Raw genomic sequence first — 68,832 nt, 5'->3', positions numbered from 1 at the left:
ATGTTTTCCTTAAAACATCTTTTAAATTCTGCACTGACTTTAAGCTATTTCCCACAAACACACTTGGCCTTTGAACTAAGGCAAGGTAAAGCCCACTGCCAAATATTGTCCTGTGGCATTTGCCTTTATATGTTGGGCCATTCGTTTGGTAGGAGGTTGTTTTGTTTTCCCGATGTAACGGTCTTTGCATTTCTTGCTACACTGCACTGCATACACCAACTTACTTTGCTTGTATTTGAATGTTAAGTCTTCTGGATGTACAAGCTTGTGTCTCAATGTATTGCATAGCTTAAAACAAACAGGGATGTGATGTTAGGTAAAAATCCTTCTAGTTTTTTCTGATAGTCCTTTTTCAAAAGCCAAGTCTGGGTGAACACATGATTTGAAAGCATTCAAGACATCTGTGTTGTTTGTCCTTAGACTCAATCAAAATCACATTCAATTGTGATTGAACTAAGCTGATTATGCTGGGGAGATATAAATGGTGGGCTATTTCCTGAACAGGTAGAACTGAAAAATCAGCTTGGAAGTTTTTAACATTACAAGAACATATCCAGTTGAATGTGACTATCTGCTACTAGATATACAATGACCTGGATAAATAGGAACATTTCCAAGTTTTCTATTTTCACCTTTCACTGAATTTGAAGTAAAAATGTTTCTTTTTACAGAGTCCTTGCCACAATTTTGCCCACCGAAACAAGTAAGTTGGCCCTGTTATACATTTAACCAGCTTCTTGGAGGGATAGAAGAAAGAGAACGGGGAAAAGAAACTTACAAAAAGGTTTCTGAACTTCATAATATGCCAAAAATATTTTTATATCTTTCTATTTAACATGTTTTATGGCACATCTTGATACAGAACTCTGAATTTGAGTTCTCTGAGCTCAAGTCCAGATATCCTGTTTACAGGCAAATGTGCCAGCTCTTAAGAGAACTCAATGACAGGTTGTTGCATTGATACACCTGTCTCAGTCTTACCAGTCTCAGTCTCAGAGGTCTGTCTGAAAATGACATCAGTGCAGCCCTCTATAACATAAAGGGAAGAAGTGCTTGGAGGCGTTTAGCAAGTGAAATCACAGCAAATATTTTCAGGTATACAAAAGGTGAACCAAAAATAAAAATTGATCCAGACTACCTCCATCCTGTCTAAAGTTCCTAAAATTGGTTGAAGTAACCTTTTCTGGAAAATAATAATTTCCAATCATTTTAAAATCCAGCCATCAACTTGAAATTTACAAATCAGTCAGTATAAATCAGGTCAGGATTCTCAACTGTTTCTCTTTCTGTTCACGGCTAATAATAAGAGAAAATTGCTAGTTTACAAAAATTTCTCTAACCCAATAACTTTTTTAATAGTGTTACCAACAAATGTGGTGATATAGAAATGTCTTTGTAGAATAAACAATGGTTTATCTTTTTACCTCTTGCTTGGCTGGTATACATGGAACAATTGCTTGGTATTTTTTTTACTTTTCAGGGGGTATAAAGCACAGATTTGTTGATGTTTGTAGCAGAGCTGAAAAAGAAAGTAGATTTCTAGGAGGGAGTGGAGGGCAAAAGATCATTACTCAGAAGGAGAAGTCTTAAGCTGCGTACACACTGCCAATTTTTGTCGTTGGAAAGGATCTTTCACAATCCTTTCCAACGACAAGGGAGTGCACGATGCATGAACGGTGCTGTACATACAGCACCGTTCATGCTCTATGGAGAGGGGAGGGGGACAGCGACGGAGCGGCACCCTGCTGCGCGCTCTCCCCTTCACTTTCATTACGATCGGCTGTCGTCCATCGTCCGTGGATCCGGCAGGTCGGTCGTCCGGACGATGGACGACACCGACTGTACACACGGCAGATTTTCGCCCGATAATTGGCCGATGCCGATTATCGGGCGATAAAAATCTGACGTGTGTACATAGCTTAATGCAACTAGACCGTTCCTAATTCTGTAGTTCACTTTTGATAGTGAGATTAAACTGTTTCCGTGTCTACGGTTCTAGCATAGTTTGCCTTTAGAACACTGGAGAAATCAATTAACTGGTAGCTTATAAAATCAAACTGGAAAAATCTGTATTACCACAACGGATCTGGCACTGCATACCCAGAAAACTGGGAAATATAGATCTTGCATTGTCCAAGTATGTGTTATGAAAGTCCACAGTAGGTTTATAGTATAAAGGGTACGTACAAGCAGATATCAGTAAAGGATTTGCATAAAGTGCTTAATCATAAGGTTCCGTGTGCATTAGATGTATGAAATGCATCAAAACACCTAACACTCCTTTGTTGATTAACTAAATCAATTACTGTGAACTTTCATACATGTTGCCATATTTAGAACTTCTTGTTATCTTTAGCTGGATTAAAGATGTCTGGAAATAAAGTGGTATAACAAAATGTAAAGCACATTTGCAGAGTAACTTCAACTACTCTGGAAGACATCATTAGAATAACAAATAGCATATGAATAAAACTACCATTTATGCATACTTTTGTGTATATTTTTGCACTAGATTTTGTCTACTAAGTGTTCCTGGCATCTTAACAGAGCACTTTTCTCCACTAAACTAGTGACAAATGACTTACCCTATAAAATATGTTAATATATGCAAATGAGCATAACCATCTGTGCTCCAAAGGTGACAAGTCACCTTTAGTATTTTAGACACACTAATTAAAAAAACTCAAATTGTGCAGTGCTACTCAGAATATACAAGTCATTGCCAAGACAATTTTCAAGACAAGTGTGCTAACATAAGCACATAACCAGGCCACCTCTGGGTTCTACACGTTTTCCATGTAGGGGAAGTCCAATCTGGACTTTTCCAGGAACTCAGAAGGTGGTGTTAAGCTCATCCATATTCACCCTATCAAGGTATACTGTCAAGGAATCCCTCTATCACCAAAATCCATATTCTATTCACACTGATTTATATAATTATTTTTATACAGTATTTATATTGCGTTAACATATTACACAGAACTGTACCTTAAATAGAGTTTGCAAATGACGGACAGTCAATACAGAACGTGACACAAGAGGAGGAGAGGCCCCTGCCCAGAAGAGCTTACAATCTAAGATTTATGCCTGGAGAGATTATACAGAGTTATAAAGGAGGATAATTATTTTTGGAACACAGTAAAGATTATATCGCCGCCACTGGAGACTTTTCTGGACACTTTATTACATCCATATTTTAAATGGATATACATTTAATAGATTCAATGTATAGTATCACCTTTATGGTTAAATAATTTATTGTCCTTGGTTTGCATATTTTGTTAGCCTTTATACGTTGTTATAGTTATCAGAGCCAGGATGAAGCCCTACACCCTTCAACTCCAGAGAAGAAGTCAAAATCTGGAACCTTGCATGTTTATATTTCTAATTGTGACCTAAAACCTAACTTTTTGGCTTTTCACTCGCCATTTTTACGAAAACGTGTAGCCTGAAATCAGGCTTTACCAGTCTTTTTTATCAGCCTGGAGTTTGGTTTTTAGAAGCAATGCAACTATTTCTGTCCTCCATCAGTTTAGTTGGTGTCATTAATTAGGCAAAATAAGCTTGTGGGGTGTAAGCCAATTTTTGTCTTGCATTATTTCCTGTTGATCTTGTTTCCTGATGCAATTCAGCTTCCCCAATTTCTGCATTCTCCATGTAGAGATAAATAACTGTATTCCCTTTTCCTGCCAGCTGCTCCTCGTGATTTAGAAATATAAATGAAGATTAACTGAATTACATATACATATTTGACAATTTACACTTATATTCTACTTTTTAATTTTTGTAAAAAAGTGGAATACATTATAGTATATTATACTATACTATTACCTTTTGAATGCAGATGTGTACTTCTTTTAGGTGGAATTATATTATGAAAAAATAGTGCTAGAAGTAGCTATTTAGCATGGTTAGGCCAGGGAGAGATGCAAAAAATGCCATACAAATACAAAGCTTATCTACCCTCTCTACACATTAGAGAAACTTTCTCCTCACAGCTGGGACCTGTCCCACACCATTTCCCATTGGCTCAGCAACAAATGAAAGAAAATTGTTTAACCTTTTCAGGCAGTTTAAGGAAAATCCATATTGTATAACAGTATCATCCACAAACATTTGTCAAATTTATATTTGAACACATAAATCTGACAACTGGTAGTATAAGTACATTAATCAACTGTTAAAAAAAATAAAGGGGTTATAAGTTTTTAGGTTTTTGTTTTACCAATTTAGATACATAAAACACTAAAAAGGAGTTGCTCAATAATGTAGTTTATAGAACTATTTAAAATTCAACCCATAAATAAGCAATACAGCCAACATCACAGTAAAATTATAAGCAGGTTTGAAAATGAAGCTTCCATTTTTTACACATGTGGCATACTTTGTAAAGTCCACTTCACGGATAGCACATACATGATCAATTTTACAGGAGTCTTCACAGTCATCTAGATCATAACTGACTGAGTTGTACTCATAGTACTTCTGTAGAAAGCAAGTCTCAGTAGATATTTTCTGCATTACATCATGCATAGACTGTGGAGATCCATCTGGAACCTTAAATGCTTCTGTAAGGCGGTATTCTTTCTCCCACCTGGGTGATTCTTCATTGGCATATGTAAGGTTTAAGTAGTAAGTGACCATGTCCTGAAAAAAGTAACGTGATTAATATCATAATGTTTTTATCCCTTTTAAAAGACTAAGGGAGTTGTTAAAACTCATGCAATTTTTTTGTCATCTCTGTCCTAATAAGGCAGGGGTCTGCAACCTGCAACTGTGTTATGTTTTGCGGCTCCAGACTATTTTTCTTTAGTGGAAGAGGAGGCAAAATGGCTCTTTTGATAGTAAAGGTTGCTGACCCCTGTGTTAAGGGAATTGCCTTCACTTTCTATTCTATAGAAACAGAAAGTGAAAGGAATTTCCCTCTTGGACAGTTGTCAATGGAACATGGGCCCCCTTTGCACAGTTTCCACTGTTACATTGCTTTTCCTGTTCTAGTCATATTTCTAAAACTTGTATTTTCTCTTGGAACAATGGTCACCAAGACATACAGAGTAAGTCGCTTTCCTTAGCAGGGACACAGGCAACCAGACTGCAATAATGCTGTAGGTTGTAGGCCTTTCGGTGGCATCACTTACAATGCAGGGTTAACAACCCTGCATTATAGGAGATGACTGTAAGTGCCTAAAAAGCAGCATGGGTTCAGTCAAATAGAGGAGAGGTCTGTGGTAGTAAAGCAAAAAAGGAGAGGGGGTTAGCTGTTGGAGATGCCATCAGAATATTTACTTGTTTATATAACTAACTTGGGCATGCAGAACATTTAAGAGCACCAGTATTGTAATTCTGGCAATTCTCCAGTTGTTTTTCAAAGTAAACCTCTTATTTGGTTAGACAGCTCAACTTTAAAATTGGCAGTCAGGTTTACCTGAATACAATAGGCAAGACATAGATAAGTCATGCCCAGAAGGATGTTGTACAACCACAATAAGCATTGGCTGTAATGTTCAGGTATAGATCAGTGAAGAGCTTCTCAACAGAGGATAATTTGTAATAGGCCCTAATGGTTTTCTTTATGGAGAGCACAAGAACAAAGCTTTACCCACATTAGATGTTTAGAGATATGTGCAACTCAAAGTGGAAGATTAATTTGATTATACTAAATGTTCCTGAAACTTTAAAACAAAGCCTCTTCACAACAAATTTCTGTGCCCCTGAAAAATGGGAGTGGGGTCCTAAAGGAATGAATTACTTCACCTACTAGCTCTAGATCAGGCCAATTTAGGAACAAACTGAAGCTTTTGCTCTATACAAGCAAGTTAACCAAGAACTGGATTATCCACTGGTGACCTTGGCAGGTGCCTAGGTTCCAGGGAATGTCCAGAGGGGACAGCTACAAACTTCTTTTTTTGTAGTAAACCAAAGGCATATCACAACTGACCAATGCTGTGTACCTGCTTGTTTTTTTACAAGGGAAAATGCACCTATATAAAGTTGGTGTCTGACGAGGCAGATATGCCTGTACTATTTACACTTAGTAATTTTTTACAATGTCAAAAAAATGGATGTTGGGGGCATCCAAGGAGCTACCTTGCCCGGGGCCCATTGTGCCCTAATCAATCTTCAAGTGAATCAAATGCTTTGCAGAATTTGGGCTAAGTAAAGGTCAACTGGAAGAATGCCAAGTAAAGCTAGTGCTGGAACTGCCTAGTTTTCCCCTGCCAATTGATGAAATGGACAATTTCTTGATTCCTCTAAGCCATTTTTATTCAGGCCACAATTGTTACCTTGGTTGCCATTAAAAAAAAACTTGCTTGATCACAAATAATTTACACAAATGGATGTTAAAGCTTCTTTTCATTACTTGGCACAAGGAATCTTGACAGTTTCCTGCTGGTGATGCCTATGCATTAATATACTTTTACCATGCAAGTAATCATGTGGCCTTATCAGCTTCAAAATACATCTATCCTTAGCACATACCAAAATATTAAGGGTTTTCCGGTCATATTCAAACACTCTTATTCCAGGATTGTTGGCTCCATTTTCCACACCTGGTAATGTGGTCTTCCATGGAGATACTCCAGGAGCAATGAAAATGGTGCTAATGGGGTCACCTTGAATGACAGTGAAACAAGTTAGACATTAGAGTGTGGACTAATAACATCAAAATGTTTTTCAGTTCCTAAATGGGTACATATAAATGCCCAAGTCAGTCCTATTACTCTTACATTAGAATGGCCTACTGACCATGAGCCATGGCACCACACCAAACTTAAGGACTATAAGATATTGTCTAAAAAAAACAAGCTCAAAGTTACTCTGCAGAAAATCCAATATTTCATATTTTTCAAAATAACAGGTTATCCCTCTTTACACCTTTTTGGTGTTTAGAGAAGCTTCACTAAATGTTTCTAGGGTCCAGGGTACAACAAATGACAACATATGGTAATCCTTGTGTAAAAGGACTTATGATTTAATTTATAGGTTGTGCTGTGTTTACTTTACTGAGAATCAGACTCTTTAAAAACATAACGGGACATTAAGGGCAGCAAATGTTATAAAAACATTTTATTAGTATAATATTCCTTTAAAAGGAATCAAAACAAAATACAAGTTAAAAAGGATTTTCTTATCCTGATATAGAGATTCAGTATACAACTTTAGCTAAACAAAACAAGTTACACTGAATTATATCACATATAGCAGCCAATCAAACAGTTTGATAACAATCTTGTTCATTTCCACACGTTTCTCAGATTAAATCCGCTTTATCAGGGAATAATTGTATGTATATCGGAAAAAGGCAGTATACCGAAACACAATGCAAAATATACAATAAATATTTTAAATCCTATAGATTTGACAAATAAATCACTTTTCTTGACTGTGTTTACTTTAGCAAACTTTACCTGAGTTGCTGTAAAACATTCTGAATGAATCTGTGTGATGATGTCCAAAGAACTGCCCCTGTATTACTTTGTAGTGTTTCTGTATGATTTCTATGTAACGCTTGTTAAAATTCTCCCTGAACCAAGGTTTTCCTTGTTTCTTTTCAAAATATCCTGGGGGTACATGTGACACTATAAAAACCTGCAATATATATAAAAAATGTAGAATCTGCAACAGTCTAGTCCAAAATTTCAGAACCGGCACAAAATACAGTAATATCCTATTTTGCCATACCTTAAATACTTGCAATGCCTAATAAGTGCATTGGCGTAAGCAGTTTATGGATGTTGTGTGCAATTTAAGGCTAAGCATATTGGTTAATATGAATATATGTAGTAAAGTGCTTAAGCAAATTTTTTTTTCTACAGTTTAAAAAAAGCTTAGTATTTTTTTACGTAAAGGTTAGTATCTTGAATATTTAATTTAAGCTGGTTGTTGCAAAGTTTGTTATCACCAAACCTAGAAAGTTCTGTCATTGTGACAATTATTTTTTTTTTTTTTCTAAATAAAAGTATATATATATCAGCATGCTCTGAATTTTATTTCAGGCTGTAAAAACAAACATATTGTCTAGCACAACCTCATGGCCGACTATATTTAGGGAAAACACCATGCAGGACACATCAGTGATCTCCCTGGTAGGACTTTCAATGCCTGGGAATATGGCAGTTGTTTACAATGTATGAATTCCATATTTCATTTGATTACCAATTACCAATTCTTTTACATTCAGGGTTTTACCTTTTCTCCTTTTTGGGAAGCATCAGTTAGTTGATTTTCTAACCAAGCAAACTGGCCCGCGGGATCCTCCATGTTGGCTGTTACACTATTGGAATCATAATACAAATTAGTGTTTAGGATGATTATACGACCTGTAGCTCCTGGGCTTACCAACTGCTCACTATAATATGCTCCTGGAGAGGAAATACACAATGAGATTGTTTTGACATACTAGCTTTTTTAAAATAAAAAAAAATCAATGCATATTAAGAACACCCCACCAATTCTTCTTTAATAGCCATTCTGTTACCTTTTTGAAAAGTAGATAGTGACTCTGGTTTTAGCCATGGTCTCCAAATTTCTGATATCTGATAATAAATTGAATTATTCCCCACTGGAAGTTGATTTTTAGGGTGGAAATCGTGATTTCCTAAAGCAGCATAAACTTTTGTTGCTGGATGGAAGTAGAATGCAAAGGTTACTATTTTGTCTTATTTTGTTTTTTCATATTATGCATTTTTTTTAACTTTTATTTACATTATGTATATAATATAATACTTCATATATATATATATATAAGAATTTATATTATCTTATTACTTATTTTAGATTTAGGCACTCAGGGAAATCATGCCATGGATACCATGCTTTATCACTACATACTGCATGAAAGAAGGAGAGGTGTGCAATGTTACAGATTACATGCGAGAAAGACCTTTCTGCTTTGGTTAAGTGTAGCTTTTTGTTGCTTTCTGCTCTTACATCAGGTAATGGGTTTCCTTAATTCACTGTGGAGCAAATGCATAAACATTTTTGAACTTTGTGTTCAATTTGGCTTAAGTAACTGAGTCTGTAAGGAAACACACAGGGACAATAGTAAAACCATGGTGTCCTTGTCAGCCAGGCCCCAGTCAGTTGGTACTCCAATTGGTAATAAATACCTATTTCAGTGTAAGCAATGATTGACATTGTTATTTTTATACCTTTTAATGAAATAAATAATTCCTTCATATGCAATAGACAAATTTCATCACACCTATTAAACATCTTAGTAATAAATACCTGGACCTAGCCTAATACCATTGAACTTGTTAAAAAGACAAAAACAATGACCAATATTGCCTCCTGGTTTTATGGGTGATGGGTAATGTCACTGTGCCTTTCAGTAAGAGCTGGAGTTCTCTTGCAAAGGGCTGGAGTGCATTTTCACAGGATTTCTAGCTTACAGCTTTTGCTTTGACATAACCCGCACCACCAAAAGAGACGGGTCGGGCAAGTATTTTTTTGGGAGGGGGCAGAGGGGAGGAGGAGGATGAAGCGTTTTTTTTAAAAATGGACATTGAAAGCCATTTGTGTTGGGGGAATGGAGCTTTCATTTGTCATAGGAGTTCTGTTAAGTACAAAAGACACCTGTATGCCTAAACAAAAAAAAAGTACCAATATACCAAAAATGTTATATGAAGTATAAAGCTCATAATGTAAACATTCTCTAATTGAGTCCAATCCCCCTAATTTTTGACTTACATGGTCCCCTTTCCCTGCAAGATACTGGAGCTCACAATCAGAGGCTCTCAGCAACAGTGCTGTCAATCCAGAAAGCAGTAGGCAGGAGATGATGTGCACTTCTATGAAGGAGAGCAAAGCATGATGCCACTCACCTGTCCTCCTCCTCTCCCCTCTCCATAGTGCTGTGTGTACAGTGCTTGTTCCTTAATCTTTCACCAGAAAACAGTGAAAAATCAGTGAAAAGATCTGGAAACAGATCATGAAAAATCACTTCTAGTGACAACAATCTGACATCTGTACAAGGCTGTAGTCTCAAAAATCTTCATTGTTCTCATTCAGTACACCTTAACGTTCATATTACATAAAAAAAGATCATAGTTTTAACTGAAAGACAACAGTGATAATTGTTTACATTGTAACTGAATGATTACAACTTACTTGGAAACACTTTAGTGATTAGACTTGTAATCCATTCCACAATGTCCAGGACTGCTTTCTCACTAAGTTGTTCATTGGGTACATGGGGAGTATCATCCCTTAAAACCAGCACAAAAATATATTTATTACATTCTAGTAAGTACGCCTCTAGTAAGCAAGTAAAGCCTCTTATTTACAGGGCTCAAAGACCTAGTGCATTAGAAATGGAAAACTTGTTTTTTTCTCCTGGCACAGGTAGGTGAGTACTAACTGGAGCTTTCCTGTACATCTTGTTGACTTTGGCAAGCATTTTTTTTGTTCTCATTTACAAAATATTCCTATTGTTCCTTTTACCTTTTTACATTTAGCACAACATTGGCTGACATAAAAACTCATGGTAATTATATATATATATACTGTGTATGTATGTTTGGTACATCATAATTTGCTTGTGGTGCGCTTGGAAAGCCTGTGTGGTCTTTTTCCATTATGAAATCATAATGACTGGATGGGTGCTTCAACAGGAAGAAGGGGATTTGTAATATAATATATATGTATATAATGTATGGTAAGTAACATATTTCCCAGTTTTAACTTTCTGACTAACAGGGTGCTGTAACAACTTCCATCTAGTCACAGTGCTGGAGCGTAACCAAATATGTAATTAGCACACCCAAACGGTTTGCTAAACTAAAACCTTTCATGTATTAGCATAATCTAATAGGACTCCTTCATCAGGAAAGTGATGAAAGCATTTGGGAGTGCTGGTGACATATCCTAATTTATAATATGTGGGTTTACTTGAGTCACAAGCATGATGTAAGGCACAATATTACCACTACCAGAATCCCATCGAGGATGTAGGGCATGGGTTGGATAAGTTGCTAACCCACTGGACCCCTTACCTATTTAGAAGCTCAAAGAAACCTACTTATACTGGTTTTATATTTTCCTAATTGACAGATAATTTACAAATTATTAAAATTATTGTAATATGCTGTGGCACGTGTACTGTCAAGTTTTCAGATCAACAATACTAACTCAAAGAATTTCAAAATCAGTAACTGGACTATTGGATTCTGGAAAATTCTGGGACCAGGCTGATTGATTCCTAGCAGAGTAGAAACTTAATTCAAAAGCATCTCTTTTTTTATTTGGCCTTTTAATACATTGTCAAATGACAAGGGTAAGGATTAATAGAGAGTTGCATCACCCAGCCCTTTCCTTTTTAAACATCTTGCTATTGCTGTAGGGCATACCAGCATAGACAGGCACCTGCATGTCTGTTCTTCTTTATTCATTGAGATACCACTGTACGCCTGGCATGTTTTATTAGTGTATTTAATCGGAACCCAGTTATGTTACTTGTAACAGTTTCTCCTAATTAGTAGATATACAGCAAAGTATCCACAATAAATCAAACCTTTCAGTTATCCCATTGCATTATACATATTATATTAGGAAACATTGTGCTATGCTCATCATAAACAGACAGACGGCAAGCATCCCAAAAATGTGCATTCAACCAATGACCAAACACTTTGGGTGTCAAATTATCTTCTTTCTGTTTGAAACTTTGCAGATTTTTCTAATCTATACCATAGAACCCCACATTATACCAAAGAAAACCCACATTGGTAAAATATTTTTTTGTTAAAACTGCTTTTCTAAAAATACACTCTTTGCAGGGGAGAACTTTTCCAGCATTTCGGAAGATTTTTGCAGGCAGTGCTATGTTGCCGGACTTGTTGTTGCTTGAATGTCCTTCTATTAAGGACAATTAACTCAGGTGATATTTGTATCTTAACACAATAAAAATTATAGATCATAAATCCACTGACAAAAAGAACACTGACAAGGTAAATCTAGTGTGAAATGCACACTTTGTACTCACCCAGTCCATAGTATAAAGTCTGGATTTGGTAGGATTGTTTTCATGGCATGAATGGATGAGTTAATAAGTATGCTAGGAGAGTCACACAGATAATTCCCCCATTTCCCGGGATTTTTAACAAACTGATCACCTGCAGATGGACAAACTTTACCAGGGTCTGCAGTAACTGTGTAGTTGGGTTCTAAATGCAAGTCTGTAAGATGCCAAAAATACCCTGGTAGGAAAATAAAAAATAAAAAAAACACATTTAGCCAGTCAGAAATCTTTAGAATCTATTACAGTTTCCATGTAAGAAGCAGGTTTACCTCTTTGTGCAGAGCTGATACCAGTCCAGACTGCAAGGAAAAGGAATATGCTACGTTTCATTGTTAGAAATGACTGTGGCCCAATCTGGATTGTCTGTGAGTCTCCTCCCTTTGGCACACTAATTTATCCCAGTCTTCTGTTTTCAGGAAGTGTCCAAGATTACATAGGACGCCCCAGGCAATCTATCATATCCAGAAGATTTATAGCTCAAAGATTACATGGGATAACACACATGTCAAAGTTCTTTACCTTGTGAACAGTTTTACAGTCTAATTGGCTGAAGTCAACTTAATTCTTTGGATTCTTCAGGAAAAAAAAATGTCAGTTGATACCATAAGAAATAACCTGGGGAGTTAAAACTAAGTATGCAACCCACAGAGAGCAGAGAGAAGTACTAATATATATGTCTGCTTAATCAGAAGGCAAAAATAGAAAATCATCCACACAATTAAATCATGCATGATTAATAGATCTGGGAAGAATGCTTCAAGTTCACACACAATCCAGCTATTCCATGACTGAATTGTATAGCTGAAACTATTACTTAAGTTGTTGTGGAGCAAAGTAAGAGTTAGAACATTTATCAAGTTTTTATCATTGTCTTCATTTTATACTTACTATTTAATAAGGTGGATAGAATGAACCAGAAAAGTTTTCCAGCAGGGATACAGTCAGCAGTAGAAAAAGGTTATGAGTAGTTGGAACTTCTGTCACATGAGAGATTTCCATTTACTTCCTTTGCATGTGTTAGATCAGGAAGAGAAGAGAAATCCCATCAACAAAGAAACAGGCAGTATTTAAAAATCAAACCTACAGGGATATAGAAAGCATTTTTAGCCTGATTAAGCTCCAATACTTCACTACTTTTTTAAAAAAATAATAACGTTTTGTCCGGAGCCCACCTTTAATTCTTTTTGTGTTCTTTTTCACCATGACATATAAATAAAAAAGTAAAAACAAATATGGAAACTTTGAACAAATGAGGTATAAATCTCACGTTCAGATTCTCTATGAGAAATCCCCTTACTACATGATGTCACCTTATGCTAAGGGTGCACTATGCAATCTTTCCCAATGTTTTTTTGATTGCTAGTATCCACTTGTTCTATATTCAATTTGTGTTACAATCAATATCACCATTTATCCACCTGAGAATACCACATTTTTACACCATTTTTTGGGGGAAATTGGGTTTTTCCACTTGTGGTTAAAAAAGTGAAGGTTTTACCAGAACAGTAGTTAATGTAGTCATAGGTGTTATGTATATCAGTCCAATCTGTATAGGTGCTTTGTAAATTTGCCTAATATGATTACATATAAATATTGCTTATAATTAAATTTATTACAATTGTAGCATTTAAAACCCCAAGTTTATTTGCTTTCTCGTTTTAACCCATGAACAGAAATAGCAATTATTCAGTTATCCATATGAATATTACAATAGCCATCCAAAACAGTTAAGGCCATATGATAAATTATTTGGTAAGCAACCAGTATTTGAGTTATGTACCATGAAAATAAGAACCTGTAGCATCTCACCCATGGGCAGGGGTGTGAGAAAGTGGTAAATTCAGTTAGTTTGAATTAAAGCCACAGTCACATTAATCTACAGCCCAAAGCCTCTATTTGTTTACAGGAAGAAGGTTCTTCTTCCGGTGATCATGTCACTCCTTGCATGATGTGGATATTCTCTGTTTTTCCAGTAACGGGGTCTCTCAGGGTAAAAATGAATAGTCTGCAGGACTGACATCAGCAATGAATTTACATCTTTAAATGGCACTGGTAAGTGACATTGGATCGTTGAAGTAAGTAAGTATTTCTTGCTTCATAAAAAAATAGTTTAGGTTAGCCCAGAGATGAGCTTTAAGAATTATAGCCTGTCACTGTTGATTGAACAGAACAGGTGATAGAAAATCAACAGAAGCCACAATCTGTTGACAGCATTTTAGCTCTGTGAAGTGATGGAACAGCTGGGTTTATTCAAGTACATGGCTAAATACATAACAACTACATCATGATTTACAATCTACAATGTACAGAAACATGAACCAATTTCTTATTCCAGAACATATTCAGATACCACACATGAGTAGGTAAACTAGGGTCAGCGGTCGGCGTCGTTGGTTACTTTTTTACGAACGATTTTTTGCCCAATCGATCGTTCGTCGTTCGTTTTGAATGATAAAAATTGGAAGTGTGTACGCACCTTTAGTTGTAAGTGAATAGAATGCCCCTTACATTGCTAGCCAGTGGGAAGAATGTCACCCTTACAGATAGCCAAAAAGATCATTGTGTTAGTTAGACTGACCTGAGAGGCAATAAATGCTCGTTGTTCAAGGAACCCATTGTAATCTCTATGAACCTTTTCGTTCAAGCTAGCTAGACATTATCTTCATAATATTATTATCAGTTCTCCTGAAACTTCACGAAGCTCACTGATGAAAGATATTGCACCAACAAAGACACAACAAGACATAAATACATAAGCAAATAGCTCATGGTGAAATATTAAACAGCTGGACTTTAATCTACTGACTTCACAGAAATAAATATCTAAAGATAAACCTAGCAGAATCTTGTAACCTTTTAAAACAGATAGTCTGCAAACATACATAACTATATCAATTATAATACATGTCACTGCAACTAAAAGAATGATACTGCATGCTTTGAAATATGACATTCCAGACTGGCTAATCAAAATGGCCCACAGTAAGACTGAAAAAAAAGTCAGCTGCAATGAGTTATAGTTAACATTGGTTTACATTAGGAGCTGATTCAGAGGCAGTGTGGGCTTGTCCTACATGGTTGCTGTATCACCAATCCCCAATAAGCTTGTTATTAATGCATTGGGCCCTGCTCTAAGAAATATGCTAAGAAAGTCTCTGGAACAATCTTTGTCTGCAGGAGTCTACGTGAATTTGATATCCTGGGCTTGAGTCTAGGACCCTGATTTACCAAGCAAAATCGGAGGCTCGCTCGAGCAATTGGTATTCGCGATCCAAAATCAGAAGCCTTTGATTAATTAATCAACTAAATTTCAGGCGCTGGCGTATTCGCACGGAAGTTATTAACAGAAATAATCTCGCTGCTGGAGCCGCGCATCCCTGGCAGTTTTACACTGGCGAGCTTGCATCAAAAGTCACTGTTCCCCTAAAAAAGCATTCTTTCTAATGGCACACATATTACCCTTAGCCCTAAAAAAAATGTTTGTGCTGTTCAAATGTTTAAAACATCTATATAAGAAAAAAACATATTTTAAAATGACTTATTTCTTTCCTGTTGGGCAAGAGTTAACGGAGTTCAGCTCCTCTACATAGGCGCCTATATAAAGGCTTACGATGCCTGATTGGAGGAGCCGCCTGGGGGTAAATATTGCAACTTTCTGCAGGATAAACCTCGGCTTTGCCATCGGACTAGATTTTCCCACAAAAGTCACAAGCACACACACGTTCTTGTTTGCTTCTATAGATATATATGTATACATATATAATTATATACCCCCTCACCACACACACACACACACACACACACACACACACACACACACACACACACAAAGCAGTCCAGGTAAAATAGTACTAATGAAAATGCATATGTATTTGTATACATTTAAATGTATTTTGACATACACACACAAGTGAAATCACTAAATGTTCCTTAATATATGTATTATAACATGTTTGCCTATAATGCTTTACTAAAATATTTGATTTCTCTAAAAGTCAAACTAGAATGACATTTTAATCAGGTCACAAATGTTTGTTCACATATTTTTTTACACTCATACTATTGTGTGATGACATATTAGAAAATGCTACTTAGTATATATCCAGATTGATAGAAATTAATTTGCAGTGTTGCAACCAAAAGAAAAAGTAACAAGAAGTGCAACACATGTAACTATAAATGAAGCAAGTTTGTGATTGAGTAGAATGTAACAAAAAAAATTAACACTTACAAAAAAAACATCAAGTATTAAAGAATCCAACTGACCTGTAAAATGGACTGGGGATGCGCACACAACAGGGCGCAGGTGTGCGCTAATCAATTGCTATCACCTCACCATTGAGGTTAACATCTACTCCTGAATTGCGCAGCTGAAAATTAATCGCCTTAATTGGTGTATTTGAGATCTTTGCTCATCTTTGCTGGAAACCGGCAGGCGAGTTTACTAGAACTCGGGCCCGACTCGCACTAAAAGAGCTTGCTGACCGTACGTACGCGCCTTGAGCATACGCCCTTTGAATTGATGAATCAGGGTGAAGGCCCTGAAGGCCTGGAATGTGGAATTATCTGTGATAAAGAATTATATGTGTTTAAATTTTTATAAGTTGCTTATATGCTATGCTAAGGTTTTTTATATAATACAGGTTCACGTGCTAGGATGAATTGTACTAGAAAATGTTATGAAAACAAATTGTTGTTCTCTGGGTCTTTGGAATATCTTGTTGTTAAACATAGGTATAGTTTAGTCTCCTTAGTGTGGCATTTTGTAACTCCGAAAGAAAGACAATTAATAGGTTTTTTTCAAGATACCTGCAACTAATGTCTCCTTCTAATGTCTATGTAATAATGTACTGTTTGTGCGACTACTTAAAAAAATATTTAAAATGGCAGATATCTCGGTTTGGGTTCTTAAACAGGGCACTTGTTTAGAATTTTAGTTTAAATAGGCCTTTAATTTACTTATCAAGTTAGGTCCTTTGTATACTGCTATGAAGTTGTTCATACATGTAATCTTTTGCTCTTCTGTCTCTGCCCTTTCACTTTGAAGCTTTATTTTCTACATAAACTTTCAAAATTTTCACAGTGATCAGAGATTTTTTTTTTCTTATCACCTGAAAGGTCTTTACACATGTAGTTTCTACTAGGAGGAACCCAAGAGCTGAGGACATTATACAACAACTTCATTGTTCTAATTCTGCAGTTGTCTATCTGGTACAGATTAAACACAGCCATCTGTTGTATTGGATGCTACTTCAGCCTGCCGTGTGCTTAGGAAGTCTGAGCTCCATCCAGGAATTGTCTCCATTCAGGAATATTCTGTTAACTTGCTGCGTGTTCTACCCACTCTTACATTGTTCTAAAGTAAAGCTTTAAAAGGAATACAAGGACTGGATATCCTGTATGCCTGTATCCATACAGCAAATAGACAGGTTCTGAAAGGCCCCTGCCACACCACTAACCAAGGAGCACTCCAAACAGGTCAGCGAATGTGTTGGGTAAAAAAAATCCCAAACTTTCAATATCTCATGGAGCACAAATAAATTCAATATAACAAAATTGAAAGAATATGACACCACTACAAACCTGATAGGAAGACTGACCATCAAAATTCACACACTGAATTATAGAATTATATTATTCTATACACTATTATAGAATGCATTAACCAGGGATGCAACAAAGACATCAGGAATTACAATGAATAAACTGCAAATATCCACATAAGAGATTGGAGTATGTGTCCATAGAACCACAGAATTGGGCTTTATGAAAGAGTGTCCAGAACAAGCCATTGACCCAAACACATTAAAAAAGGTTCCCTGGTCAGATGAGAATAAAATTGAATTTTTTTGGCCATCACAGGAAACACTAAGTGTGACACAAACCCAACACTTCTAATCACCCTGGGAACACCTTTAAGTGTTTTATAGTGAAGCATGGTGTTGGCATATATAGAAGTGTGTACAAATCACATAATGTAGATCATCACACAAAAAATAAAGAATCCAGAATCCTTTATTTAGGTGAGTTTAGGAATAATTTGCAGTAAAACTAGGTGACCTTAAATTTCCCATCGGTTTCATGTAAATGAGCAACAAGGTCCTTTATGATCATAATCCTATTCACCTTACGTAACTATTGAGCTACAGAAGGGCAATAGGGGACTTACTGTTTAGTGGTATACAAGCCCTGGCTGCGGATGTTTCACCACCGTTTTTTTATGAAACTTGGGGGGTAGGGAGCTATATGGCAGAATAAATAAACCATTATCATCAGGGACAGTATAATCCTGAGTCTTAATATGTGCCAAACTGTAAATTTAGTGCCTATATCTTCTTTGCAGGACTTCATTAATTGGCACATTCCTACAGAAATACAATTGTCACTATTAAACATTTCTTCGCTCATTCATTCAATAATTACTCTAAGCTGGGCTTGTATTTCCCATATGTTTTAACCATACCTAAATAAAATCCTCAACAGATGAACATGGTACATTTGTTTTATATATTTTTCAGCATCTTTTCCCCATGACTGTGAACAGATGCTGTGAGCATAAAAATTGTCTGTGGAATGCATGTGGCTCTGAGTCACCTGCCTATAGCTGACAGCACTACTGCTTTAGGCAGCCAGTATTACACTAATAAAATCATTTCTAGTCAGCTAAACACATGTGAAAGCTGCAGCATGTTACATTTGTTTGATGTGCCAGAAACAAATAAATATATAGATTTTTTTTTACAGTATAGTCAAGAATCATCTTATCAATCAATCAATTTAAAATGATTTTCCTTGAGTTCAGTTTTTGCTTAGGTGCTAAAATCATCTAAATATTCACAATATTCAGATATAAATATATTTGTTGATTACAGTTAAAAAAAATATCTTCTTAACTTGTCAGCTGCTTGTTAAATTTAACTGAAACTTTTGAAGCATACTTTCAGCTGAGCGGCAATACATATTGTATACATTTTCTTTGTGAAAAGATCTGTAATTCTATGTAGGCACTCATATGATTCACACTCCTGTGTTTTATGGCCTGGCTGTCTAGTGTGATATTTATTATTTGCAACTGGTGTCACCTGACTGCTCAAAGGATTATATATAATCAATGACAACACTGCAGTTCCTCCTTGTACCTCCCACCTTCTGTATAATGATTATACAACTCCTATAACAAAAAGCAAACTGTATGTAAGAATATGGGAGAGAGAACTGTCTATATTCTTGTAATATTGTAAGCATTTTAAAATGCTATCCCAAGAATATGGGATAGAAAATGAATTGGCTATGCCAACTGAAGAAGTACATAAACAGAAAAAATTCCTCCAACACACACTCAGAACATCATGTAATAAAACACATGTGTGCTTTTTTTCAGCAAAAGTGCCCACAAAGCTGATAAAGATCTAAACTTTGGCTGTGGTATTTTCAGTGCTGGAATGCTAAGACTTGCAAACCCGAAAGTATTTGCTCCAACATAGTGATTTTCAGTTTTTCATTTCAAGAAGAACTTTACAGCAAAGCTACTGTCACAGGTGGTGTTAGGGACAATATAATGGTAAATGTAATCCTAAGGCACTGTTTTCTATTCTAAAGTGAATGTGTAAGTTCTTAAATAAAAAATGCTTCCTGGATATGATCTTTAAGTGTTGATCTAAAGCTGAAAGGCATGCAAGAGAAAGGGGATGACCGGATTGTTAGCATGCTTTTCTTGCAAAATCTATTCTGCTTTAAACAGCTCATCATTTAAATCTGAACAGATAGGAGCACGCTAAATAATGTAAAATCAATTACCATCATCATTCAGTGGAACCTTTTACAAATTTGGCTCAAAATTGTGTCAAAGGTACCTGTAAAAAAACTGTGACTGTGTTCTAAATTATCTTATAATCTTTCGTTTACTCAGAGATGATCAAAATGTCAATGGATTATGCAAACTTGCTTTGTTAAAATTTTAGGTGAATATTCCCCTTCTGTGCCAGTAACAGCATATTCAATTTTCTGAAATGGGAAATATCTTCCATTGCATTTTTAATAAAAATTAGTACAACTAAACAAGAGGACTTTTGAGATAATTGGAAGTGGAATGACCACATCACAGTGAACATAAATTATTTTCCTGCTTTTGTAAAATTTCTTGCCTTCTCTGTAACATCCTCCTCTATGATCTTCTATTATCCTGACTCTCTACCTTACGATCCATTATGAATGCTGCAGCCAGATTTATTCAATTTTTCCCACCACTCCTCTTCTGTTGCCTCTCTTTGTAGTTCTCATCATTGGGTTTCATTTGACTTCAGAATCAAATTCAAGCTCCTGTGCTTTGCCTTCTAATTCCTCCACAATTCTTGTCCCACTTACATTTCTGACCTGAAAAATACACCCCTAGCCGCTCTCTTCGCTCCTCCAATGACCTACTGATGGCTTACTCTTTATAACCTTGTCACATGCACGGCTCCAAGACTTTTCTTGAGCTGCCCCGACTCTCTGAAGTTCTCTTCTTCATCTTCTTCGGCTTGCTACTTTCCACTTATTTAAGGCCACTCAAAACCCATCTTTTCAAACTTACCTACACGTTTTCTTTTGTCTCTTAACCTCCCTGGCGGTCTAATTATGTAAGTATTTTTATGCCACATGTGGTACATTGTTTTGCATAAAAAATTATTTTACACTGTAGGCCTACAATTCATAAGCATAACTCACTGAAATATGTCCAATATTTAATGAATTTATTGTTAAACTTTAAATAAAAAAACACAAACATCTGTTAAAACAAGGGTGAATAAAAATACTGAATATATATATATATATATATATATATATATATATATATAATTATTACTTTGTAATGGATTCAATAGTTATTTTGTGTTGAATCCAATACAAAATAATTTAAATTTCCCTCTGTGCTCCCGCGCGCACCGACACATGCACTGACGTCACAGGGAACTCCCGGGTAGTGTCACACTTACCTGTTCCTCACTAAAACACAGGCATCTCTCTCCTGCGCATGCTTGCAGTTCTGTCGCTGAGCGTGGCTCTGTTTCCAAGCTTTATCAACTCTGTCCATGCCACTGGCCAATCAGAAAATAGCCTCTTGATCAGCCCTGGCTATTTAGTTAGCTCATGGACTGCACTGTGTTCGTGCAATGTGTCTCGAGCCCCTAGTTCTGTTGAGCTAGTCCCCATACACCTGCTGCTTAATTAACCCCTCATTGTCTATTCTGTTGGTTCCCAGTCAACTTCCATGTTCTGTTCCAGTGTTCCTGTCTGTCTGTGGATATCCCTGCTTCTCCTATGCCTCATGTTGCTTCCAGTGTCTCCTGTGTTCCTTGTGCCCGCAGTGGCCCCTGTGTCACTAGTGTCTGTCTCCTGGATCCCTGGCAATTGACCCCTGGCGTGTGACCTGACCTCTCTTGCTTGCTGCCTGTCTCGACCCCGGCTTTCCTCGACTATCCACCTGCCTTATTTAGTACCGTGTTTTGCCCACCTTGGCACCCAACCAGCAGCGCAACATGCTCAACATCAGAGGCTCTGGAGAAAACCTGGTTATGGCTTAGACTCTGTGCCCTGGCCCTTCTTAGGGCTCACACCACCTCCATACAAGCCGCAGCCCCCCCCTAGTGGTCCTGTCTCTCTGTGCGTGACAGGCAGGACATTGGGGGACACTGATGGGACCAGGTAAGTGTTTTTATGTTTTTAGCTTTCAGGATGTTATTTTTACCCCGAGCCACACTCAGGATTACCGCTCAGGGGGTTAAAACCCTCACTACTTACCCACCATTCAATATGCCTCCCTTCTATTGTGTGCTGCTTCCCCACCTTTTAGAGTGTAAGCTCCTCCTAAAATAAATAAATACTAAATAAATAAATAACAAAAATAAATACTGTTGATACTGTTCAGCATGTTCACCAGTACAGAGAATTTTCCCGTTCAAAGAACAAGACATGCAAATGTATGCCATATTCAGTTCAATTACTACCATCGAGTTTTTTTCCACACACCAGCAAAATCAATGCATGTGAAAATCTTATGTAGGGTATGTAACATGTCTTTGGTGCATGGCTAGCAACGGTGCCATTTTCTGCTATCACTATTTTGGGATAGAGCCTGGAGTGCATCTGGGAACAAGCTTTTGGGAAAAGTGCATTTGGGAGAAAGTACTTTGTAAAAAGTGTTGAGAATAGTATGAGACTGTTCAGCAGAAGAAATCACAGCAATTTTCAGTTATACTCAAGCACATTTTTTGCCGTTTTTTTTTAACATATTTGTAAATAGCAAATGGAACAAGAAATACAGATTCAGTCTGCCCCATATTGATCAAGGTTCCTAAAAAAGTGATTGTTTAGTGAAAATAGTCATTCAATTTCAGTCATAGTCATTCTGAACCCTTTTCAAAACAAAAACAAATTTCACACGTTAGGGAGTATTTTGTGAGCACAATGACGACATACTGTGTACATACTGTATGAGTGAGTGAAAATAATCTGCAATTAATATGTTCCCGGTGCACTTTTAGGCTGCATGATGCCAACTATTATATAAGAGCATCCAGCTGTTGTAGACACACCCATGATCTTCTGGTTTACAAGGCAGGGTTGGCATTTAGGAGGGGCAAACTAGGCGATTTCCAAGGGCCTCTGAGTTCTTTGTTGCTGTTTAGCAAAGTATGCTACATGCACATTCATCTACATGGCTGTCTACTACTGTAAATCTGTGTTTTCAGCACTGCACACCAGCCTAATAATTTAGCTTGCATAAAACAATCCTTCACTCAATCACCATCTTACAAACATTTTCCAAACAGTGTACTGAATATATTGTTAGAATATTCCTTTCTGCTTTTCTGAAAATCAATTTAAAAAATATATTGTACTATCCAGATTTTCTAGTGGGTTATCCTCCCTAAAATCCTCATAGCATGATGTTTCTCACATCTCCTATTCAATTGTCTACTGTTACATTTGTATGCTTTGTTTTGTTCCAAATTCTTGTTTGTTTAGTGCTTTAAAACTTTCCATCTCTCTGCACATCTCATGGCTTCATAGTCTCCAAATGGTTATTTACCCATCTAATTTCTGGAACATTCAAGATTTTTCCAGCACAAGTGGATTCAATATTTAAAGCTATAGTCTCTCTCTATCTTTATTAAGGAGATTTTGTAACCACTTCTATATTCCCTCTGTTTATAATATATTCCCTCTATCACTTGAGGATACATTTCCCCCAAACAGGGAGAGTGATTCTTTGGTTTCCACTTGAGCAGTAGTCATCTCTGTATTGTCCAAGTTACCTGCTTAATGTTTTGTGTTTGTTTATGGGAAATTCACCTTCCCTGCGAACCCCAGTGGGTCCTATAGAATTTACATGTGCTACTATTGGGGTCTTTGATTTGATTTCACCTAACTCAGGCCTTTAAACTTACAGTCTCAAATTACCAATACTAATTTATACCTACTTACCAATATTAAAATATTTTTATACTATATATTTATATATTTGATTGTGTTAACTTGCTTGATGAGCGTTTCACACTATTAATAAGGATTAGGAGCAACAAACATGGCTTTTATTGCTGGCAAGGGTGGACCAACCTAAAGCAGTATGATGTTTTTTTTATGTACCTTCAATGTTGTTTGAGTGTCTTACCTAACTTATTGAGTGGTTTCCATCAATAACAGTAAATATGAGCTGCATGTAATGTACCTGTCTATGATGGCAGGAAAGCATGGACCAACCAGAGGCAGTATTGTAGTTTTGCCTAATTGGTAGGCATTATGTCTTCTCATGGCTGTCCCTCTTTACAAAAGTCTAAAGTTGTGATGTAAAAAATATAGTATACTGTATTTTATGATGGCTGTCTAGCCTAACTAGAACATGTGTTGGGTTTTTACTGTTATTTAGTTCTTTTTCAGAGAAATTTCCCCACAATTCCTTCCCAGCTGACATCTGTTTTCCAGATGGGGAATGAATGGAACTTTTCAAAAGCAACCAACATAGTCTTAATAAAAATTCTTTTTAGTAAATTAGGGGAATGCTAAAAAAATTCTAGATTTTGATTCCTAATGCAGATTTTCCCTCAGTTCCTGTCTGGTTTGAAGGTTTTAGGGGGAAATTCACACAGTTTCTTTTTCCATTTTATTTTGTTTTCAAGGAATTGAAAGCCATTAAAATGCCTACTATTGCCTGCTCATTTTTTTTCAAAATATAGACAAAAAAGAAATGCCATGTGTGCAAACTTAAGCACACCCTATGATTCAATATTTTGTAGAATTCCTCAGCTGCAATAACTTGAAGTGACTGTTTTTTTTTTTGTTTGTATGTATGTTTTGTATGTATATGTATGTATCAAATTTTGGTGGATGAACATTGCTTCAATTTGTTAAGATTTGTGGGCATTTGTATATGCACAGCTCTCTTAACGCCCCTCCACAGCATTTTATTCAGGTTTAGGTCTCCATTTTGTCTAAGGCATTGCCTTTGTCTAAGCCATTTTTTTTTCAACCATCTTGGTATAGATTGCTGGTGTGTTTGGGATCATTGTCCTGTTGCATAACCTAATTTCGGTCAAACTTTAGCTCTCGCTCAGATGTCTTATATTCTCTTACGTTGTCTTAGATTGTGGAGTTTTTTGGTATATAGTAGAGCTCATTTTTGACACACTGACTGCATAGAGCCCCGATCCTGTGGCTGCAGAAGAAGCTCACACCCTCACCCCTCCACCATTGTTCTGGTCAGTTGATATGGGATGTTTTTGCCGATATGTTGAGCCGCATGTTGAGTGTGCATTATGGCCAAACATCTCTTTGATCTCCAAAGGATGTTGGTCCAAAAGTCATGGGGTTTGTTCAGATGCAACTTTGCAAACCTAATCCATGCTGCCTGTTTTTTTTTATTTGAGAGAGAAGAGTTTACTCCCGGCTCCTTTCCAAATAAGTTATACTTGTTTAGTCATTTTCTAAATGTTCTGTTATGAAATTACCATCCAGTCCTGAAAAGACTGACAACTGTCTTGAATGTTTTCCACTTGTTAATAATATTTCTCACTGTAAAATGATGGACTTCAAATTGTTTGGAAATGGCTTGATAACCTTTCCCAGATTGATAGGCTGTATCTGTTGCTTTTCTAAGATCATTCCCGATATCTTTCCTCCTTGGCATTGTGTTAAACATACCTGAATGCCTCAGACCAGCAAACTGTCAAAATTGTTTTTCTAGAGGTGATGAACTTGCAGATGATCATTTATTCATATGCATTTGCACATCTGGATGCTACTCACCTCTTAACTCCTGTGTTAGTGCTAAGGGTGTACTTAGTTTTTCACACACTGCTTCAGCATTTTACCTTTTTTTAATGCTTGTATTAAATACATAATAAAACTGTGTATGGCATGTGTTGTTGTTCATTTGAGTTTGAAATGACCTAATTTTAAGACCTGAGCTATATAAATCTTTTTTTTATTAATAATAATAATAATAATAATAATAAAATTAATAACAGATTATTTTTTATTGAAAGGTGTACTTTCTTTTTCCCATGACTGTATGCCTAAAACTTTTAGCAGCAAATCTCCTCCCCTTCATATGTAGACATCATATATGTGACAAGGCAAGATGTACATAAACTATGACATGCATTACTGCTTCCTGTACCTAGGTGGCAGCAAAAGACAAGCATACATAATAGGTAGTGTATGCAAGTGAGCTGTGACAATATAAAAGATCTGCAGACAAAAAAAACAACAGAATAAAGCTATATTGAGAAATTGTTAGTTGGCAAAACAAGGATGAAATTAGTAACATCAAATTCATTCATGTGCACTCCCAAAGATCTGTGGTCATCATATGCTTATATTGCAATGAAAAAAATTGCACAGTGATCAGTAAATTTAGACTGCCTATAGACATTAGTGGAGAGTTGGCCAGTGGTTCTGAGGAATCTCTGCATCTCGGTCATCTGTTGATCAGCTATAGACCATGGACTTTCCAAAGAAAAAGCCGCAATCAATTTTGAATCTGTCCAGTCACTAGTTCTTCAGTCAGCTATGTTATCGAACAAACATTTATCTCAAATTTTATCTAATGCCCTGGTACCCAATCTGGGGCCCAAAGGCTGCATATGCCCTTTTTGCTCTTTTTGTGTGGTTGGGGTTAAGCTCAGGTGTTACTGGTGAGACCTGGAAGAATGGGGTTACTTTGATATTTCTTTTACTAGTACTTTATTTATATTTATGTATATTTTATATTTATGTATATTTTACTCCATATTATTAGGTATCTAAAGGTAATATAACAAAGTGAGCCTATGCCACTCCTGTTTATCTTACAAATATTATTGTTTAAATCCCTAGGGTATTTGAGGTGATATAACAAATGATAAATTAATCATAATTAGAATTAACTCTCTTACAATATCACATTACTGTTTATGTAGGTAGAGGTCACACTTAAATATATTTGAATAAATGTAAATTGTTTAAATTTCACATTTTTCAATATATATTTGACACATTTCCTATATTTTTCTACACATTTATGAAGAACAGAATTTATGTTTTCTTGTCCGAGAATGAATTTTTTTCACTGGTAACGTCCATGCCTCTGTTTACCTATGTTGTGGCGGAATGATAGCTCCACTTAACTAGCAAGATGAATGGATCCTGTCATTCATGCTGTAAAGACAGTTACAAAGCAAAGAGAGCTGAGAACAAAGAGCCGTGTCTACAAAATGCAACCAATTGTGTGACTGAGAGAGCCCTTGTTCATGGTGCCTACTTATCCAGCTAGTTCTTCTGCCAAGCAGAGGAAATGAAATTTCAAGTGCGATCTGCATTTTTCTGCTTGAGAGTACAACTAGGCCTAAGCAATTTACTTATTTTAATGGGCAGTAAAGAAGGCCATTATGTATAAAAAAGATCAAGGCATTAACATTTACCCTTATACTGGCTGTGCAAACAGGCACTAGTTTGGTATCCCTGTCTTGAAATAATTTAATTAACCTAAAATCTCCAACATATAGATTTAAGGGTCAATTTAAACTCATGGCAATGCGTGCATTAATTCCCATCACCACAACATATGGCAATGTACCTGCTCTATGTTCAGTGCTTTTCAATATCATTTATTGAGAATGGCACCCCAATGCATTGTACAGTGGAGCCAAATACACCACAATACACCTGCACTGTGGTAAGCTGTATTTTGAAGTCATAAAGAACAGCTTCCATTCCATGTTCCAAAATGAATGTACAATAATGCACTGCAACAGATGAATGTGAATGGATCCTCATTCTTTCACCAACATAATCACCCAGGTTGGCTGCAGGGTTCATGGTGTGTTAATAGGCATCTAATTGTTTCCTAGATTAACCATAATCAGCAGGAATGTGTTGATATTTTCTATATTCTCTTGGGTATCTTTCAGAAAAGACTATGCATTATGCTAAAAAGACAAAAAAAGTTTACTGAATAATTTAATTATGATGTTTTGGGAATATTTCTAATTTTATGCTTGATACATGTCATTATGTAGCCCCCCTTTAGTGTAGTGGGATCCCTTAAAGGGTTTGTTGGTTAGTTTAGGTGAAATATGGACAATTCTAGAAGTTGGCTTTCCATAGGGAGCGATGGTTGTTACATATTACTGCAGAGTAGGCACTGTCCTGATGCATCACTTTTAGGGCCTATGGCATCTTTTGGCACCCTTTTAAGTTGGTAGTTTCTTAGTTAAATAGCCAGAAAACTAAGTTAAGGGACGACCTTTGGCCATGGGATACTGGCAAAGTGAGAGGACAGCACCAGGCAGGTGGACCTGAAGATCTCTGGGACCCGTACAAAGGCAAGATCCTACTGGGGCTCAAATTTGGGACTGAGACTTTGAGGAACAATTTTACTCTGGTACTGCTTGGAAGTAAACTGTCCTCCAATGACATTCTGCTGCCATCATCCTGTTTCTGTGTTGGATTTTCTACAAAAACCTCTTAAAAAAAAGACATTTAAGACGTGTGAGTTTCTTATGTCACCTTACTATGAGGGACCCTGGTACAAACTGGCCAACCCTACAGAGGTGGGTTCTACATGTGTATAGTGTGATATGAGACATGAAACAATTTGCATTGGTTCTTGGAGTAAAAAAAATGAGCCATGTAGCAGATTTGATTTTTTTATTACTGAATCAGGCAACAAATGACAAATAATCAGAATTCTTTAAGCATCGTTTCCAAAAAGGAGAGGACCAGCCCTTCTAGATTGCATGGAGCATTATAAAAAAAAATCTTCAAATTATATTAAAGGATTTTATTCATCCCCTGCAAAAATAAAGTCATATGCAGTTTCTGTTCTTAACAGTAAAATTTAGTGCAAGAAGAAACAAAGCTTTAAACCACGTTTGCAGCTTGATAGCATGAATGTCCCCAACAACCACTCACTTTTTAATTTCTAAGGGTGCCTTTGAAGTGCAGTGACATCATTGCATCAAATGTGACGACATCATCACATAAAATCCGCCTCTGATCTGCAAGGTACACCTGTAACTACATGCAAATACATATCCATTGTATACAATCATTATTTCACAACAGGACTTATATTATTTAGAGAAGGCCTGCCACTATTGTATTTTTAGTATTTTGAAAATGTTTTATCTGGGACACCTGTGTACAAACAGGCACCTCTCTGCAATATGATGACCCATGGTTGCTATCACCTAGTAGGTGCAGTGCAATTTCTCACCCATATGCCTATTACCGGGCTTACTGAGTCAGAACACAGATCACAAGAGATAATTTTTATAATTCCATGTTCTGAGAAAACAGGCCAGAGGGAAGAAAATAATAAATCCAGGTTTGATATATATGCCATATGCAGTGCAAATGAAACCGAAAATTCCTTAAGACCACTGTCCTTTAGCATGTTACTGTGCTGACCTGCTGCTTTACTACAAAGTCCAAAATAAAGTCCATCTCATTGTGTCCAAGATAGAGTTCTGGCAGTTCTTCAATTCTGTCCAGACCCAGTTCTAGAGCCAATGATGTTAATGTATCTTCATCAATAAGGTCTGCATCTGTCACATTTAGGATGGGCATATGCTGGTGGTGAGTAGGTGCCATTCTATAGGTGAGCTGACTTTGTAAAAGTCCAGCATTCCCCATATTTGGATATCCCTGGTATTGATTGTTGAGTTTCTGAAGTTGCATAGAGGCCATTAGTTGCTGTGCTCCCATATAGGGCTGAGCTTGTCCAGGGTACATTGCAGGTGGTGTATGCTGGTGCATATTCATTCTTGTCCTCATATTTCCATCAGGATTGGTGCCTCCGTACTGCATCATTGGTGCTGCATGTGTGTTTCGAATAGCATGAGGCGGAACTTGAGTCTGCATAGTGTTCATGTTCATCCTATAGTTGGGATGTCCATTGTGCATGGCCGCCATCATCATCGGGTCTGCCATCACTATCAATATAAGAAAATATCAAAGTTTACTAAAGTGATAGACATTTACTGCTGACAGTTTTTTCCCCTTTTCTCATTTTACTAGTTTCCTGCAGGGTCTACAGGAAAAAAGTGAAAGGAAAACTCTGACTCATTTCTCTGTACCCAATTGGGTACAGGACAGGATGACACTGGGACAGGAAGTGATACGAAATATCTCCATTGTGACCAAAGACTTAAACTAATACTTTTTTTGCAGAGTACAAAGCAATTGTAACCTTTGTGTGGTTTTATTGTTGTGCGTCTTCCTGCCTTGGTGAATCTTATTCCTCCCATATTTTGTCCTGGTGTCATAATGACAGTAAATGAGTGTAAATCTTTTCAATACAGTCACTGATAGCAATACAATCATGTGAAAAGTTCCAATCCTTCCTTACTGTATTCAAAAGTTTAAAAAATGTTTACTAAGTATTGCATTGCATTGAATTTAGAAAGTGTGAACTAGATATAGCAATCTTATGTTGTGAATTACTGCGTAACCTCAACATTTAACTTTTATTTGCCCCATTACCATCTGGTAAATATACCATTAAAAACACTTTGTTTTATCTATTTGATGAGTAAAAAAAAAGAAGCCTTTATGATTTAAAAATCTTAGACTAGATATTTGTGATGCAGATTTGGTTTGCAAATTTTAGAGAACACAAAAAGTCTGATAAAACAGCAGAGAGGATCACAGATAAAACCAACTTTGGGCTTTATTTCTGCATATTATGGTGCATTGACAGCTCATTCATTTTGTGCAGGTTAACACGTGGCTGCTTTATTTCAGTTCCCAGTGTTTATGTATACAAAACCAATATATACAGAATTCCAATAGTAATACACCCCTACATAACCATAAAAAACATGGACTACTCAAGATATTTTCCTATATGCCATTTATTACATCCACAGTAAAACACAGACTCTACCAGCAATATCTTCACAGCACATAAATGGATGGTAACATAAAAGAATAAATTCATCCAGAGGATGCCCTCCCTAACAACCTTTAATGGAGGCCTTCATTACTAACTTCATACTTAAAAAAAAAAAAAACTCACCCGTCTGTCATACTAATTCAATGGCTTCAGTACTTTCAGAGTACTGAACTAGTATACATATTAGATGTCTTGTCTTCACTCTAACTTACCTGATCTGTATGTTTTTTTAGCAAATAACTGAAGCCAATAGCATGACACCTAAATATTAAGTATTGCAACTAAAAGCACTGGCAGCTTATGCACAGATTTCTAAGTCATTTTTAAAGAATATTTTTTTACCATTCAGATGCAAATTGCAAAATCGTATTATAGTTGCCAAAAAAATATACTTTTCAGAAAGACTTTTTTTCAAAAGAGACGTGTCTAATTAAAACATTCCTCCTACATATAGCTGTTTATATCTGCCTTTGTTCTCACCTCCCACATTCCACTTAAAATAGCTATCTAGTTTCTATCTAAATCCTAACATATTCAGTGATTACCAATATGTTGGATCAGTTCACCTTATTCACCTACAAAGTTTAAAGCCAAAACTTTTTTTTTATGTAGTAGGAAAAAAATAAACCACTTTTTTTTTTTTTTTTTGCTATAAAATTGTAACCGTATAGTCCACATGTATTGTCACCTGAACAAGCCTTGCCATTTAAAGACACCACCCCCTAATTGTAATCCCATCGTAAGATCAACCTCCCCCAATGGTCTTTTAATGACAACTACAGATACTAGATCATCCCATCACTATCTAAATAGTTTTAGATACACTTTTTTTAAACTGTTCCACTAATTGTTTACCAAATGCCTTTAAAATGAATAACTCTATAAACAGTATCAGTATCCAGTATATATACTCTATACTCTATAAACGGTATAAAGTATCCAGTAAAATGATGTAGCAGTTTCCTGTCTATGGAAGAACTAACATATAAAGCAGTCATTCTGTGACTCCCAACACCCCAACAATTGTGCAACCCTAACCACATGTCAGGATTACTGGATGACAACAACCTATTAAAGCACAACTAAGGGTGGGGAAGCCAGGTATAATATAATGTATCCTACATCTACTAATATTCAATGGTGTCTGAGATACCAGAGCTATAAAAATAGACTGAAATTCCAAATGTTAACAAGTTACGTCAGACAGGGATATCTTGGGAACAGGAAAACATTTATGATGACCACAAATGATTTAGGCCAATGTTTCCCACAAAATGTACAACATATATGGTGGCCACAAACAATTCAATGTGATTCACTTTTTAAAGGTCAGATTTAAAAGTTTGGAAAAAGTTAGATAGTGTACACGGGATTCATTACATTATTGATTATTATATTCATTATTATTCATTAATATACTCTAATCTTCCAGGTTCTCTTTGAACATTTGTGACCCCTTGCTGTGCATTACTGCATGTGCAGTGGCCTATTAATCTGTACTAAACGTTTAACCCACCCAACTAGCCAAGTGCGTTGTGGTGCTCTACAACATAAGTGCATTGCTTACTACTGTAATTTTTGGTATTGAAGCCATTATTAATGCGTAGCACTGCAATGTGTTATCATTTAATGCTACACATCTATTTTATGTAACACCATTATTTTTAACACCAATAGATCTTTCTACAAAGCAGTGAACAGAAATTCAGTGAAACATTCTTCGCTGCAGAATCTTCCAGGTTTTTGGCAGTAACTGATTCTTAACCAGAGTTTCAGTGAATGTCAGATTTACTTCTTTATAAATAAACAAATAAATAAATATTAGACCCCAATATATGTAGGGGACTCACATCTTGATAAAATAGTTGAAAGGTATTAGGGAGTAATAGTAATTCTGGAATACATAAAAATAAATGTAGGAGATGTGTTGTTGACACCATAAAGAAATTCTCCCCAAATTCATTCATCATAAAAATCTAAATTAACAAGAGAATAAACAACTGACAACTAATGCATACTATACACCTTATGATCTGATTGTGTGTGTGGCCAATATAAGAGCCTATTGTTGCTCTACAGGGGTACTGGGGATGTTGGTTTTCAGAGAACATCAAAGGTGATCAAGTTCCTTGACAGACAGTAATAGACATGCTGAGAAGGAATGGAGACCAGAGAGAAATACATATTAAGGAAAACTTCATACAATAGTCATGCTACTGTTGTAGGTGTATATGGTTCTTAGGAGAGGCCTTAGTTATTTATAAAGTAAAGCAAGATCTTTCAAATAAAAAAAAATAAAACAAAAAAACTTTGATTAGTAAAAGGCTTAATATAACAATGGAAAAAAGAAATACAAGCAAAGTGCAATGAATTGAGAAAGCATTAGAGCCTTATTGCACTGGTTTGAGTTGTTTAAAAATAATTCTGAGTGGCCGCTGTTAGTTATTTTGCTTTGCACTAAATATAACAAGATCCATTGTGAAAGCTGGCAGTGACATCTGGCTTTGAATGAGTTAATGACATACTTACTGATCCTATGTTGTGACACAGCTTTTGCCCTACATAATAAAGGGATTTGCTGTTCAGGGTTAAACAAAGCTGCACTTCCCAGCTTACTGCTGAGACATGAACAAATATCAGGCTATAGGTTTGATTGCCAGGGCTAAAGCACCAGGATAAGTGTGCTTATTTTCAACAAAAAAAGTTATTTTCAGGGCAGTCCAATGAGATTTGAAAATTACAGTCACATGGCTGATAATAAAGATCCTTATGCTTAGGCAAAGCTTTGTGAACAGAGCCTTACTGGAAATGTAAACCAGAAAATATATGATAAAAAGTGATATTGTAACTAGATCACATTACATATCCATGTACTCATCTAAAGATTACTTTGCAGATAGACATGAATTCAGAATGCATTTGCCCTTCTGCCTCTCTGCATCACATGGGATTTAAATGAAAACAAAGACCTTAAACAAAAGTTTAACCATTACGGGGCTGACATACATCAATCCTACATGATCAACGCCTTGTGAGTACCCAGACTCTCACCCATCCCTATTAATACAATAAAACTCTACTGATACATAATAAACACAATAATACTTATTATTACAGATGTTACAGCTCAGCCATTCATTCATAGCAAATAAAAAAAACATAAAACATATACAAAGCAACATAAACATACAACAATACCCACCAGCAATCACTGGCTCAGTTGATTGGTCTTGTCTATGTAATGTCAAGGTTTACAGAAAAGCATCCAGAATTTCAGAAGAAAACAATCCACCCTACTCTCTTCAACTGCAAGTGTGGCTGAATAGGAATCTATAGAAAGAGAATGTAGGGAGGGGTGGCTTCATAGTCCCTCCTATGACTCCTGATTGGTTGGCATAGAGCCACGCAGATGTCCCTAAACGTGTGTGTGTGAGTGTGTTTCTTTTCAAAGGGTTGGAACACTTAAAGCTCCATTTACTAGGCTATAACAATTGATATTTTCCATAACAACCTTTTTTCAGCACCCACAGCTAAACAGTCACATGGCTAAAAATAATGAACACTATCACTAAGAGAGTTAAATGTTATAAAAAAAAATATAATATTTTTTGTGTTATGTGCATGCATGCTAAGTAATGTTTAAAGAGAACCTGTATTTTGCTGACACTAGTTACAGTATTTGCTTTGTTAGGTACCAAGGACCAGTGTTAGGATATGCTCAAATTGGCAATGAGGTTGTGGTGTGGTTACTGCTTTCTCATGTCCATGCACCCCTAGGGAGTTCCCCCATTACATAGGGGGATATTAGTAACTTCTACTCACGGTAGACCAAAAGAGAATGAATAAGTAGTGAGTGGTACTGAATGGCTCTCTGCTGCCCGCTGTCAAAGCATCAGACACTGGTTGTTTAAGAACCAATTGTGGAGCAAGTGACCAATCGGCCAGCAATGTGCCAGCCATCAGGAGCCACACAGGATCACTTAAAGTGTACCTAAACTCAGAATTTTCACTTTACATAAGAGGATAGACAACCCTTTTATATAAAGTAAAAATTCTGTTTGTTAGTGTTTTTTTTAAGTATAGTACCCTTTTCTTTAAAAAAAAAAAGACCAAGAATAAATGGGAGCGCAGAGCGTGACACATCCCGGAAGGCTCTAGGCTGCTCCTTCTTCCTTCCTCCTCCTTCCTTCCTCCTTCACGCATGCACAGTGAGCTTGGCAAGTTTTGTTTTCCCAATCTATGTCACCTGATCTCACGCCTCCACAGTGCGGGATCGAGTGATGTAGAAAGAAGAATGCAGAAAAAGAGAAGATGGCGCCGCCTGGCGCTCCCTCAGGGCCTCAGCCGAAGACGGGTACCGGGACATCATAGGACCCGATAGAAGAAACCTCCCAACGGATAGACTGGTCTGCAGGATTGAAGGTAAATGGGACTTTATTGTTTTGGGTGAGTTTTGGATTTACTTCTGCTTTAACCTAAAGGAAGTCTGAACCTAGCCCTCAACTTTGCCCCCTTATAGCCAAACTGATGGGAGCTATAAGGAGGCAAAGTATTCCCTTGGACCCAAAAGTACTTCTTGGTGCTTTACCAGTTTGTTGAATGCACCATCTGCATTTAGCTTATGTTGTGTTTATTGAAAGAAACTTTAAATTGTCTATTATGAACAAATTACACATTACGAGTATAAATGATGGAGTTGTAACTATTTCCCTAAAGAGTAGTCTTTAGCGTTATTTTTTACCCTATTTGTTACCCTGTAACAAAGAACATGTTATTCCATGTAATGCCATTATCAATATTTTAAAATTCATGCAAAGGCATTTACATGAACACCCCAGAAATATGTCTCCCAAGATCTCTTTCCCTACATGCAGAGGCCTACTTATAAATGTAAATAAAATTAGCATATTTTTACTTTACACCCTTAAAGTTCTGATAGGTTTTGCTCTCCAGGAGAATCATAATTTTCAAAGTAGCAAATATACATACAGTACCTTTGTACAGGTTGTATGAAACCAACATCACTAATTGTTACGATTTAATATGAGGATTGCCACTATCAAAGGTCCTTATTAAGAGACTTCCAAGTCTGATCACCCCTATATAAATATGCTAGATACTAGTAAAGCTGCCATTCAATAGTAAGAGGACATCAACTGGAGATAATTCACTGATGTGATGATCATGTCAGCTGGTCACCATTTTAATGCAAAGGCCAACCACAAATTCAGGTAATTTAGAAAAAAATTGCCCCTTTCAGTGGGTGATCCACCATATCGTCTGCTTATAAACAGGCACCACATTGTGTTGGCAGATTTTTGGGAATCACAGCAGCAGTATTGTTTTTGAGGAATTTTCAGACCAAAAAGTTAGGAGCACACTGGATTTCTGAAAGATCAACTATGTGAGCTTTAATGTGGAAAATGTGGTTGATCTAAATAGTTTTTATTGTGGCAAGACAGTCTTTTTTGGTGAAACAATCTTAGGTTTTTATTACGTTCAAGGTTATTTATTGCCAAAATTCCATGAAGGATTATCGTGAAAGTTACATGGGAATACATGGAAGGTTCATGGCATACCAGCATTTAAAATTAAAAAGCTGCAGCTATAGAATTATATGCTTAGTATTTTGATTGCTCTGAAAATGTATTTTTATTATATTGTATTGTCTGTATGGCAGTGATTACAGTGATCAGTAGCTCTGATTGCAGTATTTTAGAAGCTGGTTACAAAACCTTCAGCTTCGGTAGCTTTCTCATGTAAAACAATGAAGCTGCTGATCACCTAGGCACACTAGAAATTTGCAGATTTATAAACAAACAATGTGCCCAGCTACAGCAACTGTTAAGCTGTAAATCTGTAAGTAAAGTTGCTGGTGTAACATGGCCCTAAAGCTATTTTTATTGGGTTTTCTTTCTAAGGACTAAATGCACTTTACTAATCATAAAAAATTAATATTATTCTCATAAGGTTTCCTTTAAGTGATCTTACATGTGTGAAGGTCTAATGATCCAAAACTTTGTTAACCTTTCACTTAACAAATATTCCATATTTTAACCTGATCATCCTTGTTCTGACATTGTTGAAATACCATTGTGTGTATTAGAGTTTATCTATTCATTTAAATACATAGAAAATGCTACTCTTACGTGGATCTTTGTGCATGTACGTTACTGTGCATGGAAGAACGGGTATGTATAGAGATTATAGTGAATAAGAATGCATACAGAGCAATTATAGCATTGTCTGCCCTCACTAGTCCAACAACTATGTATAATGAGTGTACACACAGTTTAAATACTTTGTTCCAAATACTCCTTAACATCCAGTGCCATGTTTACAAACCATAAATCCTTTACATTCCAAAACAGGAATGTACTGTATGTGCAGAACCTTAATTACAGCTCTTAACTGATTCATCTACCCTTATGTGTTTATATGGGTTTATTTTTGGTTCTGAGGACTAGAGACAGCATGGCAAAGACAAAGCATGACTTTTGTTAGTTACAGAACACAAACAGCAAAGCCAGAGCAATACAATGTGCAGTAAGAATATTATTTTATTTATAAAGCAGGCCTCTCCCATGACATGAATAAACATAATAGAGCATTATTAGCCTTCATAAATAAGGCAACAGAAAGAGCTACCGTGATTGACAAAGTGCTGTAAACATTAGCAACTGCTCAGATTTGAATTTAGATTGATTTTCTTTGGATGTAAAGCTAGTAACTTAACATTTTACATTTCTATTATTCCTAATTCATATATTCTTTTGCATTTTTCAGAGCAAATCTAGAGAGAAAAAGATTTTGTCTACAGCTTATAAACAACACACACACTAGCAAAATTATTATGATTTTTTATTATCTTGTATAACTTAGATTTTAATTATAAAATCTGAAGATTGGCATGGAATATTAGGAACAATGGTAGTACTGGAATTCTATATGCTTAAATGTATGTCCAGCCAAAACTTTTCTTTTTAGTTTTGGATATAGTGGGAGCGTATATAGGGAAGTGTTCTCTGTCCAGTTTGTATTGCAGTCTGTTTATTCCTATAAGGGAGATTCATCCTCTCTGTTTTTACTGATTGCCATTGTCAGCGCTAGGTAAGGGGAAATCTTCCCGTGAGGACATCTGTTATGGGGACTACTGTCTAGGAAGGAAAATCTGCTTAGTTTTCCTCTAACTTCCGTTTTGTGTCAATGGGAAAGGATTTGAATGGTATGTTTTACCACGGGTTCACAAACAGGACTAAATATACTAGCAGGGGGTTTTCTTCCATACTGTATTTAAAACTAAAAATATACACATAGGTTAAGTGTAACTGAAGCCAAGTACTTGTTTTATTTAAGTGCAGAAGTCCCAGGATTGCTGTCTGTAAAATTCACCTTTAAGACAGAAAGAGTAATGTTTTCAGTGGAATGCAGCAAAAAATTAAGCTGATCGGGATTTTTACTATTCCCTTTTTTTATCCAAACCTGATATATTCTTGCTTTGAATATACTCTAAGTGGGACCTTTCATGAAAAATTACCACATTACTATCCAAACACATGTAGTAAAAGCATAAAAAACAAAGATGATGATAGAAAAAAAAAATATTTGGCTTAATACTTACATTGGTTTCTGGGAGGCATGGGTGATGACACTGTCTCACCTCCTGGGAAAGCTGCATGTTTAAAATCCCACAAGAATGTATATGAGTTGGATGGTATTCTAGTGTGATCTCAATTACTAAGTTTCAGAGGAGGTAACAATGATGTAACCTGCACCTCTTGGATGTATTAAAGTCAGGGTAGAGATTTTATGGTACCCCTGCACAAATTGTCTGATCATTTTAAAGAGTAGTGTATGTAAAGGCAAAACCTCTAGGTTTAGATAGATTAGGAAAGGGTAAAGGTGCGTACACACTTCCAATTTTTATCGTTCCAATCGAACGACGAACGATCGATTGGGCAAAAAATCGTTCGTAAAAAAGTAACCGACGCCGACGAACGAGGAAAGTCGCTGGAAACGAACGACCGGACCGACGGATCGGATTGGGCGACGATCGTTGAACATCGTTCGTGTGTACGGTCGTTCGTTGATCGTCCATGTTCAGAGCATGCGTGATGAACGAACGTCCGTTCACTTTCCTGTCGTGCACATAGTTCCTCTATCGCTCAAACGATCGTATCTATTGTGTGTACAATATCTACGAACGATCGTGTCGTTAACTCTATGTGCAGGATCGGTGCTATACGATCGTTCATATATATCGTGCATGAACGTTCGTCGTTTGTTTTCCAACGATAATAATTGGAAGTGTGTATGTAGCTTTAGTCTCTAACAAGTTTTTATTGCTGTCTGTATTCCTGCTCTCTGTTTGACCATTGTTAGCAAGACAGAAAGTGAAGGCAAATCCAAAATTTTAGAGTTATCATTAAGGTTCGGTTTTCAGAATTTGTGATCAGACAGGACAATGAGAGACAGGTAATGTCCTTACAGCAGTATGCATTCTTACCTTGTTTATCCCCATTCTTTTCTGTCAAAAACTGAAAGCTGTGCATGTGCTAGATATCCCCTGAAGCTGCCAGGACTAAAGGAACTTCCATGTACCTGCACTGGGGCTATGTCATCCCAGCCCAGCCAATCAAGATGGCCGAGGAGATGATGGAAAAAGTGAGCGCAATTAAAAAATTGTGGTCAGGCAAGTAAGGTTTGGTAAGGTATTTTATTGTCCCTTCTGCACACATTTTTTATTTTAATTTCATTTTAAGGACAGAAAGTAAAGGGAAACCCCCCATGGCACACAAACAAAAAATAAACAAATAAACTTATTGAAACTTTAACCTTACCTTAAGCTACCTAAAATAGTGAAAAAAAAATGTTGGCTATAGAAACACTTTAAGCTCAGTGATGATTACATTCTTCTAGATCTTCAATGCTTTCGATAGTGAGCACCACAAGAAACACATTTCATTACAAGTATGTGACATAACCATTTGTCACTCAATAAAATGTATGGTGAACACATGGGAGATCTATACATGAGCAGAGCAAATCATATAGCTTTTCATCCTACAGAAGGCCTTGTTCAGGAAAGCTCTGGACACCCTTGTTTTCCATCTGGCTTTGCTCCCAGTGATCAAGAGCTCCTCTGGCAGAGGATCCTGCTGGATACAAATTAATAGGTGGACACAAACATATTCTCATTAGCATATGAATATTTACCAAAAAATTGCAGTAGTATGAACTAATACTTTTTACTTCTTCCATTTGCCATTTGGTTGGGGGTGCGTAGTGTCAGTGAACAAGCAAGTCACATGTCAGCCAAAACCATACTGGTAAGTTGTTTTAGTTATTTTAGGTAGGCACACCCTGAAAATTTGCCCCAGTCTACTGTATGTTAGAGAAGTAGGACTGTGACTATGGTAGGTTGTAGGGACATTAGATCGTGAGCTTTTTTATATGACAGTTATGGACATAAATATGCACTCTATACCAACCCATCAGTGAAGCTGGGTGATCCAGCAATCCTGATCCTGAAATGAATGTGGTCCAAGATTCAAAACATTTGCTCACAAATAGCAAATGACTTTGAAGAAATCCATTCCAGGTTTGCTGGATCACCCAGCTTCACTGATGAAAGTGTATTGTCTCCAGCCTTGGAAAGCTTTAATAAATCGGGCCCAATGTCTAAATGTGCTGCATTCAAAAAGCAGGTGAACCTGGCACTTCTATTTAATTGAACGTCATAAATATACATGTCCTACAACAACCCAAATTACTATGATCAGCAGCCTATGCAAAGGGATACATAGAGTACTGAGCCCTGGAAGTGTTGCAATTGCTTTAGGGTGACATTGCTAGCATTTTTACCATATAGTTACCTTATGCAAATTCATAACAGCTGTGTTTCAAAACAGACTAACATTTTTTGAGTCTGAAATTAAAAGCCTCATCTTCACTTTATATAGTATTATTTCTCAAGAAAGCAATTTTGCAGGCTCTTTTCCTAATGATCTTTTAGACAACAGTAATATGGTAGTGCCATAAAGTCATTAGTTAAGTATATTACATTCTGCTCATCAACTCCAGAACAGTACTAATCGGGAAAAACAAAAACAAAATAAATGAGATAATGGTAAAAATTTCGAAATAGTACTAAACAAATTGTCCCAGCAAATCGTAACATAGGCAATACTGCGACCAGTCATAATCCACATGAATGAACTGGCTAAACTTATGTAATTGATTGCTGGGTCAGCATTATTATGGATATAGTTTAATCCGTAATGCCGATCATTCAGTATGTACTCAGGGTTAGTGTGGGCGTGGTCTGTGCGGGTCCTGCACAGCGCATGCCCACCAGGGTGATGTGAGGGATTCCCTGTGCATGGAGTCCGGTGTCAGTGCGGGCTCCGTGCAGAGCACGTTCTTGGAATCAGAGTGGGCGTGGTCCGTGCAGGGCCCGCACAGCACACGCCCACTATATTGACGTAGGGGATTCCCTGTGCATACATGGGGACTCCTGTCCTGCCGAATATGCCTGCCGAGGAGCGGGCCAATTGGAAGGTGTGTGTATTTTTTACTGTTGTCAACAGTGCAGACGAGCCGCATATTATTGATTTTATGACGGAGGCTGCGGGCCGGTTGAAATCTGAACACTGGCCGCAATTGGCCAGGATCTAGTTCAGCCAGGGTATAAATATAAAAAATAAAGAAAAAAAAATAAAGAAAAAAAAATAAAGAAAAAAAGAAAGTCAGTAAAAACATAATACTGCCTCTGCATCTAAAGACTGCAACATTTTTAATACTTGATTTTGCATCATCAGATTCATTGTAAATCCACTAATATCATGGCAGTGTTTTATACAGTTAGGTCCATAAATATTTGGACAGAGACAACTTTTTTCGGATTTTGGTTTTGTACATTACCACAATTAACTTTAAATTGAACAACTCAGATGCAGTAAACTGCAGACTTTCAGCTTTAATTCAGCCTTTTTTTTACACAATCATTTAATTTCAGGGGAAATAATTCTGCGATCATCCAGGTCTTTTGGCGTTGCTGAGTTCACCAGTGCTTTGTTTCTTTCTCATGATGTACCAAACTGTAGATTTTGATACTCCTAATAACAGACGTTCCTGGCTTTACCCCCTTCCAGATAAAATAGAAAAATTAGTTTGGGGGCATATGACAGCCTAATATCTTAGTATGTAACTGTGCAAATATCAGGTCTTTGCGATTCTTAAAACTGTTTTTTTCTTTTAGTGAGAAGCTGTGATGGCAGAGACACAAGCAAGTTTCACGTTGTTGGAGTTACAGACCATCATGAAGTTTTTGTTTCTACAGGGAAATCAACAAAGGACATTCACACTGAGATGTCACAAACAATGGGGGAGAAGTGTCCTTCCTACAGCACTGTCAAAACCTGGATATCTCGTTTCAAGACTGGGCATTTCACCATTGAAGATGAGCCCTGCAGTGGGCGCCCCCCAACCTCAACTGACCCAGCAACCTGCAATGCTGTCCATGAGCTGATTATTGAGGACCAGCCAATATCCGCAAAAAAGATACTTGACATCTCACGGGAGTGTGTTGGGTTTGTTATCACCACTATCCTAGACATGCCAAAGCTTTCAGGGAAGTGGGTGCCGAAATGTTTGTACAGTGATCAAAAGAAGGAACGAGTTGAAGCATCCAAAGCTGTTTTGGCCCATTTTGAAGCTGCACAGGACTTTTTGGCTAGGTTAGTGACTGAGGATGAAATCTGGCTCCACATCTATGATCCTGAAACCAAGGAACAGTCAAAAGAATGGCGCCACAGTGGGTCCCCGCGGCTGAAGAAGTTCCGAACCCAGAAATCGGCCAAAAAAGTCATGGCGTCTGTTTTCTGGAACAAAGATATAATTCTGTTGGTGGGCTACCTACCTCAGGGCTCTAGTATCATCGGACAGTATTGTGCTAACCTCCTGGACCAGCTGAAGGAGGCAATTAAGACGAAACGCTGTGGAAAGTTTACCAAAGGGATCCTTTTTTTTTTCAGGACAATGCATCTGCGCACACACCCAACATTGTGGCTGCCAAATTGAACACCCTGGGCTTCCCCTCTACTCACCTGACCTGTCCCCTTAGACTAATATCTGTTACCAAATATGAAGAAACACCTAAAGGGGCAATTCTGATGTCAAAGATGCTGCTGAGAGCTGGTTTGCGGCCTAACCAAAAGACTTTTACCAAGTACAAGTACATCAGTCTTGGGGAAATATGTTGAATAAATGTGTTTTTTCATAACTCTGGCTCTCTTCTTTCTGGGCAAAGCTAAGAACTTCTCAGCACCCCCTCGTATTGTAGCAATTTTTTTGGGGGGGGGTTCTGTTTTTGCAGCTTAAAGATGGCTTGTTTCACATGCATGGAGAGCTCTGTGATCACATGTTGTCTGTTCACAGCAAAATCAACACCCCCCTACCCTCAAATCAACTTCAGGCCTTTTATCTGCCCAATTGGTAATGACATAAAAAAGGAATTGCCCACACCAGCCCATGAAATAGCACTTGAGTCATTTGTCCAATTACTTTTTTAGCCCCTCACATTTTTATGCAATCTTTTTGTTCAACCCACTGAATTAAAGCTGAAAGTCTGCAGTTCAACTGCATCCGAGTTGTTTTATTTAAAATTAATTGTGGTAATGTACAAAACCAAAATTAGAAAAAAAGTTGTCTCTGTCCAAATATTTATGGACCTAATTGTAAATAAAAATAGCTCCCAGCTGCGAAAACTTAGCTCTCCTCTTTAGTATATGTTTCCTTACTTGTTTTATTTAGCTATTTGTTTTTGTTTTTCATAGTCCCATGGTACTAAATATATACTGCCTACTTATCTATGGTAGAATCACCAGAACTTATTTTATTAAAAGCTTCTGAAGACCATCAACACCTTTAGATTGTCTTGCTAAATCATATTCCACATTTTAGTGTTGGGTCATAGATCTACTTTAGCTCTATGTATCTGAAAAAGACATAGCTAAGGTAATGGAGCATTTTCCCATTGTATCAGACACATAGCCTACTGCAAACAGAGTGAATGTGTTATCCAAGCATCACACTGTGATGAAAGAGTGCAAGCTGTTTTTTTTCTCCAAACTATTGTCCTTTCTGAGGTGTAAAGGGAGAAGCAGCATAAGCTTGCTCCTGCTGGGCACCCAGTAAAATCGACATCCTAGAGGCAGCTGATAAAGACTGTCCTGATAATGAATTATTTGCAGAGGGTATTAGCAGTTTGAAAACTTTTTACATTGAGAAAAGCTTCATGATTTTCCTTAAGGTAATTATTCATGTATATGTCACAAATGACAACATCTCTTGCAATGGTAACTTTGCCCTGGTCTGGGTGAATAAACTCATTCTTCTATGGTGTTACCACATTCTTTGTTCTAAGAAAACAGTTACAAACAACATTTTCCTAATGTCAACAAATACTAAATTTCTTTAAGAAGAACATTGCAAAATGGAATTTTTCAGACACCTTTGAGCCTTGGGCAGCAAACTGTATTTGCAAATGAATAGAGCCTAAGGTAATGCATACTGTGCAAATGGTTACTTGATATGTTGCAGCAGCTGCAAATTAGCTGCTATGAACAGGGTGGGGGTTTAGAGGGTATTCATGTGAATTTTCTTTAGGGCAGTGGGCTTAATTTACTAAAGAAAGAGAAAAAAAGTATAGATAAAATCATTATGGTACTCTTGGATTGCAGTCCACATGCACATGTGGTATCAAAGCAACTGCAATTGCTCAACCTATCTTCTTAATTGTAAATTGATAGTTGATGGTTATGGCGAGATCCAAGTTTAATATTGAACATGTATAAAGTATGTTGAAATGAAAAGTTGCATGGTGATGAGCTGTCTATTCCTTATAATATAACACCTATTATACATATATTACTAGTAAAATGTATTATTATTTTTATCCTTTAATTATAGTCATGCTTACTTGATGCACTTTATTTCTATATAATATACACAATAAATAGAAAACAGTGGTTAGAAAGACCCAAAGCCCTTAAGAAAAATCAATTTATTTTTTCGTCACACCACAGGTTAGTTTACTTTTATCTCAACCAATAATTTTTATATCAAAAGAAATGCATGCAAATTTTTTTATACAGTAGATATATAAAGAATCACCTCCTTCAAAATATTCACATTCTTTTGTTTTGCAGTCTGAAATGAAGCCACACACACACAAAAAAAATATTTGTTCTAGTTTTATTTACTTAATGAAACTTACAAATTCTAAGTGAAAGACATAATAACAACAGTTTCGAAATAAATTTGAACAAAATAACAAACAAATAAAAAGAAAACAGAATTAGTGAGAGAGATAAAGGATCACCCTTGTATCAGTACTTTGTTTAGTTGCCTTTTGTCTTATTTACAGTGATGAGTTTGTTGGGATACTTCTCTAACAACAATGTACATCTAGACTGTGCAGTATTTGAATATTTTCCTTACACAACTGCTATAGCTCAGGCTAATTGGATGGGGATGGGTATTGCAATCTTCAAGCAATTTCACAGATTTTTATTGAGGTGTATGTCTGGGCTCTGACTAGGCCATGCAAGCATGTTTACATTTTCCCCTTCAGCTACTGTGTGGTACATTTTGCTGTGTTTCTCATGTCATTGTCATGTCGGAAGGTGAACCTTCTTCCTATTGACAAGTGTCTGGCAGAGGGCAGCAGATTTTCCTGCAACCCTCCCATTTAAGCCACATTTGTGAAACATTTTGGATATTATTGTTACATGTACACAATGACTACTCTTTGCCATAAGTTCCCTATAGCTGCTTTGTTGCCATAGGCCTCTTGGTAGGCTCCCTTATTATTTTCCTTCTGGCTCTTCCATACAGTTTGTAGGGACACCCTGGTCCATAGTGACATTCCATGCACTGGAATGCTCCAAGAACAGCTGTTTGTATGCAGAACTCATAAAAATGAGTAGTTGCAATTGGTTAATATGACATAGCTTGTTGTGCTATGGAGAAGGTTATTGGTTATACCTCATTCAGTTTAGTCAAGTATTGACGAAATGGGATATACTTAGCATATTTCACTTCCAGAGCAGACCACTTTATTAACATCCTCTGCTCTAAAAGACAATAATTTCAGTATAATTTGAACAATTATATTTATTAGGTATATTGATAACAATGAGCGGAAAAAAAATTTAGTCAGGAAATGTTTACATTCTTATATTAGTTGTGAGGGTGAAATGCTCACTTACATGGCAGATCATGGGAGATCAGTCTGCTGCTGTTTATGTCCCTAGCAAGCTCTAAAGGAACTGGGAATGGCTAATATACTCCAATCAAATATCAATGGCCAGAAGAGGAAAAATATTTCTATGACAATGGCATCTACTAGTGTGAAGGGTAATCAAAAAACACATTTTTATGTAAAACAACCCAACCATGCTAATATTCCCTTGTCTCTATGGATTAAGTCGTTGGGCGATGCATCTGCTAAGTAACATTTCAAAAAATCAAAGTACACACAATGCTGGGAAGCCTCAAATTAACCCGTGCAAAGTGTCAGGACAACTTCAATTGAACTTTAAATACAGGAATCTTGTAAGACTTAGACATTCTTCAGATGCCTGTCTACACAATGCCATTGAAAAAGGGGTAAATTGTCCATACATAAGAGAAGACATGCTTATAAACCCTAGCTGAAAGCCCAAATTGTTTCAAATTCAATAATTTCAACTCTTTTAAAAAAGGTCATACAATGCCATGTTTCACATAGGATGGTTTCGATACACATTTTATTTTGAATTCATGAACTTTTTTTTCAAATAACTGATCCTTACAATGTTTCCTATTGCACCATTCAACTGCTACATCAAACTTCCCTATAACTCCTAACTATTTAACTGCATTTTCTGCGGCATGATAATGCATCATAACCACTTCCTTTCTCTGTTATTCTGAAACCCAGTTTCCACTGATCATATCCTAAAAAGGAAACATCTGTTCAACTTGCTAACGACAAATGATAAAACACAAGTGTTTTGTTCAAAAATTAAACACATAAGTTACTAAAGTTTATCCATATAGATAGTGTTGAAAATATTGGTAATACCTATTTATTGTCCCATAGAAATACAAAGCTTATGCATACATCTGTTACATTTCTAGCATTACAAGCTAGCCACTTTGCAGCAAAAGGGATTCCTAGTGTAGTAAGAAATCCCCTAGTTATTTTAGACCTCAATCATGTAGTAAGTAACCCACATCCGATAATTGTTTTCATTACTTAGCAAAATACAGATATAGCCATTCTTATGCAGAGTAACATGCAATTGTCAAAACTGTTACAATACACACAGACATACAACTGTCATTAGTGCAGGGTTTGTTTTAAAATATCATTACCCTTGCATATATAACCTTAAATGAGCTTCATTACCACCAGATCCAGGGTAAACCTGAAGGTAAAGCGCCTTTGGGTTATATATGTTAATCTGATGATGTTTTAAAGCAAACCCTGCACTAAAATGTAGGATTTTTCAATGGTGGACCACCCCCTCAAACAAAATTGTCATTTACCCCCTTAAAAAGTGTAGGGAAAAATAAAAAAAAAACTTATTTACTTTACCCAAAATTTTTCATCTGCAGCACCGAGGCTATGGTAATGTCCTTTCTAGGGGATCCTTAATCTCACAAAAACATACTTTAGCAGTTTGTTTGTTGTGCATATCTAACAAACTTCTCTGCTCATTTATCTCACTGATTTGATATTGCCATGGTAGACAACCCTTTTATGTAAAGTAAAAATTACCGGTATCTTCTTTTTATTTTTTTTTAAGACCCTTTTTTTTTAAAAAAAAAAAAGGGGGAAGCCCCTCCCCTTCTGTCTTTTTTCCCTCAGATTCCTCGCTCCCTCAGGAGCATTCCTAAATTGGGTCCCGCTCCATCCTGGAGCCTCCTTCATTATGCATGCGCAGTAACATCAGCACTTTTTTTTCATTTACATTGGGCTATGTCACGGGATTCTGCGCCTGCACAGTGCAGGATCAGGTGACATAACCAGAAGAAGACGAAGGAAGATTCCAGGATGGCACGGTACCCAATCGAGGAAGGCTCAAGGGATCTGTGGAAGTAAAGGGTGTGATTTTTTATTTTAGGTTTAAGTTTAAACTGCAAAATTCAAAAACTGTCATTGGAGCCACTGTTTTTCTTTCCCTAAAAGGGATAATAATTACCTTTCTTTTATTTTATATTCCTTTTTACCATACATAGTTCATAGCATTCAATGTATGCTTATATACTGTGTTTTTGTTCCTCTGTTTTTCTATTTTTCTTTTTTTTATGTCTTGCAAATTGGAAAGCATATCTGGAGATGTAAGCAATAAATCGAACATAAAAATAGTTAGTTTTTTTTGTTAATTAATATTATTATTCAAAAACAGTATTGATATAGTGGCAACATATTACGTAGAGCTGTACATTAAATAGGGATTGCAAATGACTGACAGATACAAATAATGATGCAGGACATTACCTTTTGACATTATCAGCTCTATTGAAAAATCTAAATTCTTAATTGCAAATTATAAAAACTAGATTTAAACCCTAACTGGATGACATTTATTTTGCTAAAGTTCTGTGCATCATATATCACTGTCAAGGTTTTTTACCACTTTCTATCCATTTTAGTAAAGTATCTCAGTGCTGATCTCCTATAGCCTTTCTTGGCAACTTTCTGTCTACATGAACTGGTTTCAGTATTGGCTGCACATTATTGGTCTGGGACTGCTTCCTGATAATGACAATAGCAGGTAATGCCTGTGCAATGTGTTTCAACATGGTTATTTGTAGTCTACATCAATGATGCCTATGACAGCATGACAAAGCAAAAGCACAAATGGGAGACAGTTGTGATCCCAAAACAGGAAGTGTCAGAACAAGGATGTTTGACTGGTTTACCAGGTATGATTTGAATGAAATTTTAAAAGATGGGAAACAACATCTGAAAAACCATTAATATGTTAAAGGTAAAATAATATTTAGGTGATTGGGTGCAACTGAGGGAAAGTATGTTTGCAATATTGTTAATCTGCTGAGAATATGAATGTGCAAGAGGATCAAAAAGGATGTCCACATGTGAAAACTGTGTGCAGCTCAGGACTCTATATGAGTCTATATCAGGATATCAGGACTCTATATAGATGTGGATCTATATGCGAAAAGCCACTGATTCCATGTGCATATCCAATGTTTTATGACATGAACAAGGGCAGGAAAGTCACATGGAAGGCTAAAAAGGCTGCATTGCTATCAGAAGTCATCCCAATACCAAAAGGCTGCTGTGAGAAAAACGTCATATAGACTTAAAAAATAAGTCTAACCTGATTTTTTCATTTTTTCATTCCACCAGTTATTCCTAATTTTTGTTATTGCATATCAAGTCACATATTCACGAGGTTTTTTGCTTTGTTATGCAATGCTAGCATTTAATGGCTGGGGGTGTGCATTGACTTGGTTCTGTACATAATTTCCTAAAAACATCACAACACCCTAGCTCAGTAGTCCTTTCCACGAGCCCACAGCTCTGATGCAACATCAACAAATAAAAGAGGTGTGTTGGGGAGGAAAGGGCTAAATGATGTTGGATGTCCCCAAGCCAGGGAATGAGGTTGGCTCTGTCTGATTTGCTGTACTTTCTAATGCACACTAAAGTTTGCAATGAGCATAGGAATTAAAGTAAGCAATTTTTAATACAATTAGGAAACTGTACAACTGTGCAAGACTAAATGTGAAGCTAGAGTTCTTAACTTGTATCATCAATCAATTTTTACATACCCTAGCATTAAAGAAAGCAATTGAAAAAGATTGACTCTGTTTTATATGTTACTAGTGATTGGCTTGGCAGTAAAATATACATCTAGTTTTAGGATTGCCACAAACCAACCCACACCTCTGTAACATCAATTAAAATAAAAATGTCCTGTAAAGCCTTCAATCTGCAGGTGTATTTCTGTAAGGTGTATTGTCAGTAATGCTAAATTATGAGAACATTCATGATTTGTCACAAAAGCAATATAAACTATTATACATTTTTCAAGGACACAACATGTCTGGAAAATCTGAATCATTGAACTATTATTGGCTACACTTTTGGTAGAATTAGGAGATCTCTACTTCAAATAATAATATTGAATGGGTGATGGTTTCTAATTATCTGATTGAGTCACATAATCTAGCTTTGCTTCATTTATGTATGACCTGCTTGCTATACTACTTGTATTGCTTGAGATACATTTTGTATTTTACACATACGATGATTCACATTGTGCAGTGATGCGTGTCTGTGAGAACTCTGGATAATCCATATTACCTATGCATGCCTTGTTCTCACACACACCTTGTTCTACATTTGTGTCTGTCGGTTTTCAAATATCTACCCTACTTCATTCTTACACTCTAGATTACTACACAGGTGAAGTTTGAATCCTGATTTCAAGTTTGCTTCCTATATTGGCAAATGTGAATGTTGGTGATAAACTGACTTAACAATGTGTGTTTTTTTAATTAAATTTCCTGTACTGTATATTGTTGACATATTATTCAGCACATAAAACTATTAACTTCAGGCCCAACCTCTAAATCTTTCAATCATACTTTTCTACCAGCCAGGGCCTATTGGGTCTGAAGTCAAGACTTAGACTAGGTTTCTGAATTATTCTGTCAACAGGTAATATTAGCACACAATATTAAATGTATTAAAATGCTAGCTACTATGACCTGACTTGGCTTTGGAAAAATACATCAAAGATATAATTGCTAAAGCAACACAAGGCATTTGATCAGCGTGTAATAGTCTGCAGTGCAGTCCCCTGAATTACTCATAGGTTTCTTTTAAAGCAGACCGTGCTATCAAACCTTGCTGTTTTCAGCAAGATACCAAAGTATGTATTGTACAACATAGCATAGCAAATAACTAGAATTAGTGTTTAACAAGAGAAAAATGGTCCAACCTTGGAAAAAAAAAAGGCAATGCTGGTGGACAGTGAAGATGTCCAGGAGTACATAATATACAGTGTATAATATATTATACAATTTGTATAAATTTGCATATTTAGTGCAGCTGTTAGGAGTATTGAACACAGTTCTTATTGGTCAGTGGAAGGACATCAAGCCTCAGCATTGGCATTCTGTGGCAAGGAAATAATGTCCTAGTCTTGGAAATGTTATACCCAAGGAAAAAAAAATACCCAATTGCTGGTTGACCATAAAAGATAAAAATAAAATGCCCTAACATTGGTGGTCAGTGGGAAAAATTTAGTAGTAGAGGAACACCCTCTTGTTGGTGTCAGAGGGAAGAAAGGTCATTAATGTTGCACTGCTGCTCATTGTAAAAAAATTCCCAGGGGGGTTACTCTGTGTCCTACACCTTTGCCGGGGATAATAGTGGTGTTGGCAAATGTAGACACTGTTGTGTCGTTGGGCTCCACTAGATACTGACAGCATAGATTTTGTGTCATGTCCTAGAACCTAGCACTAATAATTAGCTTGTTCCTGCAGAACCCAGGGATTTTGGTTTTGTTAAATAGACCAACATCTCACCATGTACACTCATTTACCATTAGCACCTTTTGAGTACCTTACTACAAAAGGTCCTATTTTGGGTGCTTAGCATGGATACAACATTTAATGCCTTTGATTAAACATTAAATATAGGTAAAGACTTCTCACATTGTAATACAAAAATAATGTGAACTGTGATGTGAATGCCTATTCTTGCAATTTCACCAGCTTTTCTTTCTACTTGTTGCCTATTATTTCTATGACTCAAAGTCAGCTTCAAAGCATTTTTTTTATGTCAGAATAGTACGTGGTTTCTCTTCCATTCCTACTTGTAGCCTGTAAATTAAGGTGGATATAGTTTGTCAAGAGGAATGGTTATGTCATTGAAATATATGATTTAATATTAGAGTCATACTGATGATGAACTCAATTTGAATTTGTTTCTAAAGTATGACAACATGTGACACTAAAGGGAACAGTAACATTATAATTAGATGATAAATAAAAGTAACTTCAAGCTTGTGGAAAGATGGAGACTAAATGAATCTGTCTGTCTATCCTCAGACATTTATCATAAGCACAAGGCCACCCCAGTGATGAAAGCAACAATCCACCTTCTGTTGTATCCTCAGTAATATGGGAAATTGGTTGAGGGGAAGGAACATAAACACAGGAATCCTAACAATAAAGCCTATGGAAGATTTATGACATTTTCAAATTGTTTAAATTGCTACTATCTTCCTAAAATGTATCATAATGTTAATAGGATATTTGTGGATATTTATCCATAAACAGTTATTACAATGTAATATAACGTTTTGGATTATCTTTTACCAGTCATTACAAGTTACATTAGGGCTAAGAGCCATCAAGCACTGTGCCAGTACGGCTTGGTAACAGCACAGGTTGCTGTCAGTCTAACATGGTTCAAGGGGCTGTGAACTGGAAGTGGTGTTTAAGCAATGTAGAGAAGGAGTAAAACATAGGGAAAATTTTAACAGTTAGATAATAATACATATAGTCCAGTGAGCAGGCAAGGGACACATGAAAAGTCAAAGCTTTTATGAAAGATACTGGTGTAACTGGCCTGGCCATACAGTTTGGCAGGAATGCTAGTAAAAATGAAATTTTTCATTGCTATCTAGAAGTTTGGCTAAGGAACTCCGTTGTCAAATTGTAAAGCATTTCCTTATCCATAGAGTGGCAGGGAAGTAATAGAAGGGTTTAGAGAATGCCACATAACTATTACAACTATTTGCATTCCAGGATTTGTGGTAAATCACAAACTGAGATAAGATTTGAGGATTAGAACCTTTCCTAGAGGAACATCTCTAGTTCAGAGTCCACTTCTGTCTTCCTGCACAAACATGTAGGTTCATCTCTTGCCTTTATCTAGTGATATAGAAATCCTGTTTGCTTACTCATGCAAAAATGCAAGCCAGGTAATTCCAGTCTCACTACTACATTACTACTATAAGTTTCTTTCTGCCTCTCCATATGGAGGGAAGGAACAGTAGAAAAATGCAGAATGTGATGAGAAGCTTGATAAGGGACAGCAGGAATGTGCTGATGTGCTGAGATCTCAGTTTGCCAAGGGAAGTACCAGTGAAAACCTGGGAGATGAACTTTATTAGGCAATTGTAATTACCCGTGAGGCTGCTGGGCAAGCTTTTGCCAGGCAGTAGTATGGAGATTCATGTACTACTGTGGAGGACCTGTGCCAATGCTAAAAAAAGAAAAAAGAAATGAGTTCAGGGGTCTGTTCATACCAAATGTCAATAAGATACATTTTTTGGCAACTGTTTATGAACCATATTACACAACAGGTATGAGTCTGTCATCTAAGTAGCCTTTCATTTCTATGGAAAGTCTGGTTTATAAAGAATAACTTTAAAATGTAAATAACCTGCCAGTTATTCCCTGGTGGAAATGTAAAGCACAAAATTATGCAGAAGTAGAATATGACTACAGCCTACAGTCAAGACAGTCCAGTGGAAACAATAAAGCCCCATGTGGTTCTTCAGACACCAGAAACAATAATGTATTGGCCCCAGAAAACATCAACATACCCATTACATAATCTGGGCTTGTAGTAAAGCTAATATGGACAACTGTGGAGCAGTTACACCATCTGTTCTACAGCATTTGGTTCAAAACCCAGGGGAACTAGTACATTCTATAGAGGGGTACTAAAGATTTACCTGTTACAATAGATAATTAACCAGCTTTAAGTAGGCTTTTTTTTTTTTTTTTTTGAAGATTTGAACATATCCACATATGTGTGATAGAAATACTACTATTTAGTCATATGATCTCATGTAAAGTGACTCAAATCGTTGGGATCTTTAATTCAGGGAAACACATGCTACAGCTGCTACAATTTATTAGATATCTGCTTATGCTTAGTCTCAAGCACTGATACATCTGATTTGACAGGCTATAATGCATTTATGTGTCCTGTCATTATTCTTAATGGTAGGCATTTTTTTACACCACAGACTAGCTGTGCTTCGGTTGGTGGCCTTGTGTGATTGGTGTAAGAGGTATTTAAATATTTGTTGGAGGATTATGATTGTACTTTTTAGACTTTAAAAAAAGAACTAACTAAAATGTTATATAGAAATTAAATAAATTGTGCCTGTCCAATATTGAAAGTCTTGGTGTGGGACACTTTTTTTTAATATTTTAAAAACCCTGTGGATTCCTGGTGACCTCTTAGATTGTTAGCTCTTCTGGGCTCTTCCTCCTGTGTCACTGCCTGTATCTGTCTGTCTTTAATGTACAGAGCTACATTTGGTAAGATTTTTAGGGTGTATATGAGTGTTAGGCAGATATAGATCTTTTCGCAATCAGACTGTTTCCTAACATTTGTTTTTCAAAAATTTGAATTTACAAGCTGGAGGTACATGGAGATAAATTTTAAAAGTAATAAATACTTTTTAACCTTTCTTCTTCTTACATTCCTCCCAGCCTAGCATACTGTCTGGTCTAGTTTGACTATTCTACTAATATTGCTTATTATCCCAAAAAAATATGTTTTAAACATTTATGTTTGCATTGTGTTTTTTTGTACAGAATTGGTACAGAATGTCATTTTTGATGGAATAAATAAATCAGAAATACTGTACCATTTAACTTCAAGTGTCTATCAGAGCTGCCTGATTTAATTGGTCGGCTTTTGTTTACTATAGGAAGGTGACATGCACAACAAGGAAGATGACTGGAATGAATGAACTGCACACAATACAGAACTGCTGACTGGATTTCCCAGTTCACAGCTTCCTTCTACTGCCTCTCTGCATCATGTGACCTTGATATGCCCTCCAGAGGAGGAATCAGATCACAGACTGGCCTTTGTGTCCATACTTTAGTGATGCTCTTGTTCTGAACATGTGACAACAGGTTGCACTGTGCAGAAACAATCCCTTCTTTGTCTAAGCGCTGATGAAAAATCTCGAGCCCAATCTCTGCTGGGCATGAATTTGCATAGTATCCCTTTTGTTACACACATACCAGCTGCCCCCATACACTTATACCTCCTGAAATATACCAGCTGCTTTGTTTAAAATGCTACAGATATATCATTTTCTCTAATACTTAATTTTTTGGTTAATGTATTTTTTTTTATATATAGCAACTGCTCCATTGGAATATTTATTCATTTTACTTTAAATATATTAATATATAAATATATATATATATATATATGCATCCAGTGTATATAATGACCCCCTAGCATAAGTTTTCCAATCATAATGACATCTTAGGATAATGTAACCTCCGCTAAACATTAACATATTTTAATAGCAAAGTTGTTAGATGCTGTGGTCCTAAAGACCATAATAATTTTGATTGTACTTTTAATGGAATAAGGAATTCATTATCCATTTGCCTTTGAACAGTTTAAATCTTGTTCTGTCTCTTAATGAACTGAGCTTTATATAGTGGGCTACAGAAGTCATGGTCCCTTCAGTTCCCATTGATCTTGCTTGAAATGTAGTAATTGCATTCAAATGAATTACAGGCAGATATTAAAGATGTACATTGTTGCAAGTCTGTATTTATTAATACATGTTTAAATGTACTTTTTTTAAGCAAGCAGTTTAAGTACCTTAATTTCTCTTGTATTAGATCTTTTCAGTCCCTGTACTGCAGAACTCAGAAGAAAAGTACTGCAGAAGAAAAGTGGGAGATAAAGTGGCACAAGAAACCAATCAGTTGTGTTGCTGTGAAAGTAGCAAACTGATGGGAAGTGTAAGGAGGAGAAGATGGTTTCATCAGTCTCCTGCTTCTTCTTTCAGTGTGCGTAAACCTGGGAATGGATAAGACATGACAGTGATGACTACTGACTGAACTGCAGCAAGAAAAAAAATTAAAAAAGAGCCCCTCTTCTGCCAGACTGTTCTGTCTGAATGCACAAAAATGCAAAACCTTTCAAGGTAAAATATTTCCTTTATATGTAAATAAGTATAGCAATATGACCTCAAACTGATTCATTAAAAAATCACGTTCCAAAAATCTTTTTGTTTTTCTTTATTGTTGTTTACTAGTGGTATTTATTACTATTTAGATGTTCGATTTAACCATGTTAATAAAACGTTTGGCACAAATTGATCTGTTTGCGAGGATCTTTGCACAAAAGCAAATTATGTATCTGTAGCACATATTCCTGTATGTACTTTGTCCTGTCTGATTTGACACAAGTGATCAATATAGACTGTAAAATAGTTCTAGGCACAACATGCATCCATAACAAAGAGGGGAATACATTTAGGGTTTTTAAGATCAGATGTACTGTGCTAGCAGATACAAGGTTTTCTTTGTTTTATTTCCTAGCACAGTACATTTAAAATATATTTGTTCTGCTAAAAAGCCCCACGTAATTCTGTAGAATCAGTTATCTCCAATAAATCAGAAGGGTACACATTTTCCAAAGCCAAAGACTTCCTTAAGATTAGGAATTAGAAGCACAATAAGGATCAGTCCTCAGGGTATATGAGGAGCACATTCATAAGAGCTCTCTTTCATTCAAAACCAAGGTATTGTGGATTGTTCTTTAAAAAAAGCCCTCTGTTGTTTAATGTCTGAATGCCCTACTCCAATGAATGTCGCATTGGTTGCCCTTTGTATGCTGAAGGAGGTGTGATGCTGTAACAGATGGCAACTGTTTGCTTTGCTGCAGCAGCCTATGGGCAGTTAAAAGGATTGTATTGCAGATTTATAGTATGGATATATTCTATGGAAATTTTAAGCTCCTAGTTAGTCTGGGTATTTTGCAGTTTTTCCTGTTGTGGAAACATTAACAGATCAAAGTAGAATTAAAAAGATAAAAAAAACAATCATGGTTATGCTTTTTGTTGCCCAGCTCCATATTGGTTATGTTTACCTTATACTTGGTGTCTGCTCTTGTGATGTATATCCTTACTAATTAAGAATAATGTCATAACTAGAAACTGCCCCTGGGCCTAAGAATGGGGGGGGGGGGGTTGTGATTAAAATATAGAGAACCCCATTGGATACTTTGATATGGTGCTGTGAAGCTTTTAAATGGGTCTTTTAGTCAGGAGAAAGAATAAATAATCGCTAAACAATCCAGGGTCCCGTAATGACCCCCTCATCCTTAATAATTAACGTTTTATAATTTAAAGAATTACATTTTTGCCTTTTTACAAATACATGGATGAGTATGTCACTTCCATAATAAGCAGTTCAGCCTAAAACTATCTTCTGTTTTCTCCCTTTTGTTGGTAACTATGATGTGTAGCTTTAACTAGTACTAGTTAACTAGTAGTACTTTAATTAGTAGTGAGCTCAGGATTCAAGAAGTAAAACTGCATTGTAGAATGCTCTGGGTTTTGGCATCACCTGGAGACTCTGCAGGATATGTCGTTATGAAGGCACCATTAGGTAGCTGTGATAAAACCTGCTGTAAACAATATATGTGTTTGGTAGGAGCAATGTGAATGCAAATAGGGGAATTGGAAAATTGCAGAGCATAGGGAAAGTGCTAGGGAATTTGGAGAGTAACTGAGACAGCCATAGGTGTTATGGGATGACTTTATTGGTGTAGTGATACATGCTCCTTACTTCGGTTGATGTGATGATGCATGCTCCCACAATGGCCATTGCACATTAAATTATTTACAAAGTGGGGTTCAGTACCTGAAAATATCAGCAATATGATGATTTCATATCTTGTGAGGTTTTGCCATAGCCAGGAGCACAGATGAGTCAGGACCAGGAATGGGAAACTGAAACTCAAGGCCAGAACACTATGGAAAGTTGTGGCAAACGTGTAGAATAACACCCCGTTTACAGAGAAGCATTAGGAGAAACTTTTAATAAATAGGTAGCTACTAGTGCATTATGAGTTACATAATATCAGAATTGTAATATGTCTGGGTGTAAATTGAATCTTTTCAACCAATTCGAATCTAACCTACTGTATATACCTGTATAACCACTATGGACTAGACATATCATTTATTAAGGACAGACAAGGCTTTCTTTAGGTGATATTGCTTGCAAAAATGTTCTTTATACAATCCATAGACAAAAAAAAACATTCTTCTACTTGGATCAATGTTAGTTTAAGATAAAATGTTACTGTAGAACATCATTTTATTACAAAATTTGTATTGTGTAAAATGTATGCAGATAGAAGCTTACCATTTTGTTCTACAGATGAATGGAATGAAATAAAGTAAACAGAAAAGAAACAATGTTATCTTCTATGTGTCATTGTAGTTTGGATCTGAACAGTGTTTTTAAATACTGTGTAAGAAACTTTTGTTTTTAGCATCTGCTGTACAAGGAATTTCCTGGTTGTCATTTTCACAGTGCAGAATTGTCAGCAAATGCAGTAAGGAGAAGAAACAATGGTAAAGGACAGGGCATACACAAAAAGCCTCCCTGCAAAGGTTTAGTGCTTGTGTTCCACCAATCTCTGCTGTACTGCAAAAAACTGCTTGTTTACAAAAACTAAACTACTGTTTTTAGGTTTCGGCACTTGCAGCAGTGTTGGAGTGTTGGTTTCTATGAATGACAATGTTTTTTTCCGCTAGCCTCTACATTACCACAGGACACTGGAATTTGATGTTTCCACTTTCAGTGCAATTTTCATAGTGACACATTTGCTTTAAAAAGAAATCATTGGTAGTGACCTACCTTCTACTAAAGTTTTTATGAAAATATAATAACAATATGCTCCAATGAGTATTGGGTACTTTTGTGACTCATAAAGATTTAAAAGAATAAAAAGGATAGGCTTTATTGCTACATTCTACGATATTCAGAAAGATTTTAAATTGTACACTGCTGCACAAACTGGGCAGTTTTTTAGTACTCAAGGCTTGGAACACTGCAAGGCCAACTTTTTCCAGGGTTGTTTGGAAACTTGTACTGTCCTTGAAAATCAAGGGTAGATGGTAATCATGTACAAGTTAAATGCTTGTGTCATCACATTAATTGTCAGTCTATTTTGTCTAAAGCTCATATGAAGATCACTTGACTATGAACATTCAGCCATATTCTACATCTTCCCTATATCATGTTATCATGATTGGAATTATTTTCTCATTTGCTTGTGCTTTAATTTGCTTTTTTCAATGTATGCTTTGTTTCATTGCCTTGAGAAGCAATCATCTGTTCATATTTTGTTTCATTGCAGAGTTTCAAATTAGAAACTCTGTATCCTATTAGTGTGGACTTTCTGAACTACAGATAATCCAAGCTCCCAGTTAGGAATAATTATAAAATTAAAGGACTACCTCCAGACAGAAAAATACAAACTTTTAATAATAGAAAAATACAAACTTATGACCAAAACGTTATATATATTGTAGTGCAACAATCCCTAGATAGGGATAATATTTTTTTCTTTATGCCGTGCTGCCTGTTTGGAAGAGCATCATTGTCAGTCTATGCTGTCCTCATCTTAACTGAAAGCACCTCCCCTCTTTTTATTTCTATAACATACAAGACAGATTTACTGTAATTTGTATAAAATCTGGAAAGGCTGATAACATTGTTTCAGAGTTCAGTTATTATTGAAGGAAGTTAAAAGCATACTGGAGTGTAGGTAGAATCAACAGGTATTTTTTTCTGTACTTCTGTATGTTTCTGTAATTTGCAGAAAATATACTTAGCTTTACAACATCTAACATGGTAGTGCATGGTAACCAGTCATTTTAAAATGTGTGTTCCTCTGTTCAGATAAACCCAAGGGGGGTGTCCACAAACTCCCCAAGAAATTCCCAATGTGGCCTCTTTTTTGTAGAAATTGGTGAATTTTACTGTTCTAAAGACAGGAAAAGAATAAGGAAAAGAAAACATGAGGCCATAGATGGAATATGGTAGTGGTCATCGCCCAACAGGAGTAGATGACTTTGACCTGATGAGCAAACATAACCAACTGGCCCTTTTCATGTAAAGGCAGATTTCCCTGGGCTGGAGAAAGTTTACTATGCATGGTAAAACGTTGGTGTTCCATGGAAAGTTATGACACAGCTTTTTACATCTTCCAGCATCGCTTTTCTTACATCTTCCAGCATGTCTTTTATTATACATATACCTGGGGACAACGTGCCCCAAATTTGTCCTGGAGTGTTTGCAACAATGCCAGTATTGTATTTTCATCTACAATTTTAGTTCAATACACTGTTCACTACAATGTGAGCACTGTGCTTTTCTCAATAGTTTTTTTGTCCAGCACTGCTCTTTCAACATTTTTGGATGAATACAGTATTCCCAATAGCACTGTTTGTAAGCACATAGACCTCCAAGTTTTGACCTCTAGTGATAGTTCTGTCCCTACAGTACTAGGCTTTATATCACCTTTTGTGCACACATAAAAGCAAACATGTTAGAGAGATCAATTATTTTTTTAGATGATAAAGTTTAGGCAATCAACACCTGGGCTTTTTTCTTAGTCTGCAACATATATTAACATGCAGACAGTTTTAGAACAACTGACCTTTCGTCTAATGTTGTCTCAGCAGCATTGAACATGTGTAAGGTACCACTCAATATCAGATGTAGCCAGCAGGGGGCCCCCTGCTGATTTGACCTGGGCCCCTGTTGGTTGCAGAGGGTCCAGGGTCTTCATACAGCGGCACACCTTGAACCTCCCTATGTCCACTTCTGGCACCGCTGTTAATACTGTAAGGTGCGTCCTCAACAGTGGAAGCAGACCTCTATACATTGGTGTTCACTGAGATGAAAAGATGCCTTTGTATACCTGTCACAAATTTTGTGTTTTTGCAATAAATATATGTTCATATTTTACATAGCTTTGTTTTTATCTTCATGGATTTACCTTAAAATACCTTAATTAAAAGAAACCATAACAATCTCTCAGTCAAGTCGTCTTAAATGTAGAGTAACTGTACAACTCTTTCAGGCAAAGCATCTTCCTCACTATAATGCTCTATGCAGGCATAGATGTTCAGCAGCCACTACCCTTATCACAAGCTCCCTTACAGAATTTCTTAGAAAAAAAGGGTGGAATTTGGCCTGATCTGTTGATTATGAAGCACAAGTAACGTGCAAGTAAGCTCTGGTAACAACTGTACTGTGAAGTCATTTTTGAAGTGTACCGCAAGTCAAAACATTAGGCTTTTTATAGAGATGTAGCATTTTGTTTTGCTATTCATCACCAAACTTCTTGAGATACTTCACCTGTTGTGTCCGACCTGAAAGGGCCACATCTGTATTCACTAGTCAAGTGGAGTGGATATTTTACCAATTCAGTTTCAAAAATAGGAGGGAGTAACACCTTTCCAGGTAGCTGCATTCTCAAGGGCCCCTCCACTTATGTGTTAACTGCTGTTGTACCCCCACTGACAGAGACAGTCGACATGCCATTTAGCTCACAATATTTTAAACATGGGTGAAAATGGAGATTGTGAACACAATGACTTAATATCTGTTTAGTGAGTATTTTTGGTATTAATAAATTGTGGCTTTAAGTAACCAAAAAGGAGTTAAGTGCATTAATTATTGTTTTGCAGATGTTGTCATTTTATGGCAAATGAGTATGACAGGAAATCAGCCCTGTTTTGAAAAAGGAAATCATTATGCACTATATTCCAATGTTATTTTTAGAATTGTCAGCTTTCAGTCTTGGAATACTTTAAAAAGTGTAGTTTTCTAATATTTAGTTGACTACGGTATATGCTGCCAAATACAACATACCATTACCTTTATCTCTCCAGCACTGCCCAGAGTCCTCCCTAAAGGGAAATTGCTAACTATAATGGTCACTATCAACATTTCTACACCTCCTTTTGACAAATTCCAGGCTTGTCCATAGTTTGTTAAGGTCCTGCCATTGCTTTGCAGAAAGGGGAACCCATATGCTCCTATAAAATGGGGAAACATCAGTGGTGCTCCAGGTGGTATATAAATGAGTAGTCTAACTGTTATATGGCTTTCTGACCCAGAACTCAGAGTCAGACATCAATAATCACCTATTTTATTGGAACAAATCTAGAAAAGCTGATATATATGTTTATTTATTCAAAGGAAAAGCTGCAGGCTTAATTTGTGTTCACAGGTCTGGGTTGTAGATGTTGCCAGGATCATCAGTGTGACAAGAACAATTCCTTCTATTGAGGCACACCACAACAACAATAGAATGACAAATTTCTCTAGACTTACCTACATGGATCAAATATTCATCCTCTTATGACAAAGAAAGTAGCTTAAGGCCTGGTGCACACAAGCAAATCTGCTGCCACTTTTCTACTTGAGTTGGTAAGCAATTGATTAGAAATTCCAAGGCACTGAGAAAATGTGCATAATATTCTATCATTCTATTTTTCTTCCCAGGAAAAGTTGAAATGAGTTTTCATTGGATATAATCGAATATTTGTTCACATGATACAACAAGTGTACTTTTAATTAGGACTTACCCACACTTGATGGCTTTTAAAACAAAGAAGGAAAAGAAAAATGACAACAAACAGTTTGAAATATATTTTACTTTGGATTTACATCAAATCTAATTTCTTTTTCAGGATCAGAAAACCATCTGTCTGAGTGTACCAGCACAAAAACTGGTAGCCTGCAGTAAAAGCACAAGGTGTGGATTAGGACAGGCTAGCCCAGATCTCCAAAGGAAAAAGAAGGGAAGTAACATCATTGAAAAGACCATGTTCTTTTTCTCTCTTAAGTTTTTTCAGCAAGCTTTGAGCAACCAGTTGGACAATGTTAAAAACAGTTAAAAATAGGAGCATAAACTGTACTTTAAAAAAAGCTATATCTATAAAAGTTTGTTTCATCATCTGGTTAATCAATCAACTACTGTCACATCCCTTGATCAATTGAACATCAATAACCAAAAAGCACAAATGAGACTTTATAGGCAGTAAAAAAATTACATTATTCATTCATTATTTTTCCACCTTTTCCACCATAAAACGACAATATTTATTTATCAAACATGTTTAAAAAACCAACATAAAAACAAATTCACAACCAGGTGTATATATCCAGATAAAATGGGGCACGCCACATCATGTGGAGATCTCAACGCGTTTCGCAGAACTCCAGTCCACTTTTCAGGAGATAATGTTGCTTTCCTATTTTCAAATGTAAACTTCCAAAATGTAAAATGGCTACTAACAAGCTTCAGAAGGCTTTTAGTAAGATTCAGCACTACTAGATAGATGTTAAAAGCCTGTTGAAGCCTGCCAGGGCTACAAATGAAGTGTACCCAAGAACAAAAAGTAATATATTGCAGTTTACTACTCTTTAGATGTGTTGTCTCCACTTATTTTCTATATTTACCTGTATCTATTGAGGAGCAGAGTTGTTACCCTAGGTTGAAATCTCCTGATCTGCACAATAAAACACCCTTCTACTCATCTCCATAGGGGGAGTATCCTGTAGTCTAGAGGCCTGGGAAGCGTTGACTACTTGAGATTTCAGTGAAGCAGATGCTGTGCTGTCAGTTAAGAGCTTACTGGATTTCTAGTGTCACTAACTAGTTTTATTAGCACTTGTCAAACCAATATGGCAAAACGCTTTCAATGGTGTATTCAAAAGATCAAAAATAATGTACATTTTTAGGTTTTTCAAACACTATAAAGTCCGTGTTTACCCCTAACCTGGAGCTAAAGTTTCAGGAAAGCTTAAAGAAACTTCAAAAAGCTGCTCCAAACTTACTAAAATCAATACAAAAATGTTATAAAAACTTGCTGTATACACAACTCTTATACAGTGTGTGCAAGGCAAAAGAATGTATTGTACTGTCTGTTGCAAGGTTCTTTATTGCAGCTGTATTTACAAAATGATGTGTTGCTTATACCAAATCATGCCTAATAAATATTTGATTAGTTTATTTAGTAATTGATTAAACTAGAATAATTTTTTAAAAGTAAATAAGTGATTCAAAACATAAGGTAGAAAAAAAATTCAGAATGTTGTTTTGCCCTTATCATATTATTTCCACATTACTTCACTCCAGTAGCTCATTGCAGCTTAGCTGTTGTTGTGGTCATGCCAGAAAGCTATAAATAGGCGCAGCTTAATCTTGATCAAGAAGTGTACAATAAATCTCTTACATAAAAAGATTACCATGATTAACAAGTAGGGAACTCTCTATCTCAGCGGTGTTTACAAGAATGATGTTTTGTAAGAAGTAACAATAGAAAACTATTTACATGTAATTTACAGTATTCTTGTAGAGTATGGGTTTAACTAATCTAGTACTCAATAGAAGAAACAGCTGCTAAAATTATGTCTATTTAACATTAATATCCTCTACAAAGGCAGTGAATGCTCTCACTGTGCAGAAACTTATAACTCTAAATAAACCTTGGGTGTGCTACATATGCACAAAAAAAAATAAAGTGCACACGCTACATGCAGCATGCCCTGCACTTTTTTCCTGCTGCAGCCAGCTGCATTTGCTAGCTTTCCCTGCCTGTGGAAATGACAGCCAGAGTTGCTGTGTAAATACAGCAGGTTCTACAGAAGGTGCTATAAAAAAAATCTGGTTTTGATTCCAATAATAGTACAATTTTTGGTTTGTGTTTACTTTGTCTGTTAATTTTTCAATAAATAGTGCAATAAACAGTGTCCAAAGATAGAAAAAAACTTTTTCAATAACTTTGCAATTGTATCGTCAGCATGACAATTTAAAAAAAAAGTTTTATTATTAAAAATTTTATAGTAACACTAATTAAAAATTCAAGGCATCCTGATTTCTAGCTTACCCAAAAATACCCACAAATTAAGCTCTCATATCCTAGTTGCAGCTCGTAAACTTATCTCCACTAAATGGAAGTCTGAATGATAGGTTGGAACAGTGGTGTACTAAAAAAAGAAGAGGGGGCACAGTACTATCCATGGCTAGCACGCATGCGCATCATTGTTGTGTAAACGTTCCTGCTCCACTACACCCCTGCCTATGTGTCATTTAAAGGGGAAGTTAGGTATTGATACCAGAACCTGCCCACTCTCCCATCGCAGGTCTGTGTTTACTCCTTATTTGCAAAATAAGAATGGGCACGCATGCCCATTCATGAAAAAAGTGAGTTGAAAAGATTTGATTTGAACATGGGAAGGTTGGGATGTCTATTTCTCACACATGTCAACTTAAAGATAACAAACAGATTCTAGAGAGCCCACTCATTTTTCCCTAACTTGCCTATATAACCATGGATTAACACTAAGAAATTTAATTGGACATTGTTTTTTCTTTCTGTTTGCAATGAACTCACAGATCTCACTTGGTTTGCTCACTGTTGATCGGATATTTTGCAAAGCTTTATTTAAATATGTCAATGCTGTTATGATATTTTAGCCAACATTCCTGCTCTCCGCAATTGCCTATTTTTTGTTACCCTATATCTCCCTATCATTCTCTCCCCTTATTTATTTTTATTATATGTACTTCTTTATATTTGTCCAATAAAAAATACGAAATTAAAAAAAAAAAAAAGAATCAATGCCAACACAGTGCATCATTGCATTTCTTCTACTTTGCATTAAAGATGTGTTTCCGCAAAGATAAATGCAGTAATGATAGTACGGGCCCTAACACAGGTTCTAAACCACAGCTAAAAGAATAGGCGGTAAAGAAAAAGGCCAACTAACATATAGGCACCCAAACTATATATACTGTAAAGGTAAATATGCAATTCATTTTATTATGCATTTTAGCTGATTAACAGCAATTGAAAGTCAGAAATGAAAATTAAAGTTATTACTTTTTAATTGCTTTTTTTTTAACTGAATAAAGAAGCACATTTTTTTTAACTGAATAAAGAAGCAACCAGGCAGATGAAGGTATAAGTTTTCCAATGCTTTGACCCTGTGCAGTGATGGGTCAAATGGAAGTTACATAGGCTGTTCTTTTTTTGCAGCTGGCTTAGAAATTTTATTTTTACATTAGTTTTTTATCCTATCATCTTTAAAGTATTAAAGTGTTGCTGCAAATGTAGCTGACCCAGTTTTCTCACTGTGTAGGTGGGTCACATGAGACTTTATCCATGGTAACTTTACACCTGCTTACCCAGACTCATGCTTTGCAGTGTATTTGTTTACGTGTTTTTCCTGGAGCAGACAGAATCTATTTAAGCTTAGCACACAGCATGTCGAGAACACAAATGCTTACCCAAATATGTATTCTTTATACTCTGCTCTCTTTAATAAGTGAGGAAAGCCAATGGTACAGTTGCTGGAGTTTGTAAATTTCCAGGACACTATGGTTCCACCCACAAGATTTTTTTTTCTTTTTCTTGGCAGGAGAGGACATTTTTTAATAACACCAAAGTGTTACTTTGTGTGTGTCCATATAATATGTTTTTCAACAAAATAAGTAAAAGTACAGCACTATTTGTTTACTTGCTTGAGGCTCATATACAGTACATAAACACCAGGTGCATAAAACATCAGGTTGCTGCAGCATCAAATTCTGTATGAAGCCTTTCATATACAAAAAGAACAAAAGTCTTTGGGACAAAAGGGGTGATCCTTATCAGAGTTTATTATTACCCAAACTTTTGCATTCCTATAGAAAAGGGCATGTTCCTAAAAATATTGGGATTCTTTACATTTTTTGGCTTCACCAGCACCTCCTCAACTGGTACATAAAGAGTACAGTACAGTGGCAGTAAGAAGCCAAAACATTAAACTGTAGGCCGAGAACTGGAGATTTTGTTTTACTTTAATGTGCACGAAAACATTATGTTATAATTTTTCAAAGAAAAAACATGGATGAGAAACCAGCTGATATTCCTATAGGGCCCTACCTATGTACATCATTGCTCAAAAGTGTGCTGGAAAGGTGAGTTTGTATCGAAACGCTTATTCTTTTTCCATTTGATCCATTTGATGTTGATCTCCCACATATAGTGGATGATATATTATTATTATTTTTATTAAACAGGATTTATATAGCGCCAACATATTATGCAGCCCTGTACATTAAATAGGGGTTGCACATGACAGAATAATACAGACAGTGATACAGGGTTTTGAGTGCTCGTTTAATTGAGCAGAAAGTAGGAGCAAGCCAAATAGGACGAGGAAGACCATTCCAGAGAGTTGAGGCAGCTCTAGAGAAGTTTTGTATCCGTGCGTGTGATAAGGTTATGAGTGAGGAAGTCATTAGTAGGTTATTGGAGAAGCAGAGAGAGCAGCTGGGGGAGTATTTTTTTACCAGGTCAGAAATGTAAGTGGGACAATAACTGTGTAGGGATTTGAAGGCAAAGCATAGGAGCTTGAATTTGATCTGCAAAGAGATGCAGCGGAAGAGGAGTGGTGGGAAGAATGGATGAGTCTGGCTGCTGCATTCATAATAGACTGTAGATGAGAGTCGGGTTAGTGGAATACCAGAGAGGAGGATGTTACAGTAGTCCAGAAGAGAGATGATAAGAGCATGTACAAGGAGTTTGGTGTTCTCAGGGAACAGGTAGGGGCGGATTTTGGAGATGTTGCGTAGGTGAAATTGACAGGACCTGGAAATGTTCTGAATATGGGGGGTAAATGGGAGGGCAGAGTCAAAGGTGACACCAAGTCAACGTGCCTGAGGGGATGGCCGAATAACAGTGTTGTTAACAGTTAAATAAATGTCAGGGAGAGATGCAGAATTTTATGGGGGGGGATGATGATGAGTTCTGTTTTATCCAGGTTGGGTTTAAAAAATCGGTCAGACATCCATGATGAGATGGTTGACAGGCAGCATGAGACCTTACCCAGGACTGAGGGAGACAGGTCAGGGGTGGACAGATAGATTTGAGTGTCATCAGCATACAGATAGTATTGTAAGCCAAAGGAGGATATGAGACTACCGAGAGAGGAGGTGTACAGAGAAAAGAGAACCGGTCCAAGGACTGTCCCTTGGGGAACACCAACAGGGAGGAGAGTGGGTGAGGAGGAGTTACCATTGAAAGAAACTTGAAAGGAGCGGTCAGACAGATAGGCAGCAAACCAAGAGAGAGCAGTGTCACTGATACCAATGGAGCNCATGATTTGTNTTAGAAGGGGGTGATCAACAGTGTCAAAAGCAGAGGAAAGATCAAGGAGAAGAAGGAAGGAAAAGTTGCCTTGAGACTTAGCTTTGATGAGGTCATTGGCCACTTTAGTAAGGGCTGTTTCAGTGGAGTGGGCAGCTCGAAAGCCAGACTGGAGGGGGTCAAGGAGAGAGTTGGTGCTCAGGTAATCGGTGAGTCTTTTGTAGACAAGGCGTTTGAAGACATATAGGAGAAGGGAGATAGGATGGTAGTTAGAGGGTAGGGAGGGGTCCAATGAGGGTTTCTTTAGGATAGGGAGAATTATGGCATGTGTAAAAGCTGAGGGGTATTTAACAGTAGAAAGGGAGAGGTTGAGTAGTTCGGTTAGGGCAGGGGCCAGGGTGGAGGATTGGGCACAGAGTAGATAAGAGGGAACTGGGTCAAGTGGACAGGTAGTAGACGGAGATGATGAGAGACGAGATAAGACTTCGTCCACAGTAATAAGGCTGAGGGAGGCCAATGATGATTTACAAGTGGAAGGGGAGGGTATGGACTGGCTCGGTGGGCAAAGACATCATGTCTGATTTTGTCTATTTTATCTCTAAAGTAGGTGGCAATGTCTTGGGCAGAGAAGGATGTTGTAGGGGAGCATGTGTGGGGTTTAGGAGGGAGTCAATTGTAGAGAAGAGGTTGCGTGGGTTGGAGGCTTGGAAGGAAATGACTGCGGAGAAATTATTTTGCTTGGTGACAGTGAGCTCTGTGTTAAAGCTTTGTAGCTTGGCTTTGTAGTCCATGAAGTCAGCCCTGAGGCCAGATTTTCTCCACATGCGCTCAGCTGCACGAACAGTCTTTTGTAGCTGTTTGGTGTGATTGTTGTGCCAGAGTCGGGGGTTGGCAGGGCTGGGGTAGCGGAAGGTGGCAGGGGCAACATTATCCAAAGCCAAGGAAAGAGAGTCGTTTAACATGGTGGCAGCTTCATCTGGGGAGGTGATTTTGGAGAGTGAGGGGGTTAGGGACGCAAGGAAGTTTGAGAAAAGGTTGTGGTCAAGATAACGGATATCTCTCTACCATTGACCAGGTCTGGGATGTGGCAAGGGGGGACAAGAGTTCGATAGGTTGAAGGTGATAAGGTTATGATCAGAAAGGGGAAATAGTGAGTTGTCAAGGAGGGTGAGGTTGCAGAGTTTAGAAGATATCAGGTCTAAAGTGTGTCCAGCTATGTGTGTGGGGCCATTGATGTTCTGTGTGAGTCCAAATGAGGAGGTAATGGAGAGCAGTTTGGCTGAGGAGGGAAGGTTGGGCTCATCCATTGCAGCATTAAAGTCACCAAGGATGAGGGTGGGCAGGTCATGGGA

General features: G+C 36.7%; 2 protein-coding genes and 1 long non-coding RNA gene across 3 annotated transcripts; 1 reads left to right on the top strand and 2 right to left on the bottom strand.

Moving 5' to 3' along the window:
- Positions 1-4,256: 4,256 nt before the first annotated feature.
- Positions 4,257-12,404, bottom strand: SMPDL3B (sphingomyelin phosphodiesterase acid like 3B). The gene is made up of 8 exons (XM_072420550.1): positions 12,292-12,404; positions 11,987-12,200; positions 10,114-10,211; positions 8,480-8,623; positions 8,191-8,363; positions 7,410-7,590; positions 6,481-6,614; positions 4,257-4,647 (listed from the first exon to the last, which is right to left on the bottom strand). Exons 1-8 carry the CDS (start codon positions 12,350-12,352, stop codon positions 4,282-4,284), a joined length of 1,371 nt encoding a protein of 456 aa, XP_072276651.1. The 5' UTR covers positions 12,353-12,404; the 3' UTR covers positions 4,257-4,281.
- Positions 12,405-28,175: 15,771 nt separating this feature from the next.
- LOC140337026 (cbp/p300-interacting transactivator 3-like) lies at positions 28,176-33,766 on the bottom strand. Its single transcript, XM_072420533.1, has 2 exons — positions 33,640-33,766; positions 28,176-29,475 (listed from the first exon to the last, which is right to left on the bottom strand). Exon 2 carries the CDS (start codon positions 29,471-29,473, stop codon positions 28,931-28,933), a length of 543 nt encoding a protein of 180 aa, XP_072276634.1. The 5' UTR covers positions 29,474-29,475; positions 33,640-33,766; the 3' UTR covers positions 28,176-28,930.
- A 120-nt stretch (positions 33,767-33,886) lies between these two features.
- On the top strand, positions 33,887-42,720 carry LOC140337034 (uncharacterized). Its single transcript, XR_011921986.1, has 2 exons — positions 33,887-34,859; positions 38,982-42,720. It is a non-coding gene; the product is annotated as an uncharacterized lncRNA (long non-coding RNA).
- The last annotated feature ends 26,112 nt before the right edge of the window (positions 42,721-68,832 follow it).

This window comes from Pyxicephalus adspersus, chromosome 1 (assembly GCF_032062135.1).
Source record: "Pyxicephalus adspersus chromosome 1, UCB_Pads_2.0, whole genome shotgun sequence".
In the NCBI taxonomy this organism is placed as follows: Eukaryota; Metazoa; Chordata; class Amphibia; order Anura; family Pyxicephalidae; genus Pyxicephalus; species Pyxicephalus adspersus.
Note: the sequence above shows the minus strand (reverse complement) of the source record. Positions and strands in the feature narration are given on the sequence as shown.

What these genes read in the sequence shown, in the direction of transcription:
- SMPDL3B (XM_072420550.1), bottom strand. Translation starts at nt 12,352, where the DNA reads ATGAAACGTAGCATATTCCTTTTCCTTGCAGTCTGGACTGGTATCAGC. An exon ending in AATCACTAAAGTGTTTCCAA is followed by an intron (nt 8,624 to 10,113) that starts GTAAGTTGTAAT and finishes ACTTCCATCCAG; the next exon opens with CAACAAAAGTTTATGCTGCT. An exon ending in ACTATCTACTTTTCAAAAAG is followed by an intron (nt 8,364 to 8,479) that starts GTAACAGAATGG and finishes TTTCCTCTCCAG; the next exon opens with GAGCATATTATAGTGAGCAG.
- LOC140337026 (XM_072420533.1), bottom strand. Translation starts at nt 29,473, where the DNA reads ATGGCAGACCCGATGATGATGGCGGCCATGCACAATGGACATCCCAAC.